General features: G+C 29.3%; 5 protein-coding genes across 8 annotated transcripts; 2 read left to right on the top strand and 3 right to left on the bottom strand.

The window, feature by feature from the left end:
- Positions 1 to 14,994: 14,994 nt before the first annotated feature.
- Positions 14,995 to 17,922, bottom strand: LOC125065525 (max-like protein X). Of its 2 annotated transcripts, none has more exons than XM_047673210.1 (5): positions 17,753 to 17,922; positions 17,596 to 17,672; positions 17,021 to 17,131; positions 16,184 to 16,381; positions 14,995 to 15,363 (listed from the first exon to the last, which is right to left on the bottom strand). In XM_047673210.1, the coding sequence occupies exons 1-5, from the start codon at positions 17,826 to 17,828 to the stop codon at positions 15,196 to 15,198; spliced, it is 630 nt and encodes a 209-aa protein (XP_047529166.1). In that variant the 5' UTR covers positions 17,829 to 17,922; the 3' UTR covers positions 14,995 to 15,195. The 2 variants fall into 2 exon arrangements, with proteins under 2 accessions (XP_047529166.1, XP_047529167.1); XM_047673211.1 differs by having other exon boundaries at positions 14,995 to 15,357.
- Positions 17,923 to 18,209: 287 nt separating this feature from the next.
- On the top strand, positions 18,210 to 33,302 carry LOC125065524 (F-box only protein 28). 3 transcript variants are annotated; one of them, XM_047673207.1, is made up of 8 exons: positions 18,210 to 18,359; positions 18,647 to 18,951; positions 19,281 to 19,529; positions 19,728 to 19,923; positions 25,372 to 25,588; positions 25,853 to 26,051; positions 28,118 to 28,231; positions 28,467 to 33,302. In XM_047673207.1, exons 2-8 carry the CDS (start codon positions 18,676 to 18,678, stop codon positions 28,677 to 28,679), a joined length of 1,464 nt encoding a protein of 487 aa, XP_047529163.1. In that variant the 5' UTR covers positions 18,210 to 18,359; positions 18,647 to 18,675; the 3' UTR covers positions 28,680 to 33,302. The 3 variants fall into 3 exon arrangements, with proteins under 3 accessions (XP_047529163.1, XP_047529165.1, XP_047529164.1); XM_047673209.1 differs by having other exon boundaries at positions 18,234 to 18,359; positions 18,650 to 18,951; XM_047673208.1 differs by having other exon boundaries at positions 18,350 to 18,468.
- Positions 33,303 to 36,161: 2,859 nt separating this feature from the next.
- Positions 36,162 to 51,203, top strand: LOC125065358 (putative carbonic anhydrase 3). Its single transcript, XM_047672919.1, has 7 exons — positions 36,162 to 36,378; positions 48,788 to 48,832; positions 48,964 to 49,128; positions 49,319 to 49,457; positions 49,621 to 49,726; positions 50,265 to 50,492; positions 50,676 to 51,203. Exons 1-7 carry the CDS (start codon positions 36,333 to 36,335, stop codon positions 50,919 to 50,921), a joined length of 975 nt encoding a protein of 324 aa, XP_047528875.1. The 5' UTR covers positions 36,162 to 36,332; the 3' UTR covers positions 50,922 to 51,203.
- Positions 51,204 to 51,493: 290 nt separating this feature from the next.
- Positions 51,494 to 52,943, bottom strand: LOC125065359 (coiled-coil domain-containing protein 12). The gene is made up of 3 exons (XM_047672920.1): positions 52,539 to 52,943; positions 52,344 to 52,464; positions 51,494 to 51,767 (listed from the first exon to the last, which is right to left on the bottom strand). The coding sequence occupies exons 1-3, from the start codon at positions 52,685 to 52,687 to the stop codon at positions 51,555 to 51,557; spliced, it is 483 nt and encodes a 160-aa protein (XP_047528876.1). The 5' UTR covers positions 52,688 to 52,943; the 3' UTR covers positions 51,494 to 51,554.
- Positions 52,944 to 56,237: 3,294 nt separating this feature from the next.
- LOC125065275 (myb-like protein Q) lies at positions 56,238 to 68,681 on the bottom strand. The gene is made up of 2 exons (XM_047672801.1): positions 68,600 to 68,681; positions 56,238 to 58,302 (listed from the first exon to the last, which is right to left on the bottom strand). Exons 1-2 carry the CDS (start codon positions 68,606 to 68,608, stop codon positions 56,563 to 56,565), a joined length of 1,749 nt encoding a protein of 582 aa, XP_047528757.1. The 5' UTR covers positions 68,609 to 68,681; the 3' UTR covers positions 56,238 to 56,562.
- Positions 68,682 to 68,950: the final 269 nt, after the last annotated feature.

The raw sequence follows: 68,950 nt of genomic DNA, 5'->3' as shown, positions 1-68,950 counted from the left end.
ACGTGGTCCGTTGGTGTCCGCCGGATGGCTTCTAGCGGCTGCCTCTGCTTGGCAACAACGTATGCCTCGGGCTTTCTGAGAACAAAAAGCGTAATCAGAAAATAATGAATTTGCAATTTCATGGAATACTCGTAATTCGACACAGAAAGTTCATTGTGAAATCTTTTCATGTAAATAAAATACATAATAATAAATAAAATACATTGTAATACAATATCAATGAATGTTTTAGATTATATCGTAGCCTAAGTACCTATACAGTTTCATATTTTGAATATTAAAATATAATTACGGAATAATAATTATTATTATTCTTATGTTAATAAAAGTTCGATTACGGAAGTTCTGTTATCAAATGTTGTGCGTATAACTAATAAACCATTTCTCTCTAACTTATACTTACTATACACTTATAAGTACTTACTATAGACTATACATAAATATTCATCAAGTTCTTTTGTGTGAATATGATAAGTTTTGTCTGTTAGACTGTTGCTGAAATTATCTTGCTCTACCGATTAAGAAATAATAATTCACTTTTTTATGTATAAAATATATTCCGATATTTTTTATATATAAATAATGCAGAAATAAAAACATTTGGACAACAGCGTAAAGGTGTTGATTTAAAAAAAATTGTTGTCCCTTACGGAGACAGAAGGATTTAAGGGTCGTTCTTTAATCACGCTGCTCCAATGCGGATTGATGGATTAACAAGTAGAACATTTTCATCCGATACATATAGGTTTCCTCTCTATGTTTTCCTTTATCGCCTATTAGTGATTAATTTAAAACACAAATTAAGCACATGAAAATTTTGTGCTACTTGTCTAGGCTTGAATCCACAATTTTTGCGTTTAGATCTAAATCGCTACTGACAAAAACACAACAATATTACACAAGTAGTATATAAATGCGTAAACAAAACTTAAGAGTATGAAGCATTTATTATGCATGAATCCATTATAAAGCATCTATTTCAATCTTTAATGTCCTGAAACGATAATTCATCATCTTTATTTGATGTACAGATTATATCATAAGGTTACGGGAGGAAAAAATTGTGTATGAAGTAACTAGTAATGAATGTATCAATTATTATACAATTATTTATTGCTTTGGGAACGTAATCTTAAAATATTGGTACAAAAATAAACAATAAGTACCTGATTCACATATTAAAACAATTTAATTTTAAAAATTAGTTTAAATAACGAAGTATTCTATTAAAGTTCATTAGTATAGAAATATCTATTGAATAATTATCTATTGAAAAGCTAGTAGTAACAGCAGGCATATGAGAGATGACATCTAAGTTCCCAAGGTTGACGGTGTATTAACGATATATTTAATATTTAATGGTTAATATTTGTTACAGTGCCAACGTCATCAAGTGGCTCATTTGCCAACATCATCAAATCTAGTATATTTAAAACAGAGTCAAAAAGTATCTTAATAGTTTTTTTGTATTATATGGTGGGATAAACATGCACATAAGGTTACCTTTCATTTATATTTATATATTATAGGTAGGTATTAATATATTTTTATACGTATATACTTTTTGATAGTTTTACGACATCTAAACGATTTAAAATGGTTTTTTAATTATCAAAAGTAACAAGATATCATTTTATGAAATAACAATAACAACTCTAACTTATGGAAATCCACTTAAATAGTAGCGATTCTTTATTCTTTCCACTCTTCTCAGTGACCGCATATTAATTTTCGTAGAAGCAGGTCGATTCCAATGTTTGTAATTCAGTGCGGGGCTCGTATTTATTTTTTGGATCCCTAGTGACTATAATGCTGCCATGAAAATCAAACCACCGGAAAGTATCGTTATTGGAGCGGTTCTATTATTATCGAAATGCGTGGATTTAGGTACATGTATCTATCTACCGAGTTGCTGGATCAGTAATATTTCAGGCCCGAGGAAGAGCGCACGTAACGCCCTTCAGGCACGAAGTATTTTAGTTATTTGTACTCTCTTGGTGAAATCTAATATTAGATTTTTTCTTGTTCAGTTCAACCGACACTCAGATACATTCATAACCACTGTCTAATCTCAAATATGGCTTCAATAAATTGATGTTTCTTTGTTGAGAAAAGTTAGAAGAAACATCGAAGATAAGTTCCACGTAAAGTTTCAAATATCCTTTAATTAATTTCTTCGACGATCCAATAATAATTGAGTGGAGTTTTATGACACTTAAATTTAATAGTAATAAAATGAGGAGTATGCGGTAAGTAATATAGTTTAAATTGTTTCTATCGTAAGGTGTTTGCTTTTGTAGTAGACGTATAAAATAACAGTAAATAATTGTATTCAAAAACACCAATCCATTTATTGATTGGAATTATATTTAAAATTTGATAAAATTATATTTTATTTGATAAAATTTATGGAAAGATAAAATATAATATAAGGAGCATTATTGATGTGCAAATAAGGGACGATGGAATCGAAACTCCATCAATGGAAACAATTAGTTTCAAACCTAAACAATCTTCTCGAGATATAAAGTTTGTTTTAGATTTTGAATACATATTTATACTGATAGATACTATAAATAAGTATACATACTTCAAAATTATTAATTATTTCTTTAAAAAATGTACTTCTAGGATAAATTTTACTTAAGAATTGTTTTGTTACATTTAACTTTAATCAGGGAACAGAATGATTTACATAAATAAAATTGAACAAACAAGTACATTTGTTTTTTGTAACAAATAAATAGGTTAGATCATTTTCTTCAATATTTATAATTATAGAATTCATAATAAATAACAATAATAAATTGAAACAGCCTGACTGTAAATTATATGTACCGAATTAATTATTTAATATTAAAATATTTTTATCGTACTCAAATAGACCAAGCTCATATTTTTCAGAAATGATGTTTCTAATATACTTAAATACAAGCATATTATATTACCTTTAATTTCCTTAGAACAATAACAATTTTATTAAAATTATACTGCCAAAAAAAAAAAATAATAAATCTTTCGTCTATATTTCCACTGTAATAAATTAAAAAAAATAATTATTATATGAAATTCGCTTTAAAGCTTAACGTGTGATATATCATTTTATTTTTGGCCTAATCTACTTGTATATTGCAATAAATTATACCAGAAGGAGAATTATACGCTAATGTTTATACTATATACAGGGCCACATGTTACACCAAATGTGAATAAAGTAAATTCGTCGATCCATTAATTAAATTTAAAGAGAATACAGTATATCCTTAAAGGTGTTGCTATATATGTTATTTTTTAAAACGTTATTCATAGTATCGATCGACTAAATTATGATCAAATGTTTAATAATACAAATTGAAAATATAATAATATCAAACTCTTACAATTCATTTGAAGAGTATTTTTTATAAATAAAATACTGATATTTTGTCTCAATTCTTAGTTGGAAAAAATATTCTGGAGTCTGAAATACCTTTTTTTTATTAATATTACTTAGTAAGACTATTTTATATCTTAATTACAGCTTATGTTGTACTTTATGCCTATTTATTTGTCTATACAACAATCTCCTGCGTAAATGAAAATTATTGTTGCTATAAAATATTAGGTTCTTTAGCAGAAAATGCTCTTAAGCCGTAAGACCGCCTATATGTACCCTATTCTCATTTTAACGATGGTATATTGTATCGTATTGTTTTATTATTATTTAGGTTGTACAATGCAGTTTGGTATTATTATTATTTATAAGAACCAATAAGAATAGAATCAGACAATTGTTTGTTTGATCAGAATATATTTGTAATCTTACTAGAATGCGAACTAATTATGTTTTTCTTAAATATGGAAAATAATTGTCGTATAACGTGTTCAATAATGAACTTCATATTTATATTTGTTCTCAAGAAGGTTAACTAAAATACATCATATTTATAATAAATAACATGACACAAATTCCAAGAGCTGATAGCATATTTTCTTTGGAAAGTAATATCAAAAGCCTGTCCGCTACACGCCAAACTTTCCAGCTCAAATAATGTAGAGTATTGAAAGAATGCTTCTAAACAATAACACGTTATTAATGTTTATATTTTATTATAAGAAATATGTCGGCAATTCAAAAATACTTGTACTGAAAAGATGAATAATTAAAAGTTTTCCTAATACAATTATTTCATACTCAATTTTGTAAATAGAGCAAAAAAAAATTTCCCAATGGTCCACAATTGTATTTTAATTAAAACGGACTTTTAGTTTTTAGAAGTATTAAGCAGTTATTTTTAACATTTCTAAATGTTAGTTCTTGTGTCGATTCATGGAATAGATGGAATTCAGTAGTGCTCAGATAATTGCATTCACGCAGAGCTCTGAGTGACGCCGCAGGATGAAAAGCAATTTGTTTGGAGACCGAAGTGGATAAATTTAATTAAGTATATAATATAGTGTTTGCTGTCTTGGAATTAATTGATAGACATTATTGACTAAATATTATGTATTGAATATAAAATATAATACTGTTTAATTAATAAAATCTTGTATCTTGAAATATACATAATTTTATTGAAAATATTGATCGTAATGAGGCAAAACTTTTTATAATTGAATTTGCGTTAGTCAATAGCCAATTGATTCCGAAAATATTTTAACGTCTTCGAATCAATCATCTGCGCAAATCAAATCAAACGACTGAAAAGTATTTCTTTTAGTTTCTTTTATATTGAAAGTAACCGTGGAAAGTGATTTTTAAGTAATTTATTTCTTATCGCTTGAAAAAGTCGAACTTTTATATTGGATATTTAAGGATATTTTTTGACATCTTTAACGTCTCGTCAGGACTTATTACTCTTTGGTTTGGTTTAATTTGAGAGACACGATGGCCCAGTGGCTAAAGTAGCTGAAGCCTGACCTTAACTGAATTTTTATGTAATTAATTTGTGTTCATAATTCATGTCGTTCTCGGTAGTATAGGAAAGCTCTGTGACAGATTTAAATATTCGACTTACATCCACAAACCCACATTAGAGCAGAGTGGTGGAGTAACCTCTAAAACTCAGAATGTAACAAAACTTTTAACCTCTTCAAAAAGCAGAGGTGGACTCAGGCCAGCTGTTGAATATTTATAGGCAGTAACTAATTGTTGTAAAAAATTGTTAATTTTGTACGATAAATATAAATTTAATACCATCCAAAGTTAGGAGACATAATAAAACCTACTTTATTCTTTTATAACACTAAACAATTACTTTTCAGATAGAGAATGACAAATATCCTCAGGGAACAAAAAAATAGCCAAACTTGATAAAAGAGCTTTGAATGTAGGACGATCCTATTTGACACAATTGTACGAGTGTAAGATCTTTCCTCTAGATATAAAGGACTCGTATGCTGAGTTTATTATTTCCAGGGCAAATAGTGTTTAGAAACATCCAATATTTTCTTCCATTCTCGGTCTGACTACCTACTTCTCTACCTTAATCTATTTACACAATTTATTCAATTGTGTCTATTCAAATCGTTATATATTTTTATTATTTATCTACTTTATTTCATAGTAGCAACGCGACCTGGCTTCGCACGGGTGCATTTTACATTTAAAGCCTAAATCTATGCCAAAATATCCCTTATTGTCTTTGATTATAATTTTCAAATTAAGATGTTTTTCATTATTATATATAAAAATTTTAACATTTTGAAAGAATGATAAGATTATTCACTCCTACTAAAGTTTTGTTACATTCTGGGTAAATAGATCTTTCAAAACCTATCACATTATACTATATACTACAAGAGAAGAGATACGTTGAGAAAGTGAACTCTCATAAAGAGACTCAAATATTTTATATAAAAGTACACAATTATCTGCATATCTCGGATGATCAATAATAAGTTTTATAATTTTAGATTTTAAATTACGGTTTTCAAGCCGATTAAATAAGGGACAATAGAAAAAAAAATTAAACTATATTTTTATAAACTTAATATTATTTCGAAAATATCCATACCAATTCATTTAATGGATTTTTTGTATTATAATTTCAACCAATTATAGTATTCTTAGTCCAAAAAGTGTGAAGAAATTCAAATTAGTTAAATAGTCAATAGACATAAAGTGTTCATGTTTGAGGCGTGCAAGACAATTAATTAAATTCTTGATTATTCTTAGATTCAACGACTTTTAGAATTAGAATTAGTTATTAATATCTGATATTTAATAAGCTCTGTTGTCTAAAAATATTTTCGAAAATATAAACTGAAATTTTGTCTCTAATAATATTATTGACATTGACGTTTCGAAATAGGATTTGAAGACCCTTAAGAGCCGATTCCTATTAGGTCAAATCAACACTGTCTTTCCGCGAACAGTAGCGTGACTTGTATTTTATAGATTATTTTGTGTTTATTTAAGATTTATTAATATTGTACTGTATTCTTGTCTTCTCTCGTTATAAAAACTCTTGCGATCTGTCATTAAACAACTATTGCAATAACAAAATCAGCAGCTACATTAGAAAATATTTGGTTTCTAATTAATTTGATTGATGATATAATTATATTCATGCATGGTTAGTTAGTATATGTTTTATAGCATTTTAGTCCAATTTAAAGTATTTTACTTTAAAAAAGTGTGTAATATTTACGGCTCTCAATTTTTAGACAGAATGCGACCCTTCGGTTGATCGCGACACCTAGTTTGTTAGACAATAGCTCAGTACTCCGACAATTAAAGGGTCAAAAAACGACTGAAATAGTCTTCTCGTACTTCCTAGTAACGAATGTTATATGTATAATATTTTTATGAATAATATTTTTTTTTTATATGTATAATATTTTTTTGTATTTTTTTTATTCATTTTTTTTAATAAATCTAGTTTTAAAATTAAAACTAGGATCGAACTTTTTTTTGTTTTTTCAGCCTACTTAGGGTATGTTGAGCTATCATATAGAGCAATAAATAAGTTTAAAATGAATGTTCTGAATCGATTTTGCTTTTTTTCAATAATATCTTATATGAAAGATTACGTTACATTATGTCAGACTGTTGTTAAACGTATTTCTGAAAGATAACTTTTACCATGTTTATAAGGGACAGTCAGTTTATTTGGTTAAGCTCATGTCAATGACCGAAATATCTTTAAGTCCTCGACCTATCTTAAGCCTTCTCAATTAGCCGAAAAATTTAACTAGTCACGCAAAAGAACCTTAAATTGCATCTCAGTTTCAAAAAGTACTGAAATAAAACAGAATAAATTACAAAATATTATAACTTACTTTGCACTTATGATACTACGTTTATCGTAATAAGTGATAACGTAAATCTATTTATTGATAGTAACTTCGCAACGTTCTTTCTGTTACTAGACGAAATTCTGAATTTTTATATTTGCTTACTACGTTTAGTTTACAATACATTGGGTTTCATAATAATAACCATTTCTGTTTGTCTTTGTTCCTAAAGAATAAGTATAACTATTTTTATATTTCATTTTAAGTAATTAAGCTAACATACATGTACTTACTCATACTTTGGTTTGCCTCTAATCTTTTACGTAAGTTCTGAAAAAATGTAATGTTGTCTGGAAGTATCGATCTCCAAAATGTTATTAATCTAAATTAACTTATTAAGCTTATAAATTATTTCGCAAAGAAAAGTCAAGTCAATCAAGTATCTGTTTACTAAGGGGATAGGTATCTAATAAATTGATTGCTTATAAAATTTGTTTTGATATAATTTTCCAAGCAAATAAGGAAAACAAATTCTGGCCGGTCACCGTCCTACCAAATTGTGGGCTACGAATTAATTAAAGACTTCGCATCAAATAAAAAATTAAGCTATCTTAAAAATCTCTTTATATTTTTTCAATAATGTTGCGGTTAAGTATGTGCCATACTTGTATTTTTTAAATTTAAGTCTTCTAACCACCACCATACTCATTTGCACTGCATGAAATATTAACAATTCCTTACAATCAATGCGCGACCATCCTTAAGCAGAAATAATAATTTACGTCCCTTGTGGCTGTAGGTTCCCCACCATCTGACCCGAATTCAACTATTTAGTACAGTGGTATTTCTATTTGGTGTTAATTCTACCACTCCGCCCACTCACCATATATTAATATATTCATATGGTGAGTGGATGATATCTACCCCGACGTTCTTGCACAAAGCCTACTAGCCACTAAGTTACTACTAGCCTACTAGCCTTTTTTTTTTTTTTTCGCTGGAAAAACGCTTTACGCGCTTCCCCCACGTGATGGTAAGTGGGGGGGTGTGTGGGACTCCCCGGAGCCCTGGACGCGGAGTGCGCCCAGGTACGCCACGGTTTACCCACTAAAAAACCAGCGGTACCCTCTTCGTCTTTCGGCGGGCGCCACGGGATCGCTTACGCATGCTACCGTGACGCCCTGAACTAGCCTACTAGCCTACTAGCACTACCACCAAGTTATTAATTCATTAGTTTGAATATTGCTTACATTATAATGTTAAGTCAATATTTGTTGCTACTAAAAATTTTATTAAGCCTATTAAAATTACAATTGGACAAATTAATTGTAATTTTCTTATTTTTACTTATATATAGTATCTGTTGTAGGAATAAAATATTTGTATCTACAAAAGCAGTTATGTTTTATGTTTCTTTATGTAGTAGCTTTTAATTAAAGTTTACTAAGTCGTCACTTGGTTACGCTAATGGAAGTTGTTAATATAATTTATGAGTGCAAAAATTTATATATATTACGCATATTAGTGATATGTAACATTCTACATCTATTCTCTTATAGGTACCGGTTCAAATATAAACGGTTCAAGAATCTTAGACTGTAAACGAAGAAAGGGTGTATACCAATTAAGTTAATAAGTGAAGCTTGAGAGTGGAGACTAATTGAACGTTATGAGCATTTATTTCCTTGTTATAATTTTCCAGGTACCGATGAATAATTCAAGTAAAATCACGAAAGCAATAAACAAAGACGAATGTAAATGATTTAAACCCGTAACGTAAACATATACTATATTCGGTGCGGTATACTATACTCGGTTTCCTACGATAACGCGAAATGCCACAATTTTAACGCTGACGCCATTATAGATTGACTGATCGTTTCCACGGCTTACTGCATCTATTTTAGAGACAGAAAATAAATTTTAATGGAACGGTTCTATAATAGAATTTATTACGGTAGGCAGATTTCGTGTATTTAATTATATTATTGAAGTTAACGAATAACATCATTATTTTGAAATACTGTTGTTAAATATTTTTTATTAAGATATCTTAAAAAAGTTAAATTAGTCACAAATATTTGTTTGGAAATTTGTTGTGAAAATTTTCCACAGTAAGCAAGAGCTACTTATATACATATTAAATTGTATACAGTAAGTGACACACATACCCCTCAAATAATACATTAACAAATGTGTTTGTAGAACTTTTCCATTCACTCACTTCACTTCAGATAAGTGTAAATTCGTCTATGAGAGAAACTTTTATGCTATTATCATGAAAAAAGGCGGTTTTAATCACCACTATAAGAAGTCGACCCCAAATATTTTATGGGCTACTCATAAAAACGATGAATGTGACACGCTCCTTGGCCGACGTGTTTATTATACTTAAAGTTAATCTTACGAAAATAGTCTTGAGCTCTTGTAGCAATGGCGATAAAATAATTATGAGAGGCTTGATTATTGTCAACGTCAATTTTATTTGGAGAATAAAATAGATATAATTTTGGAATGTTTATTAATATTGTTTTTTTGCTAAAATTACGAAATTCTCTGTATTTGTAAATAGTATGTTATGCTATTCTGCAAAATAATAATGGAATCATAAAAAGACTCCATAAGAGCAATAAAAGGGCGTAGGAGGTAGTATTCTTTGTATCGTATCCTATATGTCTTAACGTTTACAACAGGAAGTATTATTTTACAGAAATGGTATAAATATTACATGAAACGTTGCATTTTATCGTGTGCTAAATTTTTGTTTCTAAAATTCACCACGGCTTGTAATTATCCATGAGTACCAGATTTGCAAATGTAATAGATGTACTCGGTATTCCAATCCAGAGCTGGTCGCTTTGCCTTTGGAGCGCTTTATTGAAGCGCTCTTCTTATTTTTATTATAATGTTCTTAATGCTTAAAATCTAAGTGGCAACAAACATTCATGTCAGCACAGACGACGCCATAAAAGGATAATTATAATTATTATGTATATTTTAAATATATGGATGGATTAGCCTTTAGTTTTAATTAGAATTTTGGGTTGTATTTTTCAATAATACATTCTAGCAATGCTTGTTTTAAATGAATTATTTACATTAAATATATCTATTTATCGTCCAAACAAAAATAAGGAAGTAGGGATGATAGTGGCCCACCGCCCAGTTATGCCTCCAGGATCAGGTAACGCTTATATTCTTGAGCTATTGATGCTCATCATGACGTGGTATCATTTTTTCTAGGCAAGTTTATTATACAGACATGATGTACTACGTAATTATACCCTACGTATGTTATGTAAAACGATAAATTTTTTAATAATATAATATAAGATCTATTTTTTTAATTTCTATATTAAAATTGTCTTACAATTACATTAGTTTGTGGAAATTAAGCAATTTTTTTACTAATGCGTACTTGCTCTTTACTTTTGACAAAAATAATAATAATATGGAATGTAAATGTAGAATGATATTGAAAATAATACATAAAATGCCGAACTAGGATAGTAATAATGTACTCAAAGGATAGCAAGTTGATAAATTATAAATTAAAGTAATATAAATACTGAAACAAAATTGTTTTCCGATCAATAAGTAGAACTGACGATAGCTTCTTAAACACAATTTCTTATTTAGAATATAATGTATAAGTATACTATAAATAATGTATTGAATACATAAAAATATACTATTCTTATTACAGGTAAACGATTCATATTTTTATAAATATGGGCCGAAATACAGGCGCTGTTGAGACGAATGGAGAATTGAGAATACTGTTAGTTGTAACCGTAATCATTGGTTTGCTGCTAATGCTGTCTCTTCTAATGTGCTACGCGTGTGTATTAAAGCGTCTCTGTTGTGGAACTCCAAGAGAACGAGCGAAGAATTTGGCTTGCGCAAGAAGAACGGAAAGTTACCCAATGGGAGACGTCACGTTACTATCGCAACCAACCGAAAGCGAACGTGTGTAATATAAGACCATATATTAACTGCAAGCAAAACTTTCGGCAGACGTCGTCTGACATTTTATATATACCAAAACCTTCTCCGAATCGTGCGGCATCCTTTGATATGAGTTTTACGTATATTGATTTCTTCAGGTAGGGAACACAAAAAACATGTTTTCTCCTTTATTAGTTAATAATGCAAAATATTCGTCGAAATACAGATATATAATCAAAAATTTTATAAAAAAAATATTGTTCCACGTCATATTATTTTTGGTTTCTATGAATGTAATTTAGAGTAATACCTATTATAGTTTATTGTATTAATATAAATAAATGTCTATAATTATACAGGTTTTTATAATAGTATATACATCATTTGTAAATTTTTTATTTTTGTAATTTACGTACCTATGTAGTGAATTAGTATTAGTTTTTAATTATTTGAAATGTATGAAAATTATTTAGGTATATTTATACAATTTATAAAATAATGTTAAAATAAAAATCTTTATAAATTAGATCTCATTTCTATGGATTTAAAAAAAAATTGTCTCAGAAAGGAAATAAAATATCTTGATATCTACGTGAAATTGTTAAATTATTTTGACACTACAATATATATATATACACAATTATACATACTTATTATTTCATAGACAACAACACTTAAAACAACAATCTGTGTGTAAAAACTTAAAACCTATTTAAAAAAATATATTTTTTAACTTAAAGTTCTTTATTTAAACAGTGACATGTCGAACTAAATAAAGTAATTAAGTAACACTATGTGCATTAATTAATTGTTATCACTGCACTTTAATTATCGATGCAAATGTTAAAAATATCGAAATATTCTTCAGTCAATAAAATACCTACTAAAAAGTCGTAACCTTCCTACATATTTTTAAGATTCTATTTAGAGTTAACCGTATATTGTCTTGGTAAAGTAATTAATTAATGCAATTCTCGAATTATACCAAACAACGTTCAAATTATTTTAATTTGACAAAGTTTGATTTAGTTATTCTCTTGGATCTACACGTCATGATCGCAAATAAATTTAACATTTAGAGAAAGTTAGATCATATCAGCTCGCACTATTTGTAAAAACTTAAGCTTAATTTTACCTTTACGTGAAATGCATTCCTTACCTATATAACACAAAGTCACTTGACATTCTAGACAGACATAACGCCATAAGCATAACATTTCAAAATATTTTATTATATGTATTGCCGATTGCCGAAGCGAGTATGTGTGCTATGATAAACTTAACAAAACGTAAAAAAATTATCAACAGAGGTGAGAATTTTTCTATCCTGAAATTTCGTAATCAAAATCTTAACATTAAAAAATACCGATCTCTATAAATTTCTATCTTCACCTTTAGACCGGAACACATCAAAACGAAGTATTGCTGTTTAGCATGCATTTTTTGCACTAACAGCCTGTAAAGTTCTTACTGCTGGGCTAAGGCCTCCTCTCCTTTTTTTTTTGAAGAGAAGGTTTGGAGTATATTCCACCACGCTGCTCCAATGTGGGTTGGTGAATACACATGTGGCAAAATTTCGTTGAAATTAGACACATACAGGTTTCCTCACGATGTTTTTTTTCACCGCCGAGCACGAGATGAATTATAAACACAAATTATGCACATGAAAATCAGTGGTGCTTGCCTGAGTTTAAAACCACAATCATCGATTAAGAGCATGCGTTCTAACCACTGGGCCATCTCGGCGGTTTAGGGGTAGAATGTAGGTTGAGTGACTAGGACCTATTCAGACGGGCTTGAACATGATCCTACCATAAATTAAGGTTAGAACACGTGCATGTTAACCTAAGGCAAGGGTTTAAAATGCTGGATTGCAGCACTGTGTTTTCACGTACTTCATTGACGTCAGGTGAAAAACTAAACTAGCAGTGGAGCAGAGACGTGGAATATATATATTAAACTTCCGATACCCCAGGAAGTATTTCGAATCTCTACGTAATATAATTTTTATGTTTTAGATATATATTTTTTTAAATATGGTATACAAATCTTCACCGAATTTACTCTAGATATCTAAGGAGATTTGCACCTGAGGTGCGTATCAAAAAGTACTAATTCATAAATAAAGTATTAACATTGATTCGAAGGCAAACATAATGTTTATTTATTTCGTCACTCGTATCGAGAGGCGTATCGTTGTCGTCTTAAAAAGGAAGTGGAATGGTTTCGTTTACTTTTTATTTTAAAACCCGGCTCTCACTCTATATATACATAACAATAAATACTTATACGCAAAAAGTTTTTAAATCACCGCGTTTACTGGTTTAACGAAGTCAGGTCATTGAAATGGTATTACGATTGGTTGAGCGATGTTGTAAAATCTTCCTCCGCTAAGTAAAAAATCTTTGCAAAACTGTTGATTTAAAAAGGTTTATAGGTATATAGCAACCTTATTTTAGATAGATGCCTGTCTTGCCTCTAAAAATTTCGTTCAAAAGAGAGCCGGTCGATACCATTCAATTTTGCGTAATAATAAACCAAAAGTAAATTCTAAAAATATTTATATTTCAATATTTTTGCACTAAGTTTATTTTCATGTATAATATTTTACGTAACTATATACAAGTGTGAATTATTTGTCATTAAAAAGGAAAATAAAGTAATAAAAACATTTATACATATAACAAAACGTAGGGTTACCAACAGAAAAAGAATGGAATTAGAAGTGTTGTTACAAATATGTTAAGAAACAAGCACAAAGAGCCATCTCATTGAGCTTGTTTTGTCATTCTATTTGATTTAAAATATAATATTTAATTCACTAAAATCATATATAACAAATTATACATTAAATAAAATAATCTAGCAAATTCCAGTTTTTTTTTCTAGTTATTATTTGTCTGCCTATACCGTCGGCGATCGTGACGGAGCCATTAAGGCGTCGCCATTTGTAATCTCAATCAGTCCGAGTAGAACAAATTTAAATATAATATTCAATTACACAGTGGCTTTCTTAAATTATACTGTTTCTATTGTCTGTGACGTAGAAACTGACATTCTTGAGGATACATGACACATAAAAATCGATTCTTCAAATCCTATATTCACGCGAATAGAGCATCGTATTCGAACAACAACAACGAAAATAAACGACACTGTGTATAAGATATCACTACTAAGTTATTAATATACAATTGAACACAAAATTATTACTGAATCATAAAGGAAAATATTTGTCTGTAAAGATTCACCCGGCCACAAGCTTGTTTCAAATGTACCTGCATTTAAATGAACTATATTTAAATAGAATTAAATATACATACATGTATATATGTTTTAACTAAAGATAATTATCTAAAATAATTAGTTGTGACCAATAGAAAAATTACATTGTCATTATTATTAAATGAATATTTCATTACTTATTTTAATCACAGATTACTTTTATACATACATCTTTTTAATAAGGAAGAAGATGAATATTTTTCATAGTATAATATATATTTAAAAAATAAATCATAACTCTTAGATATATCTAAAGAAAAAATAACGTAGAATCAACAATAATAATAATTATAGAATATATTACAAATTATATGCTTTTTATTGTCCAACGTTATTTTCGAAAAAAAAAGTTAACAAATTAAACAATAATTATTTCTTCCCATTAATATTACAAAGCAAAATTTAAAAATAAAACAACATTAACAATTTAAAACTATTTAAAATTTGCTACATAATATGTAAGTAATCAACATAATTCTAAGCCGATGGATTGTTTAATTATAAGGAATATAACATTTTCTTATTTTTTAAAATTATTTCATATTCAAGGCACTGACGATATTATGAAATAGATAAAAAATATGAATAGAAACATTATCTGTGTTTTATTATCTTAAGCTTCGTCTTTTATTTCATTTTATTTGAGTTATCTCTTGTTTATTAGATAATCATATATATTCACTAAGAGTAAAAATATGGCTGTGATGTTTTCATATATGAAATTGTTAAACTTATATGTTATAACTAAGGTGTATAATTTTGTTCCCGTAACACACCATGCACCAAAGTCCGAAGCGATTGAGGCTTGCAATATTCTTCCAGCCAGTTGAATACGCCTGCAGAGAACTCGGCAAAATTGTTGGTTGGGACCGACTCAAAGGACTCAAAGAGCTTATCCATTATCCCCTGGAACTAAAGAATGTTTTTATTTCCAGGTAAAACACATAACCTAAGCATTCAATTAATTTATCTTTGCCTGATAATAGGACTTTATAATAAATATATTGTGTAAATAATGTAAATTTTTGTAAGTATATTTATTTTATTGTATTGCGGGATTTGAATTAAATCATTGTCATATTAAATTTAAACAAAACAATTATATAGATAACAAAAAGTCTAAATTTTCATGAATCAACCTCCGGGGCTCCAGATTAAATCATTGAATACAGAAAAAGAGTTGTGTTATATGTCCAGTTTGTATAAAAGATTGCTTTGCGTAATACTAAATTGTTGTAGACTTTGCGAAATTTAAAACAAGAGATTTCCGTATGTTGTTAGATTAATCGCACAGAATTTATAACGAATGATAATAAATATTATCATTATAATCCGATTTACAGGTAAGTCAAAGTGATGAAAAACTAAATAATTTATTAAAAAAAAAATTAAACAATTTATCAGTTAAAAAATGAGGTGGCTCTACGGGCAACCGACAGGCCTGGTATTTTTGTCTGGATGTTCGTCTTCGAAATGAATACGACTTACAATAATTAACAAAAAAACTCCACAACACAAGGATTGGAACTCGACATAATCTTTATTGTGTTCTATAATATATATTGTATTGCATACAGATATTTTTTAAATGTGTTATATTATGTAAAAAATCAATATATCGATTACACTATATCCTCGTAAAAAGACATTTTGATAGATTTCAGATACAACTATAACCTTTTCGAATAAAAGCGTGGACAAAGGGTCATTTTCTAAAAAAAAAAATACTTACGACTTGAAACTTATCCTGGTCGCTTAGCCTCTGTTCGTTGTGACCAGGAACTGAATGTTGTGCTTTGACTATTTGCTCGTAATTTGCTTGCATTATACGTAAAGCGACAACGTCTTTCCGGAGCGCATTACGCTCTTCCTCTTGCCGTCGCCGTTGTTGAAGTAAGTATTGGATATAGTCTATTGACTTCTGAAGAACCTATAACATATGATTATTCTATAAATTTTACATATAAAGCTACAATACAAACTTATTAAGTAAAAATGTACAAGTTACTTCTTTACAGCATTTTTATATAATATGTTTATTCATTATACATATTTATTTTAACTACCTGGTAGTATCTTTTACCTACCCAGTACCTTTTAAAGTGTAATGGAAATCAAATTCAGATGAAAAGAGGTATTATATATAAGTTTAGAAAAATAATACCAATCCTTTATTGTTTCAAGCCTAACAACATTATCTTCAATATGATTATAATTAATAAAAAAATATGTACCAGCTAATTGTCTTATTTTTAAATTGACTAGTGTTGTTTGTATGTCTGTCTCATAATTAGTTAACTATCAAATATTAATTTGTAACTGATTAAATAAATATTATTAGTATCACATTATATTACTATAATTTATAATTTTATGCTAATAGTGAAAAAAAAATTATTTAGCTTATCTTATATCTTATCCAGATGAAATGTATTTCAATTTTATTATTTTTAAATTGTTTAGTAAGAACATATTGTATTAACAAAAACTATACTAAGCAAATATCCTTAAATAAAAAGTAATTTAAAATTTCACTTTGTGTATTATTTTATTGTAAAACAGAACTTACAGCGGCTTTACTGGGTTTGTATCCTGAAGCATCAGTTTGTTGGCAGGTAGGTACGAGTTCTTGCAATGAATCATAACCTTTTTTAATGGCATCTCTTCTCTTCTGCTCTGCCTAATATAATCATAGTATTTTTTTTATTATTGTCAATTAATACTATTATTTACAAAAAACATAAATAAAAATGGTTACATAACATTAAGCTATCATTGTAATATTAAGGATATTTATATATAATCTAGCTAAACAAAGCCAATGTTGTCCTGTCTGTGTTCATATAACATTTTTAGTGGCAACTGGTTAAACAAAGTTAAGGTGAAGGAGTGCCATTAAACTGACTACAAATTGAATACTACATAAAATAATGTGTCACACACATGTGCAACTTACATGGTAATTGGTCAAACTTTTTCAAAGTCTGTTTATCTCTTATACTATTTGGATAGAAAATACTTATTTTAATACAGTAATTAGTATTATATAAAAAATAGTATTTATAAAATTAGGAATAAGGAAAAAATCTTGATTATTTATTTTAAATATAAACAATAAAATATTATAAAAAAATAACATTTTACCTGAGTATGAGCCTCCCTCCGCCTTTCTTTAAAGCTCAGAGCAGATGCTTTGTTATCGCCACTGTCATCTTCATCCTCTAGTAAATAACCAATTCAATTTTAATTTGAAAATTTTCCTAAACAAATTGGTAAACATATGATTTTGTACTTAACTAACCTGAGTTATGATTGGATGAAGACGGTGTTCGATGTATATTTTGAATAGAACCACTGCTGCCACAACGAGAATACATTATAAATAAGCTAATTTAAAGGTTAAAATCAAAATTAATTAACATTAAGAAAATAGAAAAATAGAATTACGTTTTTGATTTGTCTCCATGACGTTTATCATGTGTAGTTGTGTGTGTGACAGATAATAAATACAAGGGTATAAGTGGCATTAAATCGATTTATAAATCGATTTTTTATTCGTTCTTTGCTTTCATATAATGATTTTAGGAATCTCGTTCCAAAATGTAATAAAGGTTTTTTTAAATATAAAAACAGTTTTAATTTTTACTTAGCATAATATTTTAGTTTGAGACAAGAAAAAATATTTTTATTTTATTATTTTGGTAGACCTGTTAAATTGAATGGATTTGAATTTTATGAATGTCTGATTGAATGGAATATGGAACGTTTTCTCTCGAACTGAACTCCAACAAACAAAAAAATATTACTTGTGAAAGCATAGCGCTGTTGTTACAATTGCGTCTTATTTTAATATCTGTTAATATAATAATTCATTTTTAAAGAAACAAACCATGTGCATGAACTCTTGAGTGAGTGTATTACTTGAAATATTATAGTTTATAATGATGCATAATATTTGTACCCACTTGAATACGCAAGTGACCCAGCCAGCAATGGCCACCATTTTAGAATCGTTCGGTAGTGCTTTAAATTATTTCTAAAGGATTTAGATATCGTTTTACTACATTCATTGTGTATAATGATATGATAGCTTCATTATTTTATTATTTACAAAAAAATGTGTTTTGTTCTATTAAAATATTTTTAATTTATCTCGCTAGAAGTGTGCACTTGCTATAGGAGAAAGTTTTTTCAGAAGTAATTGTATAATAATAATCGAGCAAGATGGTGTCGACAAGGCAGATGAGTAGTATCGGAGGTGGCAATGGAAGTAACGATGGTCCTGGGCCATCTCACGCAGAGCCTGTAACCGTGGCGCGGGTAACACGCCACTCCAGTGCCTTACTCCCTGGGGGCTCTTCGCCACACGGTGTATCCAATAAAAATGTTATAGTGCCGGCACCTAAGACGTATTCAACTAATTTGCTCGATTTACCTATCGAAGTTTTAGAAAAAGTATTTCGCTACTTGGGATTCAAAAGTGTCTCGCACCTTAGAATGGTAAATATATTTGGTGATTGATTTAGTTTTTTTATAACCTTAACTTAAACAGTTGGATCTCTATGTCATACAATTAAGTAACTCAATGATACTTTAAGATTAAGGGTCACATGAGAAGGTGAGATAAATAATCTGACTGATTATTGCTCTTCAACTATGTCGAATATAAAATCTCCATATTTAAACTAAATGTGGAAATGCTATTAGCAAAAAATTAATTATCTGTACTATAAAAAAAAAATATATGTAAAAATGAAGTCATTGACCTTATTATATAATTGTATCTAAAAATGAAAAAGGTGACCAAACTATAAATTATATTATTTTAGGTTAATCGTCAATTCAACACTGTATGTAGTAGTATTCTGAATTCAACATTTCAACGGTTACAAAATCAGATGCTTCATAGATTCCAAGCAATCAAAGCTAAAATGCCTCGCAGGGAGTCTGCAAGAAGGAGTCATCCACTTGCTTGTGAATCTGATATTATTGAAACCCTGCACATGAGATTAAGCTTATTACAAATGACATTTGGCAAACACATTGAAAGGAAACACTGTTGTTTTTTCCCAGGGGAGGTAATTGTATAGTCTTTGTAACTGAATCTTATAAATATTGTATTATGCACTTATGATAAAAGTAATTTATCTTCAATTTGATTTTAAAGGCATTGAATTACAGCTAAGTCTTATTAAAAAAATGCAAATATATTTTTTAACATAATAACATATATATGTATGAAGATATTATATATTGATAATATAAGCACATTTTAGATCCTTGATGAAGTGTACAGTATTCTATCTTATCTGAAAACAACAACAAAGTTAGCAAGGCCTTATAAAGTAACAGATGAGCTTTTTGATTTAACAACGATGGCCATGGAATATTTCAAAGAGCATATTGAGCCCAACTTGCCTGAAATAACATATTTTGGCACGGATTTCTTTGATATCACAACTGCCTTCTCACGTAAGTACATACTTAATATATTTGTGGTTTCAAATTACTGATTTTAACAGTCATCATTGTACAGAAATGGTTTAAGTCTTTACATAAGAATAATAATCTTAATAACTGTAGTTTAGTAATTAATAGTATATAATACCAGTGAAATCATGCTAAGAATTAATAGATTATTAACATCAATTGTTTCTTTTAGACAAACGTCTAATTACTATATTTAGTTCTACCTATTATTTTCATTAATCAATGTAATTATTTAAGAGTTCTCATGTGACTGTTGCATAATGCAAATAAGAGATAATTTTTTTACAAAAAAATAATAATATATATACAGAAAAATTATAACCAATAACCATATAACTTCTGCAAACATAATAAGGAAAATAACATCATATAACACTAATTACATGAAATTAACCCATTAAAATTTAAACATATCATTGCTTGCGTTAATTTATAGTATCTGTATGTTGCTGTTAAATTGTAAGCCCCTTTAATAATATATCTAGACTGATTTTTTTATTGTAACTTATATATTAAAACAATATTTACAGTTACAATCTGGCTGGAATTATTATTGTGTAACAATTATCTGGTAAAATACTTATATTAAGCAAACTTATTTTTGCTTAAGAAAAAACAGTTACTAAATTGTTAGGCAATTATTCAGAGAGTATTATTATAATGGCTTCATATGTACTGACTACCAACATCCGTTTGAGATGTATTTGTTTCCATAAATTTGGTAATTACAATTGTCTTGATTCATATCTTAGTCAAAGTCAATTTTCGTTATGATTTGATGTTCAAATAAGCAGATAGACTTACTATCCTAGTTATAATACTGTCATAAGTATTTCAAGAAATGTTAAATTTGTTTTTCTTTAATAATAGTAAAGGTCTTTAATGTAATCTCTAAAATTTTGATTGATATGAAGATGATACAGCAGAAAATGGTAATACACTATCAATAACATAATGACAAAGTGATTCATAGTTCTCGTACATACCTATATTTCTTATAACAAATTGGTTCTTAAATTATTATTTTTTTTATAATAAAATCATTATACTTTATCATACAAGTGAAGGTTTTTAAAGGAACAAAATTTTCGTTCCGTTTATATAGCCGAAAAGCTTCCTAATTGAAATCGTTAAACTACCTAATTGACTTGAGCGCTTTTTTTTAATTAGACGTTAAGTGGTATTGTGTTGAGTAAATTAGATTTAATCCAATAGTCTAATTCTCGTAATGTCTTTATACTTAACTAGCTGCCTGTTTAAATACGGATATTATCCCGAGATATTTTATTTTAATGATACTAGCGTTCGCCAAACGATCTATCGTCCGTGCTTTGTTAATGCGTCCCAGAATACATTATTTCATGCGTTTATTAAAACTGGATCGGATTTCAAAGGGTAAAGGGCAATAATTATCTTCCTAATTATTATTTTCTTTATTATGATTTTGTTGAGGATTAAAACTTTGTATCACTTAAAAAAGTTCCGTTATAACTAAAACGTCCTCTTTTTTAACCAAAAATATGTTTTAAATATGCATGTAGTTATTGCAGCGTTCGTTTCAAGAACGCTTGTACCGAAAATGTTCATTATGTTTATGTGCAACAAATAATGTACTTGTCTTGCTTATATTCGATCTGAAACTGTAAAGCAATGAAATCAATTGTAATCTAAGAAGGCGTAGAGAAAAACAAACTTTAGATTCATATATTCCTAATTTCATTTTACTTACGAAGTTTCGATATCAACTTCGCCGACTTTTAAAACGCCATTTTTTCACGATACCTTACAGCATACCATACATAGATTATTCAATATCTCGACGACCATTATCGTGCCATTTCAATGTTAAAGTTGGTTATTTGTTTTTTATTTCATTTGTAATTCTGCATTAAGTGCTTATAAAACATAATGCAGTAACTATTTAGGTGTATGCTTAGTCTAGAAAATTTAATTTTAGCACGTAAACAATATAGCAAATATATAATATACTATGACTAAAAAAATACGTATATAAAATAGTGATCATAGTGTTTATTTGTTTCATACTTTTTTTTTAATTAAAAAACCTACAATCTACACTGATATGTACTGTAAATGCGAAAGTAACTCTGTCTATGTGCTACTCTTTCACGGCCAAACCTGAACCGAATTTGACGAAATTTTGTATGAAGCAAGCGACATACCATAGTCTAGCCTAACACCTGACGAACGATCCCTAAAACGCGAATCCGCGGGCTACAAACTAGTAATGTAATGCATGTATTATCTTTTTGCGGTTTAGTCTGATTGTTTTTCTACGGTTACCACAATATTTTTTATTTCAAAATGTTATACATCAAATATTTGAGTATTCCATGAATATGATAACGATGTATTTAAAACTTTGAAACAAAACCACATCACTGATATATTTAATAATAGTTTTGAATGTTTTGTTGTATACGGGTATCAAACGGCCCATTCGTTACTAAGTTACCTAGTCAGCAGACGGGCAAATGGCGTTCTGATTGGTATACTGTCACCTCTGCCTCATAGTTTAAAAGATCCCTTTCCGTCAATACGCTGTATGCTATGCTAATCATGGAATCTAAAGTTTTGTGTGCCATTTCGTTTTTACTTATATAATTGCATTACTTCATTTGTATTTTAAATCAGAACACAACAATGCTTAGTATAATAAGTAACTGGTGAATGGGGGATGCCTAAACCAGAGGTTTTGCATGATGCTACTACAGATAAAACTATTCAGGTTTAAGGTAAAAAAAAATAACAACTAACTATGTTTGAATATGCTTTAGTACGAAAGCGAAAAAAAACTGTTAAGAAAACAAAACGATAATTTCCTTGATTTAACGTAATTTTTTGGCACATATATTGCATCCTGCAATGGAAACTAAATTTGTGTAAAATTTAAATAATTAAAATATATATATATATATATATAATAAAAATAATTGGCAATGTAAGAAGTATTGATCTTTCCCTATATCGACTGAACTCAATGAACCTTGAGAACTAATATGTTATAGTACTATTATGGTTCCTGTAATTACAGTGGCTCACTTCTTTCAAACCTAGTTATTAGAAGAAAAACTACAAAGAAAAGTTACTATAAATGCTATACTACTATTTTTGTTATTACAAAAGACGTTATTTTATTATTTATTATGAACTAGTTTCTAAATTATACAGGAGATTATTGTTAGAGAACTGACGAGCATTGCCTATAGAATTGATGTTTTATGACAATAAAAATCGAATTGGCACAAGAAATGTAGTTTCAACAAGTAAAAAAAAAAAACAAATTCTACTTGTGTCCAATTAATGACATTAATTCGAAAACGAAATGGCAGACATTGACATTGTCATCGCTGATTTTAGGCTGAATAATGATATCCAACGCTTGTCCATACATAATTAAGCAATTCAATATGGATATTTTTTGTAAAAATTCTGTACATTGATCCAAGTGTCAGACATAATACACGATAAAGCAAAGTGTTATTTGATTTCGCAAAAAATATTTTCATAATAATAATACTATACTAAGTAGTGGGCGAAAAAGTGGCACGACACTGTATGACGTGATTAACAATATTTAAATAAAAAAGCAATTACATACAAATACTTTTTGTTATACATTTAGTCTTCATTTTATCCAAACGAGTCTATTCAAAGCTATAACAATTTTAGAGTTTACGTATGTTTGTATTTATTTCAAGTATATCACAATAAACAAGTAAAACCATTTGACACAGCTATTTATATTTACGATCCTCCTCGAAAAATTAAGAAGATTTTATTCATTGGACGTGTTTTGCTATAGAGATCAGGTAACGATCGCGAGGTGATGATTACACATAGCAAGCTGAAATAACAAAAAAAACCACGATCACTCAATATGAGTTCTTTTTGCTTTGTCTATTCCATAACGGTAATAACAAAATACACAAAAAATAACGATAGTTTTTATTTATCTTTGTATTTGGATACCAAATTTAACAATATAGTATCCAATCAATTGTTTTTTCCTGATTTCTCGTACAGCGCTTTAATCTGCTTGGATTTTTGACTTTTCCTTGACGGATTTATTGCTCAAGCGACGATTGTATTGTTTGTTTGAAAATGAGACATTCTGTGAAAATTATTAATTCTGTGAATTGACGCAGTTTAGCTCATAAGTCTGAGTTTCTTATATGATTAACGAATAATGTACGTGTAAACGCAGCTATGTACTTTTTTAAATCCTCTACGAATTCAATATGCATTACAGCCCCCAGTTTCGGATCCAGAAGCCTCTTTGCTCGTTGCACGGTTATATGCGCCATATTTGTTACATTCATTATCAAAATAACAAATTGATTATAATATAACATTGTAATGTCAAGGCGTTCGAATAATTACATATTTATAGGTATTGAAAATAACCTAATAAGTTAACTTTAGACGTTATCTAGGCCATTTTAAAGGGTATTTTCGAAAATAAGATAACATATTTGGTAACATTATTTTCTAAATATATGATTGAAATTCCTTAGTGCGTTAAGTTAATCAAACTCATTGTATCGACTCTGTTGTAATATCTAGACTAGACATATTTGACAAGGCTGAAAATATTGCTAATACTTTCTCAAGTGTTTGACTAAAAAGATGACACATCTTTTAATCTGATAAAATTTAAACTAAAATGGTTACAGATTATACTGTTGTACAGTATCAGAATGTCATTTTTTATAGTCAGACAATTGAAGTAAAATAAGTTGATTTAAGCAAACTAATGGGTTCGCCTACTCGTTAATGGTAAATTATAACTTGTTTCAAATGATCGGGTATTTAATTAACTTTCAGGTTAAAAACAGACGTAGTATTGTAAGTAGTTTCTATTTCTAAACGTTACTACAGTCGTTAATCGTTATATAAATATGAACGAAGCGGCGATGCAAAAACATTATTGCTGATTGAGTGACGTGGGGTTATTTGTTATACAATCTTAGATGCAAGTAATGGTTTATTTGTGCTGGTTTTGTATCGTTCGTAGCACCTTTCGCAAATGCAACATCAGCATACACAATTTCTTAATTTTGTTGTGATGTCGATAATATTGCTGATTTGTTGTAAACAAATGTAGAAATTGGGTTGCTTAAATGGAACGATAATCAAATAGTTTTGTTTGATTTAATTACTTTACTTCTTGTATAAATCCTTTCATAAAAATCCCAAAATTGAAAGTTATATACACCTGTAAAAACGTTTATACATTGTTTTTATATTCAATCAAATACAACCAATGGTTACTATAACTCTTTAATAAAAAAATATAGATTTGTATGCGTTAATCATATGAAATATAGATGCTTGGCGAAAATTGTTTAATCCATTAGTATTTACACGCAAATTCGTCTAGTATTTATTTTAATGAACACGTTTTAGCGGGTGAGAGCAGTAAGTCTTACATTTGCCTGGACTCTCCGCCGCCCAGCGGGTTCGAGTCGTCGTCCCAGCAGGCGGGCGGCGCGTCCACGTCCGAGCGGCGCGTGTCGTCGCTCAACCTGTACATGGAGGAGAGCCTGCCGCCCTCCCCGCCCCCGCCGCAGAGCAATATGGTGTTGAGGAAAAGAATACACCGTATTAAGCAAGGCATGAAGAAGTAAGAAATAGTTCCAAATGCTTGAGTTCATTACGTGACAACTGACAAGTCATTTGACTCTTGTGCTATGAACATCGGAAGGCTAACATTGTTATAATATTATTTAAGATTTTTTCGATTATAAGGTTTTTCATACTACTTTTTTAATGGACAACGATTCTCCTCAAAGGGAGAGGAGGTCTTAGCCCAGCTGTGGGAAAATTTACAGGTTGCTAGTGTAATGTCAATTCTATGTATTGTCACCAGTTTATAAATGATTTTCAGGTACAATGATCAATTATCAGCACTAAGAAGTGATCTTCGGAGTTGTAAACGTAAGACAGCCCTTCAACAAAAACAAATAGCGGAACAGCAAAAACAGATTGCGGAACAACAAAAACAAACGTTAGAGTATGCTAATCGGTTAGATGACTATGACAAAAAGAATGAGGAAACGAGTCGGAAATTTCAAACTTTACTACAGGTAAAATCTTATTAGATATTTCATGTAGGCTAAGTTGCTATATTAAGAATGTATTGATACATAGAAACAAATTTTGACAAAACGAGAAGTGACATACGTTATTTTCAAAATCAGTATGTAAATACATTATTTTACAATATATTATTTATTTATTTATTTAACTCTTTATTGTGCACCACACTATATAGGTTAAAAGCACGTCAAAAAAAAGAAAAACAAAAATATGTGCAGCACAAATGGCGGCCTTTTCGCTTACTAGCGATTTCTTCCTGCCAACCTTTGGTTTAGGACATTTGAAAATTGAGATCAGGGTGGGTAGTTTATTATTCTACGTAACAGTACATAAATAAACACTAAACATTATAGTAATACAGAGAATAAATCTTGTAAAATTAACTAATAATTATTAAATAATATATATTACATCCAATCAATACACAGTATGATGTAATGGGATTATTTATATGAAGTATTAATGTCGTCTAGATTAAAGACTTGCTGCTAAAAATGATTTTCTTAGCAATCATTAAAACTACACACAGGATCATTATCCTAGGTTATAAGCATGCCATCCAACGAATTCAAACATTTTCTAGCGTGCGATGAATGCGATGCATGCATGCATGCGTGCATGCGTCTGATCTATATCAGACACATAAATATGTATAGAAGAAAAAAAAGTTTACAAAAAATGAGTAAAGTAATGGAGAAAGCATGCCTCTTTGAGATACCACAATCTGGACTGGGCAAGTCGCCGTGATGATAAAGTTTCACCAACTTGTTTGGGCGCTGTTTACAGTGACAGTCGATTACATAACTTCGAAACCAATTTATCGTCGATGTTAATAGAACACAATACACTCAAAAAGTTATCGTAACTTACAGTATTAAACGTGAGACCGAAATCTAAGAGTGTCAAGATTGTTAATTGTTTGTTGTCCGTGGCAAGTTGAATGTCATCGGTAACTATAACTAATGTTATGATATAAATATGTTATATGAATATGTTTGTAAAGCAAAAGGCTTAAGTATAAAACAAAGTCGCTTACCACTGTCTGTGCATATGTATGCTTAGATCTTCAAAATTACACAACGGGTTTTGATGCGGTTTTTTTTAATAGATTGATTCAAGAGGAAGGTTTATATGTATATATACATATAGGTATACATGTACAATAAAGTTTAGAAAAACTGATAATTTTAGAGGTTTCTAAAGTAATGTAAATAAACATTTTTTTGCGCTCACATTGCAAATGCTGGCTGAACTCTACGAGATAGATTAAAATAATGTACTACAGTAATTGTAGACCTTAAAAAGGTCTTCATAAAAGTCCGCGATGGTATATATATCTTTGGGATAGAACACAATAACCGATTTTAGGCAATACAGCATTATTCCTTATCCAATTAAGTACCTTAAATACATTGTGAATTTAATATAGATCAATATGGCCCTTTACAGATTGTAATTTCAATGAATATTTTCGAAGATATTACAGATTTAAAATGCAGGGACAGTGGTTTGTATTGTCTAATGACTATTGTCTAAAAACTGTGAATGTTGTAATACATTCTGTAGTATATTTACTATCAGCATTGCATCCGTGCGAAGCGTGCCGGGTTGCTAGTGTATTATATTTTTAAGGATATTGGACCTTTAAAAAATGGTAATAGGAGGAAGAAGTGCTGTACCTGAGTATTTGTGTGAAAACAATGTACCTTTATTGAAAGATAATTTGTGAATTATATGCTCAAAAATATCAATATTAGCAAAAATATTCAATTAATTTGGTGTTGGCTTAGTGCAGGCAAATATTTGACAAACTAACTGTTGGTCACCTGCCGTAAGCCAATTCTTGGAAATGTGTTTGTAGATTGGTTTACCCTATCACAAGGTGGTCCAGTCCCTATCGTGATCGATTGCTCGATACACACCACAATAAAATCGCATAATGCGTGTATCTCGATGCACAAATAAGTACATATTTTTATAATAGCTAATGTTGCAAAAATTAATTTCAACTGAGTAAATCGCCATTTTTATTTGATGACTTGTAAATTTGCAGGAGCTGAATAAGTGCAAGACGGAGCTCCAGTACTGGCGCTCGCGTTCGCCCGCTGTGCCGCCGCTCTGCGCCGAGTGCGGCGCCTCGTTGCGACTCTCGCCGGCGCTGGCACAGGTCTGGCAAATAATAAATATACTTTTCATTCGAACGAAGTGTGAGACATTTCGTTCATTCATCTCATTGTTATTGTATAAATTAAAAAAAGAACTGTATGAGAATAATGTTAAGCTTGTGAAGATGACGAAGAGCGTCAACATTATTTCGTTTTTTTATTTTTATCTGTTGAGAAAGAGAAAACTAACTGATTTGTTCAATCAAAACATAATAGAATTCACGCGTCATATTTCAGTGGGCGGCTGGTTCGAGTGCAGACGCAACCGAGGAGATGGCGGGCGGCAGCAAGGACTGCGCGGACGCAGACGTTGACACGCCCACGGAGACCAAGCCCGAGCCGCGCGACAGCGACGACACCACGCACACGCCGCCCACGCGCCGTCGCGCGTCCGCCGACGCCACGCCCGACCGCAAAAAGCGCCGCCTCACTAGACCTAGGAAGCTATGAAAACGACCTGACCACCGACGTCGAGGTATGCGATCGCTCACCGGCGACGCTTCGTCGAACTCATACGCTGCTGTTAGTGTAGAGGGTGTGAATGTGTATAAAGATTGTGTACTTTACAGGAGAGAATAAAAACTGATTATATTTTCTTTTCTTCTCTCTGCCAATTCTGGTGACTAATTTTTAACTTTATGTTAAAAGCTTCAAATACATTGATTAAAAATTTACAGATATGCGACACTTTACAATTTTAAATTGAAGCTTTTTTTATACACAGTTATTATATTTGCACTAACAGTAGCGAATGTTTTACTTTATTTTGGTACATACTTTATGTAGTAACGAATCAAGAATAATTGGTAAAATTTCTTCAGTTTTCTGCAATGTCAATTTACTACTCCTTTTCGAAAATATTGAAATACATAAAAAATAAATCGTATCATGCTTTGTGTATCATCTCATGTTTTTTTCGTTTCTCATGTATCTAAAATACATTTGGAATTTGTCTAAAAATAAATGATATATTTATTCGCTCAATAATTAGATAAATGTCAATATCCTTTTAATATCTATATTATTATAGAATATTTTGTTAGAAGTCTGTATTTGTTTCCTATATTTTTTAAACATATAAAATTACTTTTTTGTGACCGTCAATATTAAAAGATTCTTATTTTAAGAAGTACAGCAGGTGCGGAAATTAATTTACTCTTCAGTATATAGACCAGAAAGTAACATTTAAAACAAATGCAATAGAAAAATAGTGTGTTTTAAAATTAGAACGAATATATAATATTTAAATCTAATATAATGACACAAGGGATAATACGGTTTGACTAAATGTTTAGTGGCCTATTGGCGTTACATAATATTACATAAGGCATGTGTCACTCTACAATCGCTCCGGAATTCCGAAAGTGACCACATACCATCCGGTGGTTCTGTTTGATTTTCAATTTAGTTAATGGATCAGAAATATTGTATAGATTAAACATAGGTTATTATTTGTAGTGCTCTTAATTCTATGACTTAATTTAACGACATATTGGTGAAAGTGTTAAAAAGAGAAAAGGTTGTGGTTGTCAAAATAATTTTACATAAAACTTCTAAAATATATTTAATATTTGTTCAAGCTTAACATTTTGAAATTATGATTTTTTTCTTCTACAGAAACCAGTATAATGCATGTCTTCAGCTTAATGTAATTTCATTAACTTATTGTAGAAAAGATCACCTGAAAGCACACTACTACATATTAAGAAAGCAATATCAAACAAAATAATTTATAAAAATACTTTCGTTATATTACCATGCCGAATTGCAAAATATTATTTATTGAAGTTCTAGCACTAAAACATGCTACATAATCATTTTATTGAAACTGCGTCTAAATTATTAAACTTTAACAAAGATGGACCGATAAAAATATTACGAACAGTATTTTCATTTGTATAGTATGAAAAATCGGAGATACAAAATATATTCCAATTAGTTGAAGTTTAATATAATGACAGTAACGGGCTTAGTAAAATCATACATTACTAAAATGCTATATTAATTTTATTTAGGTTTGTTAAAATAAGTTTGCAATGCTGTTAAAAAAATTAAACAATCGGTTTTGTTTTAATTTTTGAAACACATTATAATATAATTTAGTTAAGCTTCGTTTTACAGCCCTAGTTACACCTGTGAATAGAGTTATAAGGTGGAATGTTTTTTATTTGTAAATATTTTTAACATAAAATCTCTTGCGTAATGTACAAATAAAATATATTTATGATTATATGAATATACAATTTTAAAGTGAATATTTTGTGACATGGTGTATAGTTAAAAGGTAAAAGAAAGTAGGTGCCACATAAAGCTATTTTCCCAAACATATGTGTTAAATATATGCTCGGGCTTCACACAATTTTTGCATCATGTCACTTATTTCTAAAACATATCAAGTTAAATTCTGATATCACTCTCTGTTAAAGTAATGACTTTGTCATGCTGGTATCAAACACGCACAATTAGTAACATGTATAACGAAACATTGAGTTTATTATTAACATATGTTTTTTTTTGTGGATTCACCTTTAATTTAACTAATACATAGCGTTAGAAAATATATTTTTATATTTATCGATAATATAATTTAATTGCAGTCCTACGTTGTATAATACATTACAATTGTATTAGCGTAAGGCTTAGTAAGACGTCGGTATATCTCATGCAAAAATCACTTGTGCAAGATGAGATGCTTTTTGACAATAAGAATGTTCAGTTACCAGCTCTGCCACAGTAGTGAACATGCCTTAGAATTTACCTAATGTTAATATTTTATTTTAATTTACGACAAGATAATGGCAAAGGAGAAATATATTTTTATGTTTTATATGTAAAACTAAATCGAGGTAAATTGCATGCGCGTGTTCAAAGTATGGCTTGTAGTCGTGTGCTACGTGAATACCTTTGCCATTTTATATTTTTGTATATAGTTACTATTGTACATACTATGTATGCTGTGTGTAGAACTGTAGATTGTTTCACATTGTTAGAGTGATAAGTCTAATTTATAAAGTGAAAAATAATAGATACATCTAGTAATACATATTATATAAAATTTGTGAAAACACTGAAACATCGGTTGATTATAGATTCGAGGTATGAAATTGTGTTACTTGTGTTTGTAAAATCAGTTGTAAGTTACAAATTGTCATGCTAAATTAATTTCTGGTGCAATAATAATGTTGTGTTCTGTGTCTGTTACACTGGGCTCCGACACACTTAGTGTGTCGTTAAATGTAGATCATAACACATGACAATCAGCGACAGCAAAGGTTTTCTCTTTGAAAGTATATCGAAGAACTAAATTTACACTGATTTTGGTCGTAGTAATTCTACACAATATGTAAAGAATGTCTATATTTATCACAATTTTTGACATTGCTATTAAAATATGATCGTATTTGGGCTGACTTAAACGATAGAATAATTATTTAAAAAATTGCAAAGTATGTTCTGAATCAGTTTTTTAATAATTATTGATTTAAAATATTTAAAGATTAGAATAAATAACAGATTGTTAGCCATAATAGATTAATTATTGTTCTTACAGCTGTCATCTGCAAATTATTAGATACATTATTAACAAATTGAATAAAAGTTATTTATGTATTACAAAATCATTTCTAACAATACTTTTATCTTATATCATCGGTATTAGAACTGGGTGGTTGCATCGTTGTTTTTATATGTAATTTTTATATGGGTCTGTTAAACGCATAATAAATACTTGTCTTTATTTCGCCATCGATTGGTTGCCGCTTATGGTTACTGCTCCGCTTATAGTTTATAATGCCTTATTTAATAACATAGTACATGTAAAGCATACAGATAAAATGATCGGGGTTATTGACCCGAGATTAGCCCGGTTTAACCGTACGAACTGCAGCTTTATATAGATATAGATAATTATGGATATTCATACTTGGTTTGACGGTAATGAACTATAGGTAACTAGTATCGTTTAGCTTAATATAATAAATGTTTATATTTCAAATCATTCGGAGCACGTTAACGCTTCGATCGCCAATTTCCTAAACTGCACCAAAGATTCGTTTCAGTATTTCATGTCTTGTAACTTACAGAATATTGTTTTGTTGCCTTCCTAGTTTTAAAGGCACAGAGTAACGTCACATATAAGTAGTCATAAACATGACATCGTTATTCCAATGTCTTCAATTCCATGAATTATTGATGGGTACCTCAAAGATCACTTTGTTATATCCTCTACCCTTAACACAAGATTATTTAAGCGACAATAATATTTAGATTACTTTTAGATTTCAAAATTTTTATATTGTGTATTAAAGGTGAATGTTACAAATATTCGATTTAATCATAATTTAGCCAATTTTAGTTTGTCATGTATATATATATTATAATAGAATAAGTAGCCCATTTGAAATAATTTCTGATGTCGCAATTAATTTGCGAGTACGAATTCGTTACTAAGGTTTTAGAAGTTTATTAATATTCTTCCGTTTATTTTATGTTTATAATGTGGCTATTGTGTGATGTGTAAGTTCTGTAGAGTTCTATAAAGTTAAAAATAGATGTTTATACATACATGTAAATTATTCAAATGTCAACAAAGATTGTAGACTTTAAATCATAAAAACGATGTTAAATAAAGTAAGGAGGTATTACTGATTGAATACATGTTGTGCCTAAATTAAATTACATAGTACTTAACTACGCTTGCTTAGTTCAGCTTATAATTGGGTTCAAAATATCAACATAAAAATATAAATTTGTAAACTGAATTGCTTATATTTATATTTGCTTCAATAGTGCAATACATGAGTATTTCCATTGAATGGTGTTTTTGTGGCAAATTTTCGATTTTTCGATTATAAAATTTCAAATGCGATTTTAGGGCTGTAAAAATATAGGTTAAAAATTTCTGTTTTTTTTTTTTTAAATGTAAGTGCACAGAAAGCATGGCAAATATGTTGTGTTCCGATAGTGTGTACAACCAGCAAGACTGTCAATTGCTGTATATATCCTTATAATATACGATAGTTTTACTATAAAGTATTTTTATTAGACAAAAATACAATAAATGTGTGAAGTCCATTTTTTCTTTCATTTTTAACAGACCTTTACTTATCAGTTATGATTATTATGTATTTACTTCACTTTTCCAACCTAATGAAAAGGAACCTAAGGACTTAAGGCCTGTAGTACATGTGAAGGACATGTACTACAGATCCAGGTCATCAACTAAATTCGATAAGTATGCCAGTCAATTCATGCACCTTTAGTCGTTATAAAAGCGGTGGCGTATCAAGACTTCGGGCCGCAATGCAAAAAACTAAAACATCTTCCCTTTCCTTATTGAAATATAGATACGATCATATTTTGACCTTCATTAACTTCCTAAGGGCACTTTTTTCTTGCAGATTTTCACCATTATCATTACCACCTGTTAGGGCCCTCGAAAATAAAAAAAAAACTTGTGTCTCGCTGATGCCCTTAACCTTGTCCAGTCCGTTGCAAACGCATTAGTTGTATTGGCATGAAAATGTCTAACGGCAATTGTATTGTATTTTGATTTTACGATACACATTTTTTATCCTTCTCGTAACTACAGAATGAGCTGGCCATAGCCAGATTGGTTATGTTATAAACATCAACAATAGCCTAATTGAGATTAGCGCCTTCAATCATACAAACTCGAAACTTCAGCTTATTGTGCAAATATAAGAGGTGTTAAGAGATCATCATATAAAGAAATAAGTTTTGTTTGTGATTATTTTCGGATTGAAAGAAAAAAAATACCCAATATATGATATATAAAAATGTATACATTAGCATTTAGTTTCACAATGAAGGGTTTTTAGTATAGTAAAATTTTGTATAGTTTGTTGGTATTCAAAATGTCTACAGATTTTTTTCATATTTTATGTTTACATTTTGCAATCTGAACAAGTTTGTGTCGTAAATCGTAATCATTGCAAATTCATGTTTGAAATCACGTATAAAGCCTCCAGACGTCGTCCAATGTCACACACGTCGGCCCAATGCGTTGAGTGAACTTGTACAGATTACAGACCCGTGTGCGTGTTGTTTTCATTAGCGACAACGCACAGGAAGAATTGAGGTCTTTTAATAAAGGCGCCGCTGGAGTAATCGTTTGGCCCGACATTAAGGCTGTTATCACGATCGCGACGCCACGAATTCGCAGCGAACATGCCAACTTTAATAAATATTAAATACCTATGTTAAATTTCGTTTGCTGCTTAGTTTTTTTTTTGCTGTGTTAGTTGCAATGTTTGGATAAATTAATTGCAAACCGCTTCGCATGCTCGTTATTTTACATTACGAAAACCATATTCTCTCCTTTTTTATGGTAACAACCTGTAAATTTCCCATTGCTGCAGCACGCGCTGCTCCAATGCGGATTAGTGAATTCTCCTTGTTCAGTAACAGATATTGAATGATTTTGAATTTAGATTATAAATAACGCTATATCCATTGCATCGGTGTTTGTATCCTTCTTCCGACAATGTCTCATTCTGGTATTTTAATACATGCTGAAGTTGCGGCAGAGTGCTCACCCGCAGCGTATTCGTTGCTTCGTTTTGTATTCGCTTTGAACTCTCTTAGAAATCGCCAATGGAATAACAGCCTAATGTATACATTAATGTGACAACTTTTGTACACTATTCTAGAGTGAGGTTAATTATTATTATAAGTTCCAAAAAGTAACTGATAACTATTTAAAAACCAATCATACTGAAGGAAAGTATTAGTACCTAATATAAGACAACTTTTATAATATTTGTCACTATTGGTCAGTATGAGAACCATAATTAACAGTTGCGTTCTGACTCTATTTTCACTATATACTGATTATAACTTCAGAGTCCCCCTTCTGCCTGCATATCCCCATTCTAACATAGCCTTCTGCCGTACCTACTGTCAAGTATTATATATAGGTAGGTACTATCTAATCGAACTAGTATCGAATAGATTTAGGCAGTAAAGTTTACTACTTTTTACTGATATGGTATGTATATTTCTGACACATAATTGAGGCTTTTCTTTATAAGCTATCGTACGGGAATCATTAAATATATTTAAATCTCATAAATATATTAATAAAAAACCTACGAATTGTAAAACTGCCAACTGTCTAACTCTAGGATGGTATAGATTTGCGGAAAATAAAACCTCTCGGCACAACTCGGAATTCCAACCCTAATGATCTACCTAAACAAAGGCTATCACTATCTAATTTACAAGACGAACCGGGTAGTTAGGCCTCTTATAGGTAGATTTTTCAGATAACTTTACCTTTACAATAATAAAGTATATCTAAAAGCCCTTCTCAGAAAGTATCACGGTTTCACGGTCTCTGAATATTTTATCGCAACAATACCTTGTATTGTGTTGCGATCACTTCCGAAGGGAGTGAGCTAGTTATTTATAGATCCTCAAGAGACCTAACATTTTAGGTTTGGCAGCGTTCAAAATTTAGTACCTAAAGGAATGTTTATAGTATTACTATTATAACTATGGACAGAAGTGATCGTTGAACACTTTCTTATCATTTAAAATTGGTTCTTTAATAAGTAAGGGGTCAGAGAATTTGTAATTATTTTCTTACCATGACCGAGGATTAAGAATTGATTTTGGAAACCAATGGAAAATAATGTTAAACATATGTATGTTTACGCCATGTGCTATTTCGTAAGTTATATCTATATAATGTTCAAAATCAAAGGAATAGTATGAAAACAATATTGATTGTATAAAGTTAAATATCTATCAAAATAAGTAGGTCGTCTGAGTGAAAATATATGAACATATTTGTTTAATTTTTATACCCCTACGACTATAACCCATTTTACAATAAAAATAAATTGAATATTCTTTTCGGAAAATTTTACTTCAATAACATCTGTCGTCTGTATAAAGACAGGGCGGTTATAAAGCAGGGACATCGTTCGTCACACACAGTTGTCTGGTCACGTAGTAGAGTGTTGTCTCTTTACCGGGTAATATGTTTTATGCGAAATACGTTTCATAAATAAACAATATAAATCAATTTCAGTGCATCTTGTCCTTTGATGTCAATATTATTTGTGTGAAAGTGCCGTTATGTGGTTTTTAATAACAATTATTGCCGGTCTCGCACTTTTTCAAGGTATGTTTAAAATTTTCATATTTTATGTAGCCATAAAAAAATATAAAATGCAATTATAAAAGATCACCGATCTATCACTGTACAAAAAAAATATGTTAGTGTTTTTAACTAAAATTCATCATCAACATTCAGCCATTATTAAAATATTCTCTTGGTTGTTTGTATTATTATTTATAAACAATAGCATTATTTATATAAATAACATCTGTGTATGATATTTTTTGATTACATAAATGGAATTCTTCTAAAACACTTTATGGACTTATGTATATTAGTGTCAAAATTATTCATTTACATAAATAGTTAAAATTTGCGATCTGTAGAATTAAACAGTGAAAGTTATTGTATTTTACATTGCATTTCTGAGTTCGTTAATGTAATATTTTTTCATGTAAAATGTACTTAGATTTGAAAAACTTTTTTATTGAAAATAAAATATATATAATAGTATTAGTAATTATTTATATATTTCGAAAGTCATACTGGATTTTTCATTAATCATTCATTTACTGAAAGTGGAATTTCTTAAATATCTAAAAGATAAATTAGTAATCGTCTCATTTCACTAAAGTAAACGTACTTACTTTAATCCCTGGGTTAGTATAAAATAATATAAAAACGTATAATATGAAGAATGAATTTCGAACAACAAAAGAAATATTTTACGTAACATAGTTTTTTCTTAATTCTTGGTGGCCATGGTAGAGCCGAAGCTAATTTTTTTTGTTATGTCGTAAGGCCCGTTTCATTTTCCAATTCTCTACTTAGAAGCTAAATCCGAAATCATAGATTTTAAATATAATATGCTTTATTCATAGCGATCATCTATGTTTAATTGTCCAAATCCAAATAAACTCAAAATAGGTAGGTGTTATGGTTCGTTTAAAATTTCCTTTAATGCAGCTTTAACAATGATCCTATTTTTATTTAAAATGTTTGAGGAAAAATATTACAACGCATTCCTGTTATTTCAATACTAAGGATAATAATAATAATAACTGTAAAATTGTATAAAATTTTCTTGTTTTATCTTATTTCCAAAGTACATTTCGCCAGTTCTAAGTCTGGTTTATGTATGTTTTATGCAGACGTAGGTAAAAATTGCTTAACTTTCTAATTTCCGATATGAAATTTTTAAGTAATTTAAGGAAATAACACAAACAAGCGTTTTATCTTAAAGTAAATTGTCTGTAGCGACTATTACTTAAACAGGATATCTAGGTCTAAGATCGCTGGCGCAACAATACGCCTCTTTAATCTTTATCACGAACTAAGCCACTTTCACTCGAATAAGTGGTGAGATATAACCAGAAGTAGACTTTATTAAACTCGCTTTAGCGTATCTCGTAATAGCTTATTTGAAAATCGTAAATGAAAAATATATTATAATTCAACAAAAGCTATTTTGTAAAATGAATCAATTATAAAATTCTCAAAATACCTTTTGACATGTCGATAATTGAGTTTGTTTGTGTGTCTTTTATATTATACGTCACGCGGCAGCTCATACTTATTCGTTTAAATTATATATTTGATTATAATGTATGATTAACACGCTTCTTGATAATTGGCAATTCATTCATGTACAAAAAAACTTGCGTCTTTTCTTATAAAATTCGGTAAGTAGGCATTAAGAAAGATGAATATATAATTAAAAAATAACACGTTCGTCTCGATTTCCAACGGTGATTGTTAACGCAAAAACGATTACTCGTCTTTATAGTAAAGAAAATAATGATTTCAAGTGTTATGCACACATTTAATTTAAACGTTTAAGTGGTTCACGATGAAGTGGAAATTTTAAGAATTATTGAGTTTTTTTCGTACGCTACTGTAATGTAAATAACTTGTTGGTTCAGTGGCTAGCTTATAAGTGTGCAGATCTCAAAGTGCTTATTAAAATCCCGCAAATAAAAGTGATGGAGTTTTTCTGTCAATACATATTTACCGGGATTTGGAAATTGACAGTGCCTCGGAAAGTACGTAATACCGTTGGTCCTGCGTCTGATTTCTTTCTGATCGTGTTCTACCGGAACGGTTTAACGAATATTGAGATATTGGAATATTGAGAGTGCCCTTCTAATTGCGCAGCCACTTGTGCACTAGAATATGTCCTACGTAGTTGGCTAGTCTCTTGAGTATGGGCACAGTGGCCGTAATATTTCAGGAGGACAACAATACTACTGTGTAGAACCAAGCGATCTTTATGCCGCTAAACACTGTGCTAAAAAGACTATATCTTACCGCTGATTCTACAACATGTTCGGAAAACGACCAAAATTAATATGTCATTTATTCTGCTAACGCTTAATACTATGTTATAAATGAATCATTCCATTTTTATAAACATAAAAATGGTACTGTGGCGTATTTATAAAAGATAGATATTTGCTGCGATATAATTAAGTGTTTTATTATAAATAAAGATATGTATTAATCAAGAACTATTAATAGTGTACAATAATGTGCGTTGTTTACGTAAATCTAAGGTTTGTTATCTTCATTCATTGTTCCATTGGAATAAACTATAGGTTGGTTACGTTTTCTCTTTTAAGCTTACAATTCCGCCAACTTGCACAAAATAGTTGAAGAAATCAGAAGTGGAGGACGGACTTTCTACAATATTTATTACATTTTGAAAATCACTGACCAACAGTAAATGATGAACTAAACCACTAAGAATGACATTTACCGAAACTAGGATGACGTTATGTTGGCAACCTGTACTATGCTACTTTTTTTTTAACCTCGCGATCCTTGTTTGTGTACAAAAGACAAAAATATTAAATTATTGTTTTGTCATCTGTCAATGTAGGTGTGCCATTTTTCAAATAAATTTACATAGCTACATAAAGGTCCAGCTAATAAAAGCGTGTTAATAAGAGTAATACATATTTAGTAGATTCTATTTTGGAGTACCGACTGAGTAGGAAAATAATGAATAACAACAATGTCAAACTGCTAAGCTTTTTTTGAAATATATGTCAATGACCCCTATTTAAAAATTCGTCGTATACTGATTACAACGACAGTTATTGGTCAATGCTAATTATAACGGATATTGTAGAGAATAACTTCATGAGTAACAAAGCAGCCTTTGTATCGACAAATTCCACTTGTGGCGAGATGCAGTTATGACCTGATCATCGGTATAAATGATTTGAATGTATCTACTAATAATATAATATAAAAAGCTTTACAGTTGTTTCGTCGTGTATTTGTTCATATAGACTTGAACCTTAATTTTTAGTCGCCCCTAAAACTAATTTTATTTTCATAATTAAATGAGTTACAATTTCATATAATAATGTATACAACTTAGAACAGATTATATGTAAATCACAATCTTTATTCAATAAAGAAGGATAAGAATTGCTTATTGAGTGCCAAAAAACTACCATCGGTTCGGGAAGAAATACTTTAGAACTCCCAAAACAGGATTATATATTCTTTTATCAACATATAATATTTCATTACTTGAACGGAAGAGGTGATCGTTCTATTTACAGAGTGTGCTATCATCCATAAAGTCGTTAGTATTCGGCAGGACAAAAGTCTTTTTTATATCGACTGCATTACTCCAAAGTAAAATACCGTAAGATTATATTGTAGAATTAAATGTCAAGCTGGCCGGATCTACATCAGTTACAGTTACAGTCTATTTTTAAAGGGTGAATTTAGAAGCACGTTTTAACACATCTTATGTGTATAGCAGTAACTTTGATACATTGTATTTTTTACTATTTAAAAGTGAGTTATTGACAATTAACCATCTATGTGTACTATTTTAGAAACATCAATGATCACATCGTCATATGTCTTCAGCAGACAATACTATCTCATGTAATAAACATTATGATTTACAGTATTTAATTCAAGGTTAACATTACATTATTTACTTCGGCGAGGGTAGGGAAGACTGATTATTTCAGTGATTTAGTAGTTGAAATTAGAGTAGCATCTTTGAATCTGCTAGTTAATATTTTTATAGTCATTTTAATATTCAAGCACTTAGCCAAGTATTACCGACTTCGAAATTTATATTGATAATGTATATACTTAGATTTAAAAGAAAAGTAATCCTTTCTAATTACTTTTTGTCATGGTAGGAAATAAAATTAGTCCGACTAGCGCAGATCGCATTGGTAAGACTGATAAACAACACAAAGATATAATACAATGTCAGGATAAAGGCCTGAAAAAGAATAATTTATTTAAATTTCCCTTTAATGATTTCCACGTTGACCACCGCTTGTTTATTAATAGAAAAAATAAGTTGTTATCCCTGATGTTATAATTATTATTTTAATCATCTAAACAAACAACAAATCTACCTGTTTGATGATTTTGTTAGAAATATTTTTTTTTCTCAAATAGATTTATACGTTAACAACAACGATTGATAGAAATTCTTGGCTTGGTATGGATGCTTTGTTTGATTCTAACAACATTTGGAATTGAACCAAGAACGTGTTTTAATATTATGTAACTAATCTATATAATGTAGAGTCTGGACCATAATAAAATATCAATATTTATAATAAGATAAAATGGAATTTGGAAATTTAATCATAGAAAAACTATCCGAAGTCGACAAGAAAATGCACACGACGACAATTTGCATAATAGAAAAACTTTGTGTAATAATAGAAAAAGTAGCGCAATTTATCGTTATCATGAACCAGAAGCATGATCGCTCTACCTCTCTACCTCTACTTACGATACAACGCAGTATGTACATCATTCAAAAAGTGTTATTTTAACAAACATCTTACCAAATTAGACTTGTTATGTATTATTATTTTATTTGTATAAGTAGGTACCTACTTTCATTAGACAGATTTTTGAATGCATCAATATAGCTATTATTTACTTTATATAATTAAGTTATTTTTTGAATAGTTGAAATTAAACAGCCAGTAAATGACTCCCTGCTGTGCTACAGTTTTCTCTTCTCTTTTTTACTCTACACCGAGAAGGTTTGGAGCTATTTCCAACACGATAAATCGTATTCTACAAATATCTATTATCCATCACCACCGACCACGAGATTAATTATAATTCAGTGGTGATTGCCTGGATTGTAATCTGCGATCTTCTGTTAAGATACACATGTTCTATCCACTCGACTCAAACATTGAAATCATAATACTTCTACTTAGTACCTATTTAACATAGTATGACGGAAAAATTACCTTTTTTATCTTCAATATGTTTAGCCGGATATAGCAACCGATAATAGTGTTAAATATTTACAAGTATTTAATACCTGGTTTATGACTTACTAATTTATTGCTTGCAAGACGTGCTCTACTCCCAGTTCATACAGCACGCTCTAGCGACACATTAAGTCGATCATAGTTTAAACATCAATATCTTTCAGATAAGAAGATAGTTATTAGCGGGACTACGGCTGTAATCCTAATATAAATTGTTGACTCAAAGAAATACTGAATAATGTATGATTTGTTTTTTTTCTTTTTTTTGTGGCAAAGGAATATATATTAGAAAATATTACATCAAAGTCAGGATTTGTGTTTTGTTAAGTCATAAATAACTGTACTGTTGTCTACTTGTGATTCGTCTAGTACTTCTCTCCTAGCTTCTCTATTCGCTGCTATTTTCCAACCTAGATTTTTTGTAATGATGCCATTCACTATTACGGTTAAAATATTTTTAATTATGTAGTAATATAAATTTTTTACAACCTTAAATTGTTTGATTCAGGCATAACGCAAGAGTTGTCGACACAGTTTAATAAAACTTTTTCTTTTTGAAGTATTATAAATTTAAAAACTGTGTAAAACACTTATGAAAAATACTCGTTGAATACGAATTACGAAACTAGGACTCCGTAATAAACCCAAATCAACGAGGCCGCAAGTATAAAGGAAAGCATAGTTTACCTACTCACAATATATTCAAATTACGTTCAAATACGGTTTGACATCCGCGAAGGCTATTTAAGTATATACATATATTTTTTTTTGCCAGAGAGGTGCTACATACTTTTAATTGATTTAATGGGTTACCTTTTCATCGTGTTTTGTAAAAAAACCTTTCTATGTGGTTCAGTGAGAAAACATACCGCATAAATATGTAATACCTCATAAAATTTTCTGTTTTGTTGTTTAAATATAAAACAAGAAAACTAATCTGTATACACATACAATTAAATCAGCGCGCTATCCGTGAGAAGTTATCTGATCTTGACAATGTTATCCATTATTATAACATTTGTAGTACCTAACAAAGACTTCATATATCGCTAATTCAGTTTAATAACGGCAACAAAAATGATTTCCTTTGCCTTTAACGATGTTAAATTATACGTTAATTTAATAAATTGATTGGAGATTGGATAAGAGCTGTTGAAATATTAAATATAAGAATTTAACCTATTTCTTTTTATTTTCTTTTGCTAACATAATTAATTAACTACATTTTATATTTATATGAGGTCACATCTTGTAAGTAGGTACTCCATGTTTCATTAAAAAAAATATTTAGAGAATGAGTTGAAAATTCTAGAAATATGTAGTGCTTATTAAATACATTAATAAATAATATTTTAAACAAAATCAGCTAGTAAGTAATATATATTTATATTTATTTAGAGGTATTTTTAACACTCATAAATATAGATATAATATAATTCTTATTAGGAAATTATTTTCACAAGAAATCGTTATTGAAGCCCGCCGCTCTCATTATGACGTGAATAATGAATTGTGCAGCGAGTATGTTTCATCGCATATGCCATTGCTATTTTATTCAGTGCGGCCTTTTTTCCTGATATATATAATTATGTATAAACTATACATAATATACCGTATAACTGACGTAGAATATTAAATACTATAGGTACGTCTCATGTATTTATAAGAAGTCAATTATTATTTGTAAAGTTAATTGGCGTTAGGATCGTGATCTTTGCAAAGATTAATAACTAAAAACAGTATTATCAATTCAAAATACGATCTAAAGATCTTTTTTGTAATGAGATATAACTTCGGCACACAATTATAATACATAGTATATATTCTTCATTGCAATAATTATTTAAACCATAACCGAAATAAAATAAAATTTATAAATGTTAATTTCCGGCTTTATAGTTAAACACGCATTATTCTCTTTCTGCCATCACTGATTTGACATTTGCAAGAAGGAGACCATTTATAGGTAACTAGCGAACCGCCCCGGCTTCGCACGGGTGCAATGTTGATGCTAAATATACTACAGAATGTCTTACAACCTTTAATACCCTACAGCTCTTTTACATTAGAAAATGCAAACCGCTTTGTCCCTGCATTTTAAATCTTTAATATCTTCGAAAATATTCATTTAAATAACATGCTGTAAAGGGCCATATTAATCTATATTAAATACACAATGTATTTAAGGTACTAATTTGATAAGGATTAATGCTGTATTGCTTCGAAAATAAGCCGTTATTTCTCGTAAATTGTAAAGAATAAAACATTTTTATTGTGGGTTATCCCTAAGAAATAGATAGATTTTTGCAGACCTTTTTAAGGTGTACAATACTTTAGTACATTATATTGATCTATCTTGTAGAGTTCAGCCAGAGTTTGCAATGTAAGCGCAATAAAATGTGTTTATTTACGTCACTTTAGAAACCTCAAAAATTATCAGTGTTTCTGCACTATATTGTGCATGTATTATACACATAACCTTTCTCTTGAATCAATCTATCTATTTAAAGAGACCGCATCAAAATCCGTTGTGTAATTTTAAAGATCAAAGCATACACAGGGACAGACAGCGGTAAGCGACTCTGTTTTATACTATGTAATGGAGCAAGTTTTTAAGTCACCAAGATCCATTATGAAAATAATTGAATAAAATAATTAAATAGGTGACAATATAAACAGATTGTTTTTAATAAATAAGTATAAGTTTCCATTTCAAGGTAGGAATTTTTATAGTTAGCTATTTGTGTTGTGTTTGTTATTATAATTATGATTAAATTAGCTATCCGTACCGACTTCGTCCGTGTACTGTTACGGTACGAACGAGATATTTATAGCCAAACAAATACTTATTTAGAAAGAAATATTACAATAAATTACTCTGCGATATCTCCGACTGTAACAATTCAGCCTACCCAATTCTAATATACCTAAGCATGGCTTCCTTTGTTCTAATGCTTTTTTTAAATTACTTTTTTTTACATGCATCTTAGAATACTCGTACTAGATAATACAAATCGTTGTTCTAGAATTAAAAAGTTCCATGTTATATATTTTTTTCATAGCGTGAAAGATACATTGACAAGAGATCACTTTTAGATATTTCATTAAGGTCGTTTTTGTTAAAAAAAAAACATGAATGTAAAATAATTATGATATTTATAACGTCGTAACTTCTATGAAGTATTATTAACTATTCTAGAACAAAATTAACAATTCTTTGTTATCAGGGTCGTTTTTATTACACATATATGTGAAAGTATAAACGGTTATGTAATACAGCTGAGTAATATTTTTGTGCAAACTACCAATTAAAACAAAGTAAAAAGCTTCTAAGGAGTCAAGAATAAAAAAATAGTTTAACGTTGTGTCGCAAGACTTGATACATTCATTATACGGTCATGGTAAAGTATACAATAAGTACTACAAGTGCTATTGTGTTGTTCTGAGATTGTTCCAAATTAACCTTACTTCCGAATTAAGGTCTTACGATTATTAAGTAATTTGTTTTCTCATTAATGTCATGGGACCCACTTCAAATCGAATCGATTACTAACAACTGTCGAGGCTACTATTGTACTTAAAGTTTATGTAAATATTTTATCGACAAATATATTTCGATGAGTAACTTGAACAATTATATTAATGTGGAATTGTAATTAAATTTAAAATAAGCAAAACTTGATGATTGAAAAATTAATCAATAAAATGTGAGTGCTTATCCACGATACAGAGCAATTGTGTAGGTTGTCGTGACCGGCAAATATATTTCTTATAAAATTATGATTTATATGTTAAACGATATAGATCTTATCACTATTAGATATTTTAATAGGATTTGTGATGTATTCAAGCATTTTATTCCAATCGAAGTTTCATATGACGGTAACGCACACACTTTAATACAATATAGTACTTCTGCTATCAATTTGGATAAATAAATCAATACTTAGATATTTATTAATATAATAAATATTTGTTTTCTTATTATTATAATAAACTGATAATATATAGTAAAGGCAGATAATAAATAATATACCGTATATATGTATACGCATTACACACAAGCGAGGGAAAGCGGCGGCGTAGAAGGTGCTTTGACGGCAATAAACTGCCTCGTTCCGTTCAGCGGCACGACATACGATTCGGTCTTAACCGCGAGTCGCGCCAATTATAATTTATCTGGAATAAAAAGCCCTAAACGTGCTAAATAATAGTCAATAGAAAATGTTTTTTCATTTTATTCCTAATCTTCTCTAAACCAATATTTATCTACCAAATTAAACCCACATTTAAAGCAAATGACACATGCGATACTTAAAAAAATTGCTCTGCTCCAATAATATTATGTTTAGTTATGTACCAAATTGTTACGCGGTCGTTGGCAAGAAGAGAAGGTCAATGTAAAATTAAATTACTCTTATTATTTTTATCAATGAACTTGATACGCTTCGTTAAAGCGAGATGGCTCAATATTGCTCCACTTTTTTCAAGCTATTAAACCTTAAAATCTAAAACCGCCAATAAATGTTACGCTTAAGTTAACAATTCGATTATTTAAAATTAACATTTGTTAATATGAAAACAATTGAAAGTTTAAAGATAATTTAAATAAATAATATACTTAATTTGTTTGAACACCGCTGCATTGATTGATAAATTGAAAGAATATGTACAAACTTAAATTATATATTTTTTTTAGTGAATTGATATATTAAGTAAACATAAAGAATTTATAAAAAAATCTAAAAGCTCTGAATATTATTGTAATCTTCAACTTTCTTCAAAGAGTTCTATTCATAGGTACCTATCAACTTGCCTTGCCTATGTTTTACCATAAAACAAAACTTTAGTACTACACCGTGTAAAAGAAAAACGAAACTCAATAAAAAATTTACACCTTGAAATATCGACTCAAGGTGACGATATATTACAAAACCTTAGATTCTGACAACTTTGTATAAATTTTCTTATTAAAATGTAGAAGTGTTACAAGTGGAATTATACCTGCATACTCGTAATAATTGCTTATGGCAAATAAAGATGTTGTGTTGAAAAAAATAATAAAAATATCGAGTCATCGTGTCATACAATAATAAAAACGTAGAAAAAATACATACAGAGATACAATTTATAGTTAACGTATGAAAGATAACTACGTAAGATAAGTATGCAAGTTATGCAGTAGAGTAGTTATAAAAATATTAATATTGTAAAGATAATTGTTCACGTTACACCATACTACATACCCACACATAAATAAAATTTTAATTTAAGGAAATACCTCGGAACTACAAGTAAGAATTTCTAAAATATAAGGTGAGTAAGAAAATCTTACGAGAAAATCTTACGGTATAAAAACAAAGAACACGCGATAAAAGTTTAATCGAGACAAAAGTGTTGAGTAGATGATAAATGATTTATAAAATTGGGTAGATGACAATAATTTCTTCTAAAACAAAATTAATATTTTAAGCAAACAACTTTTATCATTTGCATTTTTTTTTAGTATTTTAAGATATAATCATTATCAATTAAAATAATGAAAATTTAATCAAACAATGGTTTTTAAGAATTCAATATAAAAATATGCTTTGACATGTTTCTCATGGAAATCTCATTTTAATTCACATATAATTAAAAAAAAAAATGAATTGAGTTGGGAATTTCTTAAATAAAAATAAATATAATTAATTTTTGGCGTGAAATTATATTATCATGAAAAAACGAATTTTTATTTTTATATAAAAAAAACAATCAAATATTTTTTTTTAAACAACAATCACAAATATTATGTCAATCTAGTATACATATATTTAATAGTTTTATCTGTAACAACACGTCATACAATTAATATAGAACACGTTTTTCTATTATATATAGTTACGTAATTCAAGGGGGAATTTTCCGGTGCTAGTCGAATACAAAGGAACATGACATACTTTAGTAAATTACATGCGATTCAAATAGTGGTAAATTCTGCAAGATAACAATACAATGATGTTTGTGATTCGGTAAATGTTAATCACACATTGAATCTAATCTTAGTGAGAAAAAATACTTTTATACAACTAATTAATTGACTGATTCAATCAATATACCGCTTCGGAATAACCCGGTAGAAACTAGTGATAGTTGACTTGGTTCGCTGAGAACGTAATTTCACAAATTACAGTCATCATCTCATTAGCTCACAAGATACTATTATCATATATCTAGTTAAGTAATATGGGAACAGGTCATGATCAGATGTGACGCGAGCCTTACGGTGGCTGAACAACAATTTACACTTAAGAGCACAGCTTAAGAGGTAAACTTCTATGATTTTTACGGTTAGTTGGTCTCCGATTTTATTTAGTTGACTTACAAGTAACTACTAGTCAATAACAATTGACCATGTTCAGAAATCGGTCTTAGAGAGGTAATTTAATCTCATAAGATACAAAGATCGTATATGGAATTAAATTAAATCCTGACCAAGAATAAGATTTAGGATATACTTAATTTTGTTTAATATTGGAAATTTTTAATATTTAATATTGTAACAAGGCATTAGTAATATGTCTGTAAGCCTAAGTCTTAAATCTACTATAGGGACATTTGCACTTTCTGAAGGCGGAATTTGGCAAATTATAGAATTTTAATATAAATTTATCTACTAGCCGGGACGTATTATAATGTGCCTCTACCTAAAGATAGGCCATATACGTAGATACGTGGCAAGCCTATCGAATGCATAACATGTGCATCATGCATTATTATATTATAAATATCAACGTAATTCTGTCCGTCTGTTACGCATTCACGGCTAAGCCACTAAACCGATTATGATTAAATTTCTTGCGAAGGAAGCTTGAGTTCCAATAAAGTCTTCTTTTTAATTCACTCCTCAAGGTATTAAAGTTGGGGCTGAAGTTTTATAAATTTCGCTCGGATAAAGCTAGTAATAATAAATACATTAAAGTATTCACTACAATTCTAAGTAAAATATACTTCGAAGCTTTATCTCAACCTCTCAATTCTAATTAATGTTATAAATGTGAAAGTGAGTTAGTGCATATTGTTACGCTTTCACGTCTTAACTACTCAATCGATTATCGTGAAATTTTTGACGCATTTTGTCAGGGGTATATTAAAGTACATAAAAGTCGATCGGATTCGAGTAGTTTATAATGAAACTTATTTATTTACAGTACCCGAGCATGCGTGCGAGGATTTTGGCTACGATGGAGTTATAGGTATGGTACACTAATCATTTTCATTTATATTTTGAAAAATAAATATTTTTAACGTCTGTTGTTTAATTTTAACTATGCTCAAAGCCTTGTTTTGTATTGAAAGCCTTTTATGTTTAATTTTAATATTTTAGGTCCAACGTACTGGGGAGATAGGTACCAAGAATGTAGAGGTAAACATCAGAGTCCGATTAATATAAATGTGCTTCGCGTTAAGCAAGTTGCGTTGCCGGATATCGCGTTCGTCGGCTTCGATGACTCCATAGATGACGTACACATCACGAACAATGGACATACAGGTAAAAAGCAGTAAATGATCTATATAAACACACCAATTTAATACATAATGAATATTCAATATAACGCATAACTATAAATTATATAATAATATGCTAATAACATCACTGGGCTAGTATATTCCCAAATTATAAATATTTGACCAGAGGTTTTTATTTACGTAGGTGATTTAAAATGTACTTGTGTTTCCAGTTTTAATTGAAGTGGAAAATGAACCTCACCCACGAGTTAGCGGAGGCCCTCTAGACGGTGCCTACGTGTTTAGTCAGATGCATTTCCATTGGGGAGACAACGATACTTTCGGTTCAGAAGACAAAATTAACCATCGAAGGTTTGTATTATTACTGAAATTATTGTGATTTATTAACATTAACATCTTCAAATGCATAGATACTTTTCTTAAATAGTAAGTAAATCCATTTTTAAAAGATACATTAATAACAAATATTCACCCACATATCAATCTTAATGAGAACATATCTTATAATTTTCAGTTTTCCAATGGAATTGCATATGGTTTTTTACAAAGAAGAATATAAATCCGTGAAACAAGCGATCAAGTATTCAGACGGCCTTGCAGTTCTCGCCTTCTTCTATGAGGTAGCTTCTAATACTATTATATATCTATATACTATATAAAATTCTAGTTTGTATTTTTTATACGAATTTAGCGTAATTTAATTATTGAAATATTTTAAATTAAAATATTAAATTTCATTTGTATAGGTAGTTTATTAAGCAAATACGAAAAAGAAATGCAATAAGACAGCATTTTATTTTTTTGTAAATTTCTTCGTAATTGGAAATATATCTGTAAATCAAATATTTATTATTTAAAAATATATTTTTTGCAAAATTGAATGATTTCGAAGTTACTCGAGTATAGATACGACTGTTCGCTTAAATATCTCCCTAAACACTTGCAGTACTTACATAAGTGTTTATACTAGTGAAAATATTTGCACTTGACTAATACACTTATAATTCCTCTGAGTAATTAAACGTAGGATTTAAATAGAAATATGAGTGATGATTTATCATTTAAGTACATACTATAATGATGCTTCGAACATTATCTTAGCACTAAGTGTTACTGGAAGTTATCACAATTTAAACTATTATACTTAATTGTTGACAGTTGGATCGCCACAAGCACCCAGCTTATGATGATATAACGTCTGCTCTGGGTAACGTGACGGAGCCTCACACGACTATCGTAATGAGTCAGCCATTCTCATTCCTCAACATTTTACCTTTGGACCTGCGGCGATATTTTACTTACAGAGGTTCCTTAACCACACCACCTTGCTCTGAAGTGGTGATATGGCTCGATTTTGAACAACCAATCAGATTGGCGCATGACCAGGCGAGTATTATTATTATGATTAAAACTAGATTTTTTTCTACTCCTTATTGTTTTGGAGTGATTCAGCCACTTAATCATTATTTAAAAAAAAAACTTAATTTCATTCAAATAATAAGATTGTAATAATTGCGTACACCTTTATTAAAAAAATTAAATTATATTAAATTATTTAAAAATTTACAGATCGAAGCATTCAGGGAATTGCGTTCAGCGAATGGAAAAATAAGGCATAACTTCAGACCTATACAACCGATCGGCGATCGAGTAGTGTTTTATAATGTAGACAATAATTACTTTAATTACAACGAGATTGATGATCCCGATGAGGCTAACGCTGGAACTAACCGTAGAAAAAAGGGTCATAATTATAGTAACATTGTAAGAATAAATCTGTACATTTTCGTTTGTACATTGTTAATAATGTGGTGATTTTTTAATGGAATCATTATTTTGTTAAATTTTAGTGCTTTATATATGTATAGTAGGTATAAAATATTCCTGGATTTCCATAGAGGGTATGTAAATAATCTATGTCATTTTCTTTATAGTGATGTATTGATGATATTTTTATTTGAAATTTATTTTTAAGATGTATATAATGATATTATAGAATTTATTTTTAATGAAATTAGACATTTACTTCACTATTTCTAAAGCTGATTTGTGAAATGATAAACTGTGATAAAAATAAAACTATGTTTTTTTTCTTGATTTATAAAACAATTATTTAAGATTATTCTAGATATCAAAACATCTTTAGTATTTAGTATCTAATAGCATTTTAATTAATTTTAACGACTACTGTATTATAATAAAAACCAATTTCATCATTCATTCACTGCTAATATAAATCATCAATCATGGCAACATTGTTCATCTATAATGTCATAAAAATGAAGACTGTCATTAAAATGCTGAAGTTTAATTTACCCTTTCCCCTCTTGCAGATTATACAAGATCTTGATAATCTTGAATGGTGGTAAAAAGTGAAAAACCAAAAATATTCTTATGATCTAAGTTTATTTCTTATTTATTTCAAAATAAATTTAGTTATAATAAATTTTAATCATCATCTGTAGGTTTATTTTCATTCATAGTAACCATAGCACTTAAATTTTCTTCATTACCTTGTTTAAGTCGCTCCCAAATTAATTCAGCTATTGCTTTTTGTGTCCGTCTCTCTAGTTTCTCTAACTTCTTAGCAACATCTCTCTTTAAATCCCAGTCTGGTTTCCGTGGAGCTAAGCTTGATATATCCAAATCTTGTAATATCACCTGGAAAGTTAATTGTCTTTTATAAGCATACACAAATACAAACTTAAAGAGTGCACAATGAAATGGATGGCCTTAATATTTATTATTAGTAAAATACTTACTAATAAATATACTATATTAGTTTTATTTTTAAATCTGTAAGGCTTGGAGCCCTTACATATTTTTTAAGGTTATTTTTCATGAGACCATTACATTTATTTTTCTTAGTCAGGAATTTCACTTAGAATGGTACCTACTGTTACTTTATTTAAAATTAACATACTTTATTTCAAATTAACATACTTTATCGATATATTATATCATTTATATGAATAACATGTTGGTGTCATGTCTAGATATAAGGCTGCAGATCCCTAGGTACAACGCCAGGTAAGGCCAACAAAAATATATTGTGTTTTTCTATTAAAAACATTCTCAGCAGCAAACTAGTCTAGAAGTTGAAAGTGTGAACACACAATGCCTTGAAAAGCCATCACAACTAATTATGAGAGTGAGGAAATCTTGTGCACTACAATATGAACTGCATAGTTGGCTTATCTTGAAGCAGTTGTAAATGAATTCTTAACTCTATTTTACCTTTTCTTTGCCCGCTTCAACTAAATCTTTGACTTCTGCTTCAACTAAAGAAGGTTGTGCATCCTCTATTTTTTCTTTTTGTAGAGTTTCATCTTGAGGTTTATAGCTTCTAAACTTAGGCCTGGAAAAGATTATATTTTTTAGAGTATTATGAAATAATATGTTAAAACAATTAAGTTACAATTAAGCACTTACTTTGGAAGCACAATTGGTTCATTTTTTGTGGTATTACTTGAAGCATCTTCGTTTGGCAATTTACGTTTAAGACTCTTTAATCTTTCTTTTCTTTTGAGTGCTTGTTCTTCCAAATTACCCACGCTATCCATTTTATTTAACACTACCATAATAGAATTGCTACTTAGTAACTATAATATGGTATCGAAAGATGTTGACACCTCTTTCAATACAGTCGCATATTCATCACAAATGTTATTTAAAATTATGTTGTAAAGTATATTTTTAAACAATGTTTATCGATTTTGTTTTTAATAATAATTAGCGAAGAACCATATTAAAGTTTTATTTGGAAAAATATCAATGTGTACAAAGCACGCACAATTATTTTTGGGAAGCTTATAATTTAACTGTCAGTGCCAAGTTGCCAACTGTCAACTTCAAGTAACGAGTACCTTATGGGAAGTCTATTTACTCTATTGTAAGTAGACCTCCCATACTCCCATACTCTATTGTAAGTCTATTTACTCTATTGTAAGTAGACCTCCCATAGAGTCAATGAAAATATAATTGCTAAATTATTTGGTATATAAATTTTGGATAATATATTATTAATTAAGAGCATCAAAATAATATTTTTTCGAAATAAATTTGTACAGTTCAAGCTATATTATGTTTATAATGGAAGAAATTAAAAATACTTAAATTTTTCTGTTACAGAATTATTTTTTAAATTACACATCTTGAACCCAGTGCAATATATATTATATGGCAACAATTGGGTGGATTGCTATTGCAAAAATATATTTTTTTATACGATGTAACAACTTATTTGCTTGTAATTTTTAAATCGATCTACCGATGAAAAATATCGAATAAATTACGTCGATATTTCATCTCATCACATTAAAAAAATAGCTTTAAAATATATTTAGCTAGGATCTTGAAAAGTTTAAATATAGTACAATAAAAAAAAAGAAAATTATAATAAATTTTCATTTTCATCGGTTTCGGATGCGGTAACGAATAGATTTTATGTCGGATATCCGATAGTTCAGAAACTATAACGAATCTCCATAACATTTATGTTATTGTTTTAAATATTTCTATTTAACTATTTATGTTTACATTAATACTTAGAGTATTAATTTATTTATCCTCTAAATAAGGGTAAATGTGATTTATTTGTCATTTTGTTGTTGCTTTTAATGCTTCAATATTAATAGCATTATTTTGGCTCCTTTGTCTTTTTTTAAATTTAATATATTTATATCTATATTGATAGACATATCAATTAAAACCTCAAAATAAAGTATTTCAATCTACTAACCACTAACCAACATTATTACCAACACAAGGAAACACTGTTACCAACTTTTATTAAGATTTGAAAGAGGAGTCCATTTTTACATTGATAGTCACCCAAATATGTTTCATTAAGTTATTCATGTCTTTAATAATGTGTTTCTGTGAGTAATTATAATTTATTATACAATGAGACCGTATAACAAAACTCTCGTCTGTTATTTGAATGTGGTAAAGATTATACTATGTTAGATAATAACATGTACATTCAAAAATTATAGATTATCTTGATAAATCACGGGTCAAATACTGTTTATTATTTAACAAAAACTAAATCTGAATTAATGATCAACTTCTCAATTTCAAAAGTTGGCAAGTTTTTCAATTCGGTCAATTCGGTCCGAAATTTTGTAGACCTCATTAATTCAAAATCATTCATAAAGGTATCATCGTTTTGTGTCTTTTTTTTTATTGTACACGAACAAAGTTTGAATTGTAACTTTCTTCGGTCGTGTCTGATTGCTGTAACATCAGATTACGATTTATGAGATTGAGAGAAAAGTGTGTACCTGGGTTGCACTTTCGTGCGTTTAATATGCTAATGGACGTCATCATCATCATTATAATAAGTTATTATTATTATTTATTAAGTTTAACCTAAAACAGAAGTCTCTATTGAAAATTATATCTTCAGTATTTCAAGTTTGAGAACTACAAAAAGTTACATTATAGGAATAAGATCTAAACAAAAAAAAATAAAAAACGTAATGTTAAACAAAGGCATACAACATGTTTGGTTTTAGTAAATTGTAAATTTGAATGCAATATTAATTAAAAATTTAAGTGAAACAGATGTATGTTAAAATGACCTTTAATAGTTTCTACAGTTTTTGTTTAAGCTTTGTAAAATTATTCCTTTATATGATTATAATAATGATACAAAGTACTAGAATATTCTTACCATATAAATATGTAACTATACAAATCAAAAAGTAAAACTAAACTTGCTATTATCATGCTAAATGTTTGTTACATATAAGATTATTAAGTATACGGACGATAAAGTTTTTAGCTTGCTGGTCATGTAAGCTAACAAGTTAACAAGCTAAGCTGTTGATATATACATTTTTCATGATCTAAAATTGATATGTATATAAATCTAAACATTAATAATTGAAATCATTATTTATAGTTATCCTTACTCTTAAAATCGAGTTCTTACTTCATACTTTGTACAATTTTAAGATTTACAACAATTAACAATTAAAATTTGACAATTATGTTTATATACCTTTTAAAATTAAATCGGACCTTTTTTAGCGTCTTCATATTCTGTTATTTATTAGTTTTATTTTTATTAGACGGAATGCTGGAGAGCACCCGGACTAACTGATTTGTGGTTACCTCATGCATTGTGATGGCAAAAGGTATGTTTAGTCTATTTCAAATTCCAATCATAAGAGGAGTAAAAAACATTTGACACAGAATTGACGAAATTATACTTTTGAAATAAAATTAAAGTGACAATAGAAAAGCAGGTGAAATAGTGTCGATTGTAAATATAGAAATATTAACCACAAACTGGAAGCCAATTTAACTAACTTATAACGTTTAATAGATCGTTTGTAGAATAGGAAAACAAATGAACGGCAATTATTAGGTTTTGATTCGATTGCGATAAAGTGTCAATTTTTAAGAATTGGCAAATCTATAAGCTAGCAATATAATTTAGCAAAATCAGATAGAATATGCAAATCTAAGGTGTTTTTATTTAACTCCTTTTCCGATCGGAATACGCTTTATATATTATACAGATGGCTAGTGCAGTGCTATAATAAATAATTTAAAACATCATTTTATAATTATGACTATATGATTACTTACTTAAATAAAACATTGTTACATTTAACATTTACTGCAGTTATTATAAACTACTGTTACAGTTACTTATGGCAAAAATTACTAATATAAAATAAATAAACTCTTAAGTTAAAAATTATATAATATTTTGTTTTTATTTCAAAAATTAACTTTCAGTTCAGATAGTTCAATCCACTAAAACACGCCGGTCTTTCCGCAAGGTGAAAGCGCAGGTTACGGAGAGTTAAGCCTGAGCATCAGTTTCAAGCAGAGCCGCCAACTGCCCGGACAGTTTAATTACGGTAAAATACCGTAATCAGCAGAGATATACTCCTACCTACTTATTGTTAAAAAAACTGCCTTTACAAATATTTATAATATATATATTTATTTAATTTCGTAAGTAATTAAAAATATTTTGAGTTTATTTTCATGGCAGCACTTTTCTAACAAAATATTGTTTCGTACTGATATATTTTTTTTAAGCTTTTAGTTTATAGTAAGAGATGATAAAAATAATAATTTAATAATATAAAAAAAAATTGATTTTGCCCACAGAGGTAGTCTGTACGTAATATCAGGCACTGTAGCGATTGGGAAAAAGAGTTGAGCACGAAATTGTGGATTGAACTGTCTTTAACTTTGTGAAATAATATGATTAATGCTAAGTACAATGCACAAAGTCACCTTGATATCTTTGGGTTATGTCTTATGTATGACTTACTCAAAAATAACTTCGTGTTCTTTGCACATAAGAAAAAACGCACTCCCTGGAAATATGTTGAAATAATGCTTGAAACTCGTATCAAAACAGGTACACAACATTTTAAAACTGAAAGTTCATCTATTACTTCTATGTCCAAAATATGTTTTAGTATATTTACGACGAAGTTCTTGTACGTCTTCGATTATCGAAAGACAATCGATTAGGAATGTTGTGAAATGGAATTCCATGATTCAGAGACAAAACTTTCGATACTATATTAAGATCTTCCTGGGCTCGTGAGTTAAGATTACTTTGAGCTAATAACTGTTTTAACTCGACATCTGGACTGAACTGGCTAATTCTGTTTGGTGTTGAGAAGTGGTTTGTAAATGGTGGGTCAAACGTATTGAATCTATTATAATTTGGGATATTAATACCTAAGTTCCCAACACCACTTTCATGACGAAATACTCGAGTACCTTGTTTTTGTCTTGGGTCATCTGAAGATTTTATTTGATTTGTTAGTTGAAAATTTAAGCCTTGATTAAAATTTTGGGCAGAATTAGGTTGCAAAAAATTGCTTATGCCTTGGGGAAGATGGTTGTCTTGTAGAGGAAACTGATTTTGTTGTTTCGTACGTAAGTGAATAAGAAAATCAACAGCTTCTCTGTTTGGAAGTTGCTGCTGAGCGGCTAGGGTATTGGTTTGATCTAAAGAAACGCTTGGTTGAATTGACACTTGGGATTTTAGTGGTCTTTGGTTGTTTTGATTTAAAATTTGGTTTTGTGGAAAGTTTTTATGTGCGTGAAAATTAGATATTTGTTGTGTTGGAAGCTTTTGTTGTTCTAATAGCAATAATTGTTTCTTAAATTGGTCTTGCTCAAACAGCGACTGTTGTATTCTTTCAGCTTCCTTCTGTTGTAAAAGAAGTTGTTGACTCCTTAATAACTCTTCTTGTTGCCTTTGTTGTATTTGTAGGAATCTTAGTCGTTCTTCCAAAATTCTTTGTTTATCTTCTAATTGTTTTTGTAGAGTTAACTGTTGAGTGATAAATTCACTGGAAGTAAAGTCTTGTATATAGTTGACTGGATTATTTGGGCTCAAGTGTTGTGGAATATTCGTTGGTAAGTTTGATATTGATGATGTTTTTGAACCACTTTGAATATTTGTTTGCTGATAGATGGGTATAACTTTTTTTGGTACTCCGTCTGCATCTTGATGAACTGTAAAAGCCGCTACTAAGGGTGCTTGAAATACTTGGACATCCTTTTTACTCACTTCTTCAATATTTTCGCCATCTTCATTGTGCGTTGGTTTTGGTGTTGTAGTCGTAGTTGTAGTTGATGTTGTAGTTGTTGAAATGCGGTGAGGTTTCTCTGTTGTCAATTTATTTTGGGCAAAATTACTGTCTTTAGTTTTGGACGCACTTGGTATGCTTCGTACTTGTTGTATATTAACGCCAGATTCTCTTGTTTGGAAAATTTCATTATATGGCGTTTTTGTCGGATTTGCTATATCATGATTCTCAACATTACCGACTGTTGTGCTTAAAATTGATATATTTTTATCTATGAACATTGGAGTCACATGTGATGAATTATTAAACGCAGATTGCCCATTAACAACAAACGAATGAATTTGTATGTTTTCTTTCTTAGCTTGTGAAACTGTTACTTCGTCACTAGTATTTTCCGAGAAAAAAGGAGATGTTCCATCTGTTGTTTCAGAGATGGTTACATTTTCATTCTCTTCAAGATCACTAAGTGCTTTTAACAATGCTTTTCTTATATAGGGATCCAAACGAACTGATGGCGATGGTTCTACGTTGTTTGTCTTAACATTAGTATCGTCATAATTTGTCGTATCTTGGGCAACGCCAAGATAAAAAAGTGCGCAAAGAATAATTGCTGGTACCTGAAACACAAGAATAAAATTAATTAACATTGTTATATAACCAAAAATCACTCAAAGTGAAAATTGTCTTAGTTAATGTGATTAAAAGATAAATACAAACAAAGTACAAATTTATGGTAAATTTAATTCATCAATGTAAATCGTGCTATTTTAAAGTTTCGTCAATTTAATTAAGTTATATAACTATTGTTTTATGTATATTTCTATTTAAATTAAAAATATAAATCGTACGGCTTACAGAAAACTAAAATATTTCGATGAATGCACAACAATGGGATGTTTCTTTGTCACATACATATTTGCATAATGCGTCTCATTGCACGAATTATGGTTGATCTTTGATTATGTATTTTCCTACATCTGATACACATTAATTTTATGGTGTCTACATTGTTCAAGAAACATTTGAAATGACACATAACATCGAGGATAGTTAACAACAATGAAGTATATTACTACACCAAATACGTGACTGACGAAATACTCCCATCATGCACAACGTGAATATCATTTATTAATAGTATCTTGGAGTTATAATAACCACTTCAGTATATTGTTAATACAGAGTATTTGTATTAGACTTTGTTATTGTGTATTTTGCGTAGATGCGTCATATGTATCTAATAAAATTAAAATCTTAATAAAAAAATTATTACGTATGTCCTTATTGTAACCCATAAAATACTATGATTTTTTTTAGTTACATTTTAATCAGTTGAAAAATATATAATTTTTAAAACATCGCAAAGCATTTTGTTAATTAAAATTAATTATCAATATATAAATATAGTATTTTCGAATGATTACAGATTGCAGTTTACCTATATTAATGAGTTTGTTAGAAAAATATTTATTTGTTTACAATCTACTTTATATTTACTAATTTTATCAATCTAAAATTATTTTGGAAATACTCATATTGAGGTCAATTTTATTCATTAGTCACTTAGACGCTAACTATTTATTAAATCGATTATAATACAGCGTTCCTTTGCGTACTAAGACATAAAAAATATCGTACTACAACTTTGTTTGTTAGGGGAAGACATTTTACAGCGGAATCTTATATTCATTCTGTCAAGATCGATATTTTGCGATATCTATGGTCGTTGTAAAGTATCTTATAGAGAATTTTTAGTGGCAGGCCGGAGTCTGAAAGTTGGATATGTGTGAGCCTACGTCTGAACTATTTCCGGTTGTGTCGGGATTGCCATACTATTGCTTTATGAGGATAAGCGAATAGCTTATCTACATGCCCTGCGTAGTTCGCTAGTCGCTCTTGAAATCAGATGCAGTGGCCAAAATCGGTCAGCTCTATTGATGAAGTCCACTATCATCAAATTACCTTTTATTTACTTTGTGATGTATTTTTAATATTAATTATTTTTAATAATATATTTAAATAAAATATACGTTATACATAATTCCGAAATCTATATTAATAACTTCGTGCAGGTCGATCGAAACCGATCGAAAACTATCCACAATTATAGATCGTTAAAAAAAAACCTTTTTTTTTAGTCGACAACATATATCCGCAAATTTCGTATATTTTAATATTAAACCCATAAAATTCAACACGGCCGGTCATGTTTGACGTTTACGGGTGCGTCCAGAAAGTTTGTTCCAAAAAATATTTTCGTGCAGGGGTACGGTAGACTCGATTGAAACTTATCCACAATAAATTATATATCAACGTTTTTGAAAGGTTATATGAAAAGATTTTTCATTAATTTATAAATACTATTATTTGTTTAGTTTATTTATTTATACCCTAGCGTAGGCCATTTTTAAACTAGTAGAATATAATATTAGGCACGCACCTTTGTGCGTATGTAATTAAGATAAGCTAAGCGATATTAAGCAAACTAACGAGACGCTTTCACTATTCATAACTCACGGCTCAAAACATGTCAAAATCAATAAAGCACACCTACGCACACGAGATAAATAATATTAGCTTTGTGTTTATTTGTCGCATACTTGTGTTATTTTAAGTTAGATCCGTGACTGATAGATACCTATAATAAAATAAGGACTACATGATTAGATATAGGGTTATTCCTAATAAATATATACTTTCTTAAACTTTTTTGTGACAATATATTACAAAATGTGATGGGAATTTGTATGTCAAGGGTTATGTAGGTATCTATTTAACCATACAATTATCACTGAACATCAAATAACTTCGTCAATAGTTATATAACGAATGCCATATTGACTCTATTGTGAAAGAAATATCTTTTTTACCAGTATATTTAAAAAATATATCAAATAACAAACGTGTATATGTTACTATAAAAACAGCCATGACAGACGACGTATGATGAAATGTTTCACATAAGGATTGTCAATATCTTACCATTTTTAGTATGGGACCCTAATTAAGAGTGAATAACTCATATTACGCAAGTGGGCACGATCGTGCGTAAGACATTACGCGAAGAAGATCTTGCTCGAAGCATTCCAACGCTTGTGACCCATTGATTCAGCAACAATGACCGCCGAGCTATGATTTATAATCTTTACTTGTAATTATGTCCACAGTAAATTGCCGGGTTCTGTACACTTTCACGCTTTAAAATTTATACAGTCATTAATAAAATAGTACTTTTTTTTACAATAATTTCTTATTCTTTACTACTCATAACGATCGTATCGGTTTTTTATTATTTTCATCAACGTTGCGACAGAGTTGCACTTGTAGTGATCATTGGCTATATATAAAATGGATGACATACATTGCAAACGTTTATAGTCAGAATTAATTAACATAAATTTTACACAAAATTTGGAAATGGCCACATGAATGATATGTTTACAATTGAGTAAGTTTTTAATTGAAAGATATTTTGCAACGAGTACATATAAATGGTAGGTTATGTGGTTAAAAAAGAATATTTAACGTCATTCATACTTCTACATTTCAAATAATTGTTTATCGAAACTCCGAAAAGTCTGGCGAGTTAGAAATTGCTCTCTACAATTTGCTGGTGAAACTTAAATTGAAACCATTTATTTGACCTGAGGTCACCTTTCAAGCAGAATATATTCTCAGAGCAAGCGCTGCGCTTTTAAATACCTATTGTTTATACTTAGATTGTCCTAAATGTTATCGTAGAATCTACCTTTTGAAGGATAGATTTTCAATTGGTTTTAAAATCACGTAAAATAATAAAATTATGAATATTGCAAAAATATAAATCGTTCCAAAAAAGTACTTCATTTGTTTTTGCTGTGAATTGCCAACCATTATACTTAGATATGTATTTGCGTTGCTTTAAAGTGTATAAGTAACGCTATTCAAAATATGTAATGTAATAATTTCCGTATTACAAAATAAGTAATAAAAAAATATTGAATGTTACCTTGTCTTATTATTTATTTTACTAAATACTTTTTGTTCTTAATTCATTAAATTGTTATACCTTAAACTTTGTGGTGGAAACCTACATTAAATGAGTACTGTTTGAAATCTATTTTGTAATCTAGACACTAAAATTAATAGTTCTATAGTATGTATTACGATATCAAACATACATTGTTGTATATAAGTATAGATTGAAGATCATATTTAATTTGACGGGCAAACTCGTCGTCGACAGGACAATACTTCTCAATGAGTTTATATTCATATTACCTCAATTCTTAATATCATTGTAGATATTGTAGGTGGTTTTGTTAAACTACGTCTGACAACAGTCATTTATATACATACAATGGGACCAATTACATAAGACGTTATTGTCAACAAAGGAGGAATTTCTCTTTCAAAGGTGAACACTGATTACTTTTAACAAAGTAAAGTTTGCATTCGTATTTCATATGAATCAATTCTATGATACTCGCAAATTAATCGATTTGATTGACGATTGACTATAGACTTTGTATAGGCTTTATATTCTTCGCGAATTATTTAATAGCGCGAATCTTTTATTATTTGAATAAAGCGTCAGTTGTATCAAATGGTTTGTTAACTTTAAATTACTCGGTTTTACAGAATATAATTGGAAACGAATAAATTTGGCTATCCTCATTCTTGCCGTAACATTTAAAGTATGTAAATATACATGTAACATTAGTCTTATATACATTTATACATAGTATTTATTTACATATTTTTATGATACTTAATACTTATCGTTTTCGTTTTACTCACTCTTATATTGATATATGTTTGCTGTATTAGATAAGGTAATAACAATTTTACATATATGTAAATTATAATATGTAAAGTAACCTATAACAGGGGTCAATTGTTTCATAATTTATTTTTGTTGGCGCCTCGTATATTGTGTAAGAAGATAATATCAGTCAAAGCTCGAGGAACTTAATACAATTATAAGAGCACCAGTCGCCCCGAGGTCCGTCTGACGTGAACTCTGAAATATTATATCCGACACTACATTAATCTTTTATGGTGATTTTATTTTCTTCTTTCTCAATCAAGAGCAGTTCACGTCCTCATTTTGTGCAACATGTAAATAATACTACATTAATGAAATTACAACTAAGTATAAGGATTATATAGTATGTATAAAAACAAATGAATTCAATGTGTACAAGAAGAGCATTAAATCAATGTAATAGGGAAGTGAGTTGAAATAGAAACATAACGATAAAGAGAGAGAGTGTGAAATATTTTCCACAGTCGTAACAATTGCATGGGATTATAAAATAAATGTGGCTAAGTGAGGCATGGTCGATATAGAAGTTTTCGACATGATTATGACGTGATCTTAAACTGATGCTATAATCTCGACATGGTAACATTTTTATTACGTTTTGTTGCGTTCGATCTATCTTTTAGTCCACGATGCTAAGCAAAGAGATTAATTAAGCCGACACGTGAAAACAATGAGTACACTTGCATAGTAATCAGTTAATCAGACAACACAATAAAAATATTGCATATATTTCTCTCGTAAACAATGCTCGTACCTCGTCTAATGAGATGTTGCAAATAACCATACACTTGTTGAAGCATATCTAAATTTAATGAGCACTTCTCGGAAACATTACCTAATTTGTTTTATTTTTTATTATATAATTATATAAAACAACTTAAATTCTGAAGGCTTTAATATTGTATTTTTACGTTTCTATCCGTGCGGCGATGACGTTTGATCTGTGAAGTTACTTAGTTATTAATTTCGCTTCCTAATTTTAAGAAGGAAAGTAAAAGCGAAATAATTTATCTTTAGAAATCGATTTTTGGTTTAAGCTTTGGATTTCATATAAGTTGTAAGTCACGTTATATTATATAAGTTTCAACAAGAGTTTAGTTTTATATGCAATACTTATAATTTAACACTTTTTTTATGTTATGATATATTTAAATGTGACGTTTTGTATCATAGTGTCATATTTTTATTTAAATAAATAAATATAAAATAATTGTGTATATCGCATAATATTAATGGATCTGACGGGTGATAAAATATGTTAAAGTGAAATCAATCTCAGTACCGATTGCAAAATTCTTAACTTCTGCTACTTCAATGTTCCAGCTGTAAATATGAATGATTTGCAAAAAAAAAACTTTATTAGTCTAAATCCTCGACCTAAATTTCAATTAACGAGGCAGTTTAATTGATTGATGCTGACCAAATATAAATAAATAAAATATCCTAATACAAGTTCATTTTATAAATGTACCATATTTATACTTTTAAATTACTGGAAGCTACTCGAAGCTACTCTAAGATATTCATAGAGTGCTTCGTAACGTATTATTATAAAATTACATATTCAGAGCACTATATAATTTGTTGAAAGTAGATTAAAATACAGTTATTGTATTAATGTTCGCGGAACATTCATTTCAAACATTAAATACCATTTGAATAATTTATTACGCATGTCTTTAATTCATGAATATAATTTATTATTCAAATGCCGTAATTGGAAAAGACATTATGTGCACTTGTAGCTCAAAGTCATATTTCTTAAATTAAAAAAATAAATATAGAGCTCGTAAACTAGTGGTTGAAATTCGTAATATATTAAGCAATTGGTTATTTTTTATTTAAATTACATGTTGTAAAGGGCCATATTAATCTATATTTAATTGATTGTATGTACACAATGTATTTAATGTACTTAATTGGACAAGGATTGCTGCTTTATTGTTTAAAATTGCTTCGAAAATAACCCATCATTTCTTCATCATTCATTTCTCATAAATAATACTAAAGGATAAAAATTGTTACCGTGGGTTATCCCTAAGAGATAGACACATACCATCGTGGACTTTTCTGAAGACCTTTTTAAGGGCTATAATACTGAAGTACATTAAATTGATCTATCTCTTAGGATTTAGCCAGCGTTTGCAATGTAAGCGCAATATGTAAATGTACATATAAATATTCCTCTTCCATCAATCTATCTATTAAAAAAACCGCATCAAAATCCGTTGTGTAATTTTAAAGATATTAGCATACATAGGGACAGACAGCTGTAGATATCGACTTTGTTTTATACTATGTAATAATAATAATAATGATGTAATGATAAATGAAAATGTTACAATTATACATAACATACTATACATAGAAGATAATCTCATATTACATACAAATTATTACATAAGATTTGAAATTATTAACGTCAAATTGAACATAATAGTATTTTTATCATCGTTTGCCCGATCTTCTCACTGAGATTAGTATTATTTACTTCAAAATCAGTAGTAGTTTTTGTAGTTTTTGTTACTACGGTGTTGAAATATCATTCCTGAATCAAAATAGAAATTGACTTTGATTATTCTTAATTTCAACCGATTTTTTAAATATTTGTAAACAAATATTTTTGTTTTATCTTATATATTTTTTTAAAAGAGTACATTTTCTCACGGGCCATGCGTAAATAAAAGGAATAAGGAATTATTTATCTCGAAATTAGAACGGATACCGCCAACGTGAATCGTAAGAGCATGTCAGTATTATCCTTCAAGATGTTTCGTGATATGCTTTCTTAGAAAGATTTATAAGTGAGATACAACATTGTTACTCAACTGACCCGAAACATCAGTCTTTAACGTTTTCGAAACTACTAAATTTCATATCTTACAAACAATTATAAGTAGTTAAATCTGTATGCTTAATCTGTCGCTCATCGCTAGTTTTTTAATAAATTTGTATTAAATTTTGTTAAAACATAACACGTGTTTGAATTTTTTTGTCTCAGGGCAGTACTATCTGCCAATCGAGGGCACACAATGCCAAGGCTAATGAGAGTATCTTGATAATGAGGACTCCGAATTTTTTTTTTTAATATTTTATTTCATAAAATAATAATTTAGAGTTTTTTCGACTGTCAGACAATACCGAGCGGTTTATTGCAAGCCTAGTTTCCGCAAGATATCCCAAGTTGATAACACATGATAAATTTTGTGATAACTAAATGGACGAATACCCCAAATTAATTAAGGAATTACTTTTATTTCTATTTACCCCTCCTTATAAGCTTATCACTTGTGTTAGGAGTGGGGACGACAATAGCCCAAGGGGTCCGAATCGATCCAGTGTCTTTAAGCATCACTAGGCAACCCGTAGACCATTGCGCTATTGACGCTTACATATTAATTACAAGTGATAAATGATGATGTTATCACTCTCAGCTGTAATCGTGTTAAGTATTATAAAGAATAATTTTAATAAAAGTATTTTTATATAGATATCTGAGTTTTTGTACCAAATATATTATAATTTCAGTTGTATGGACTTTAAAACATTTTTTTCTCGTTTATCCTGTTTGTACATATATATAATATCTAGGAAGATAGATGAGCATAAGTACTTGAAATAAAAAAAATATACTTCTACCATTGATGCACTAACTTATTGAACTAGCTAACTAACCTTTAAACCGAAATACAGAAGTACAGGAAAAAATATCAATATATTGTTTTCTCAAAATTTGTCTATGATAATCTAAATACCAGCACAATTCATAGACAATCTTTTAAGACCGCTTTAATAGCTATTTCCATTAAGGTAGCTTAATGCCCCGTGTCAAATTTACACACCGTTTATTACCATCACGTTAATATGTAGAAATATATTGTATTTCATTCTATAAATATAAGAACAAAATCATTTTGTATTTTGCTGTGTGATTTATTTTCTTATTCAATATCTATTTTAATCACATCAAATTGCTAATTAATTAAAATTAAAACTTGCATCTCTCAAATTAAAAGAACAATATACATTTTTTGTTTCATTTTGTTAACAGCGTACAATACATTTTCAAGTACTGAGAAATATTAAGCTTCATATTGACCGTAGGAAATGATGTGGTTTCACTTTTGTAATTGTATACGGGAATATGACATGAATACTCAAAATTCAAGATAAAATAAATCAATAACATAATAAACTTGAAACCTTGTCCTGACAAAAGCCAAAGCCCTCCTTTCAACTGTTCCTTTACTTTGACTTTATTTAGTAAATTCAAGATTGGTTCCTAATATGTCTCCAATGGTTTAATCATAATAAAATTGTAGAAGCTATAACATTTTGTATTAAATTTCTAATTGTGAGCACCTTTATTTATTATTATTGTGTTTTTGCTAAAGAATTTATGAACCGATAAAGTGAACATCGTTGTTGTATGCGTTTTTATTTGTAAGATTAGTAGAAGAAGCGTTATCTAATAGACATTACGACTTAAATTGATATATCTTATTCTAGAAAATATTTTAGTAGAGAGCATAGGTCACCGTTGTGAGTCGACGACACTTATTACTAGTTTATTACGCAACAGATGGATCATCAAACCGGTAGAGTTTTTTATATATCAACATTTCTTTCTCATGTGTTTCGTAAGAACAGGATATTCTAATTATATTTCTATGCTAAATTGAATATTTCATAACAGTAAAAGACTTTTCAAATGGTATTTTAAACATGAAATATTCCATTCATTAAAATTTTTATAATATATGTTTATTTATATTTAAATATTTACCATAAATTGTACCGAAGTATGAAGATAACGTAAACGTATTTCACCAAATATTTTAAAAATATAAATAGGTAATAAGCATTATATAAATAACGTATTTTGTAGCACAGAAATGACAGCGATAAACTATGGGGCCAAGGAAAGTATTATAAGATATAATAAAATGTTACTGATATTTTCAATTTTATTTATACCTTACAATATTTTTGTAGATAGTTATTTACTAGTTATGATATAAATTAAATTATATTTAAATATCGAAGAGTAGATGCATTTTCATTAAATATTCGTAAACTTTTATTATTAGTATTGACTAATTCGCAATGTATGAAGTAATTGCTCACTTCATATATAGGAAATAAGTCAATGTTAAGCTCAAACCCTACATGTGAGCAATGTATTTTTTCTAAATTTAGTAATAATTATTTAAATGCGAATTCTGAAATTATTATTTGAATGAGATAAAAGTACTCTCATTAAAATAACTATATCGTTTCGGAGCTTTTGTATAGAATAATTTTAATTGTGACGGCTTTAAATAGTATTATTATAATTTCTTGCATAGTTGCAAAGAAAGTAAAATTGTGAAATTCCTTGGATGACATAATTTTGTTTACAAGTCGGCAAACGTCTCGTCGAGTTATTCGCACGCAGAATCCTTAATAGCCGTCTTTTCCGACAATTCGCTTTAATTGTAAAGGAACAGATCGCATCATCACGCATGCAGCTTACGTCACTTGGCGAAAGTGCATTCAGTTTACATCAAAGACATGTTATATTTATTTGTCACTGTGATTGTTCTAAGATATTCAACATAATTTACACTTTCCTTACTGTGACTAACTGAGTCAAGAGCGGCTTTCTTTGTATAAAATTATAAATTATCTGTTCGTACTTATTTCAGAGTATTCAGTATAGTACTCGTTAAGAAATATTTTTGAAAAGGAAATATATTTTTTGTAAACGAAGAAGTATATTATGTTAACCATGGCGTATATAAATTTATATAATATTAACTAGCCATATTAAATAGGAAATATATAGTAGCAATGTTTAAAATAAAACTATATTTTTATTAACACTTATTATATACATATATAATATGTATATAATTGGTTTTTAATAAATATTAGTTTAATAAGTTAATATTTTTAAAGTATAAATAAACATATTATATATTTATATATATATGTATATATATATATATATATATATATATATATATATATATATATATATAAATATATATAATATGAGTTTTTAAATATTACTAATAATATAAATAAATATATAACAAAGAAAGTAAACAAACACTGGTACTTACCGGACGCATCGTGCGGAGGCTTCGTCACTGCACACGCGGCTGGTCAAAATGAAAGGTTTCACACAACACTAGTGGCTTCTTTGCTGTGTCGACGAACACTGTTCAAGTCTAAGTTTCTGTACACCGAGCCCGCTGTCCCCAACACCAGCTTGTTATGATCATACCCCGACACTTGTTTACAAAATTCACATTGAATGTCGGTAATTGTTTCAAAATTAGCTATTTGAAACCAAAACTGTAATGTTTAAGCAAATTAAGCAAGAATTATTAACTGTTATTACACTGCAATTATTATATTATAAGCCATTGATGTTGTCACATTATTGTTTTGAATACTTTGGACTAATAATG

The sequence above is a fragment of the Vanessa atalanta genome, chromosome 7 (genome assembly GCF_905147765.1).
Source record: "Vanessa atalanta chromosome 7, ilVanAtal1.2, whole genome shotgun sequence".
In the NCBI taxonomy this organism is placed as follows: domain Eukaryota; kingdom Metazoa; phylum Arthropoda; class Insecta; order Lepidoptera; family Nymphalidae; genus Vanessa; species Vanessa atalanta.
Note: the sequence above shows the minus strand (reverse complement) of the source record. Positions and strands in the feature narration are given on the sequence as shown.

Excerpts from the sequence above, each read along its gene's own strand:
- LOC125065524 (XM_047673207.1), top strand. The coding sequence starts at position 18,676 with ATGGTGTCGACAAGGCAGATGAGTAGTATCGGAGGTGGCAATGGAAGT. Across the intron at positions 19,924-25,371 it reads TATCACAACTGCCTTCTCAC|CGGGTGAGAGCAGTAAGTCT; the intron begins GTAAGTACATAC and ends AACACGTTTTAG. Across the intron at positions 26,052-28,117 it reads AATTTCAAACTTTACTACAG|GAGCTGAATAAGTGCAAGAC; the intron begins GTAAAATCTTAT and ends GTAAATTTGCAG.
- LOC125065359 (XM_047672920.1), bottom strand. The coding sequence starts at position 52,687 with ATGGTAGTGTTAAATAAAATGGATAGCGTGGGTAATTTGGAAGAACAA. Across the intron at positions 52,465-52,538 it reads GAACCAATTGTGCTTCCAAA|GCCTAAGTTTAGAAGCTATA; the intron begins GTAAGTGCTTAA and ends AATCTTTTCCAG. Across the intron at positions 51,768-52,343 it reads TTGAAGCGGGCAAAGAAAAG|GTGATATTACAAGATTTGGA; the intron begins GTAAAATAGAGT and ends TTAACTTTCCAG.
- LOC125065358 (XM_047672919.1), top strand. The coding sequence starts at position 36,333 with ATGTGGTTTTTAATAACAATTATTGCCGGTCTCGCACTTTTTCAAG. Across the intron at positions 49,129-49,318 it reads CACGAACAATGGACATACAG|TTTTAATTGAAGTGGAAAAT; the intron begins GTAAAAAGCAGT and ends TTGTGTTTCCAG. Across the intron at positions 49,727-50,264 it reads TTCTCGCCTTCTTCTATGAG|TTGGATCGCCACAAGCACCC; the intron begins GTAGCTTCTAAT and ends AATTGTTGACAG.
- LOC125065525 (XM_047673210.1), bottom strand. The coding sequence starts at position 17,828 with ATGTATTCTCGTTGTGGCAGCAGTGGTTCTATTCAAAATATACATCGA. Across the intron at positions 16,382-17,020 it reads ACAAACCCAGTAAAGCCGCT|GTTCTTCAGAAGTCAATAGA; the intron begins GTAAGTTCTGTT and ends CATATGTTATAG. Across the intron at positions 15,364-16,183 it reads ACCAGGATAAGTTTCAAGTC|TTCCAGGGGATAATGGATAA; the intron begins GTAAGTATTTTT and ends AACATTCTTTAG.